This window comes from Ornithodoros turicata, unplaced genomic scaffold (assembly GCF_037126465.1).
Source record: "Ornithodoros turicata isolate Travis unplaced genomic scaffold, ASM3712646v1 ctg00001390.1, whole genome shotgun sequence".
Classification (NCBI taxonomy): Eukaryota; Metazoa; Arthropoda; class Arachnida; order Ixodida; family Argasidae; genus Ornithodoros; species Ornithodoros turicata.
The window spans coordinates 1-54,063 of NW_026999583.1; the positions used below are offsets into that span (position 1 = coordinate 1).

The 54,063-nt window shown below is 46.4% G+C and overlaps 1 protein-coding gene and 1 long non-coding RNA gene across 6 annotated transcripts; both read left to right on the forward strand.

The window, feature by feature from the left end:
• The first annotated feature begins 4,708 nt into the window (after positions 1 to 4,708).
• LOC135376933 (uncharacterized) lies at positions 4,709 to 35,684 on the forward strand. 5 transcript variants are annotated; one of them, XM_064609356.1, is made up of 8 exons: positions 4,825 to 4,913; positions 5,027 to 5,091; positions 11,999 to 12,111; positions 14,043 to 14,229; positions 24,621 to 24,773; positions 30,536 to 30,612; positions 33,155 to 33,368; positions 35,521 to 35,684. In XM_064609356.1, the coding sequence occupies exons 2-8, from the start codon at positions 5,044 to 5,046 to the stop codon at positions 35,551 to 35,553; spliced, it is 825 nt and encodes a 274-aa protein (XP_064465426.1). In that variant the 5' UTR covers positions 4,825 to 4,913; positions 5,027 to 5,043; the 3' UTR covers positions 35,554 to 35,684. The 5 variants fall into 5 exon arrangements, with proteins under 5 accessions (XP_064465423.1, XP_064465426.1, XP_064465422.1 ...); XM_064609352.1 differs by lacking the exons at positions 4,825 to 4,913; positions 5,027 to 5,091 and adding exons at positions 5,146 to 5,271; positions 5,384 to 5,448; XM_064609353.1 differs by lacking the exon at positions 5,027 to 5,091 and having other exon boundaries at positions 4,709 to 4,913.
• A 16,840-nt stretch (positions 35,685 to 52,524) lies between these two features.
• On the forward strand, positions 52,525 to 54,008 carry LOC135376932 (uncharacterized). Its single transcript, XR_010417915.1, has 3 exons — positions 52,525 to 52,704; positions 52,817 to 53,058; positions 53,171 to 54,008. It is a non-coding gene; the product is annotated as an uncharacterized LOC135376932 (long non-coding RNA).
• The last annotated feature ends 55 nt before the right edge of the window (positions 54,009 to 54,063 follow it).

Sequence of the window (54,063 nt, forward strand, 5' to 3'; positions counted from 1 at the left end):
ATTAAGCCCTAAGCAGAACTGTGCGTAAAGCGCGGACCCCATAACAAGCGACACGCGACGCGCTGCAGAATTTGTCGCTGTCGCGTCTGGTCATGGCGCGACTTCCTGGTCCATTTGAGCAGCGACATTTCGTCACCGAGAAATGATGTTTTTGGAGAAGCAATGCTTATTTTATTCGAGCTAAGTTGTAAATTGCCATAAATATACCAAAAATAGTATTTCATTCGTCAAAACGAGGAGAAATTGTAATGAAGTTGCTACGTAATATTCGCCGTAACGCAGTGGCGCTCCGGTTGAAGTACCCAACGCCCCGCCCACTTCTTCGTCTGCTAGTTTTAATGGTTGCCCTCTCCACCCTCTCTCTTGCCCACGCGTTCAGTTCTTGTTTCACGCCGCCAAATCTAGCTGGTTTTGTCAAACAACAGGCAACGAACTCAGCGACATGCTACAAATATCTACTGGGAGTAGATGCAGAAATATTGAGCCGCGACAAAGCTTTTTTGACGCTCGTGTGGCGGCAGTGACGTCGATTTTGTCGCTTCTCGCGTGTATCTGCCGCGTGTCGCTTGTTATGGGATTCGGGCTTTAGTCAGGAACAGCGACATAATGGGCGACAGTTCTGGTTGAAAACCACTCTGCCGTTTAAAAAGCCTGAAACGAGGGAGTGCCGCGAAATATTCGATGCCGAGTACCGAAACCAAAACCGTGCGCTTCGTGAGCGCATGACCTTCACCGACGGAGGCTCATCTGGGCCGTAAAGCATTTTTGATCTGGTCAGCATATCAGCGCCTGTTTCCAATCATCTTGATGCTTGTACTTCAAGCACTTCCATTCGCTGATTAGTCATATCTTGAACCGTGTATAGACACCAGCGACATTCCCCCAGAGGCGGAAGATGCGAAAAGTATCCTGTCACGTGAACACGAGCGCTCAACGTGTCGTCGTCACGTACACTGCTAACCGTGGGGAATATCTTGCTACACAGCCACAAGATATTCCGTAGCAGACGACAGAAAAACGCGCTGACGGTGTCGTCTGCTACGTGTCGTCTGCTAAATCCGCAACATGGCCACTCCCGATCACTGATCTCTATAGTAATAGGCTGGATAGCGGATTGAGGGTGCAACCGTACGGTCGCCGGCCGCCATCTTGGGAAGCTCAAAACATTGCCGTCCGCCACTCAGCTGCATTATGTGCATGCGCCTTTGCGTAGCACTTTTGTGGTGTCGTGCCCGCCTGCTGTGGTTATGGGTGTGCTGACCGTACTGGCAAGGCACCGGGGACGACATTTCACAAGTAAGTGACATGGTTTTACAAATAAATGTGATTTATTAGTCCACGAGCGAAGTGACAAAACGTTGCTGTTGATGCATGTGCGCGGCACTTTGTGAATCGTATCTCAAGATCTAAGCGTTAAACTTTAAGCCGTACGTTATCTGCATAGAGTCATTGTGATAGTCTAGCCTTCCTGCAGTTCACGGGTATGGTCTCGGCACTCAGCAAGCGTTGAAGTGCGCTTGTCAGCTGTGATATCTACGGCTCAGTTTGTTGGTCACGGTATCGACGATTGCTTGCTTGGATTAGCCTTGTCATCCCTTCCGTAATTGATGGCATAAATTGTTCAATGCAGGTTCCCTCACGGCCGCCCAGAACATTTAAACAAAGTGTGCGGTAAATGTCAGGCGAAAGGACTGGACGCCGTCGACGACATCACTGGTCTGCAGCAAAAACATTTTAAAAACAAATGCTTCGACAGAACGGGCCAAACCGTTCGACTGAGGCCTGACGCTGTGCCCAACAAGTTCGACTTCCCAGAACACCTCCAGACAGTAATAATGCATGCGACATATGTAGAGGCCAGATTTATATCCACTAAAAGCTAGTTGAACACACATGCATGAAAAACTCATTTATCTTGCTCAAAATATGCACCTCTAGGAATTCACTGGCATGCATTTAAAATACGCAACAAACTCACTGGGGCAAAAGTATCTTACCTTATGTAGTGTACAAAAAGCATGCAGAGTTGAAAGCATAGATCGAGAAGTTGCCCGTCAAAAGGAACTCGTTACAAAGTTACCGTGTGAAAAATGCAACTAAGTTATTCAGCCCGAAACGTAGCTTGAAACGTTACAGAGTTACTTAAAAAAAAGAACGAGTTGCTCCCAAGTTACTTCGGACACAAAATAACACTACACAGGTGCAGCTGAGTTCGACCCTGAGTTGCCTGCGTTGAGTTTTCGTTTATGTCCAACAATTCGAACGTGTTACATCTTATTCCCTGTCTGCACACGATGGTTCAGCTTCATTTCAATAGCAGCAGTTCTTACTTCCTGAACAGAATACTGTCATTGACTGGACATCATGTTTTATGACATAAAATGCTGTGGAAGAACCGTAAAGAAAGCAAGGAAATAAGTGGACGTGAGTGAAAACCGAATTGGTAACTTGGAACGTAGCTTAAGTTACTTTGGCAAAGTTACCTGAAAAAGGAGTTCCTCTGAAAATTACCACGGCGCAAAAGTAGCGAGTTAAGTTATATAGTTACCAAGAAAAGGAACTTAGTTACAGTAACGAGTTACCTCGAACTCTGCTTGAAAGTGTGTATTTGCATGAAAATCTAGCCTCTAGAATCATGTTCCCTAGTTAAGAGTTCCAAGCGATGGTTGATGATTGGAATCAGTACTGCACGAAGAGCACCTTAAAGCTGCAGCTAGTCCAATATGTGAAAACACTCCTGAATTATGCATACATATGCAGTTAAAAGCCACTCCATATTGGATAGGACAATATTAAGACGGGCAAAAGCATATAAAAAGTATTGCATGAACATGTTGACTAACGTACAAACTCGTATTAGTGGGACATACAAACACACCAGCCACATGTCTCTTTGGTGCATTCCAGCATGTTTACTTTACTTAGAGACAATAAATAATTTTTCAACCTCGAATGTCTACTCTTTATTCTCGCTGCTTAAGCTTCACATGTTTGAATGCAGCCCAAATGAAAACAATGTGATCCGTCTGATCAAAGAAGTTTCCCAGTGCTACAGCAGCATCGGACTGTACCACCTTGCCAAAGAATATACAGAGAAGGTGACAGCCAGGCCTCAGCTGCGAAAGAAATTGTCAAGGTTGATCATATTCAACAACCAGTAATGCACTCTGCCCACTTACCTGGTTGACTGCTTCAAACTTGCTGCTGCAACTGGACTTGTGATACTTTGATGTTGGAGCTTTCACCACAAGACCTTGCTACTTAGCCTTTTTATGACTTATTCACTCTACCTCTAGTCATTTTGAACTGTCTTTACCGCCATTTATTTCCCCAGTGCACATATTTCTAGTCGGTATGTTTTTACCGTCATATAGCCTTTATATCACATATCATTCTAGTCCTTTGTAAGTGCTTTAGTGCCGTTCGGCATTTCGTGTCATAACCAGTCATATCTAAACTTCCTGTGCAAAGCATAATGTTTATACCCAAGCATATTAAGGTAGTTACATAAACAAACGTGCCAAACATTCCCTGGCATTCCGCACCCCAGAGCATTGAAAGGAAATGGGAGAAACACGGGAAGCAACACGCTGACGGACGACAAAGGAAACGTAACACAACAAATACAACACCACACAAAACCAGCAAATCACATAATCGTAGTTCAAAGTACAAGATTGGAACGACACGCGCTCACACGAGTACAAAATAGACAGGAAATAACATGTATGTGACGGGATTTCACACAAAAAACGTAAGAAACTCAATCACGAGGGATTTCTGCAGCGATCCGTGGCAAAATTTTAGCGAAACAGCAAGGGAAGCGCTCACAAACAGCAAAACTTGTCACAGCTTACATGCATTCCTATGGGCTGTAATGGCTCTTTTGAGCACCGCAATATGGCGGCCGGTGGTCGTACCCTTTCCCGCGATACCCTCACCCATCCGCTATCCAGCCTTTATACATAGAGATCAGTGCTCCCGATATTCGGCACCGTGTGAATGCTCAACATAACACGGGACGGAACTTTGTCTCTCCAAGCAGCGTTTTCGCTTTTTCTTCCACTAGAATATTCCGTGAGGATGTCACGCGTGTGAACACACGGGAAGTTACATATTCCATACGCCTCTTTGAGAGGATACCCGCCTGGACGCAACTGCAAAAGCGACATCTCTACTGCTCTCGCAGCTGTTTTATAAAAGAAATATAACGAATGAAAACGAACGCCCTATGTATGACGTCATGACGTCATTCACGCCACTCATTCTTACTCGCGGGCGTCCTTTTGTTTGAGATCGTCGCGACTAATTCTCCTGCCTTGCGGTTATACCCCAAATGTAAAATTGGTTTGAGTAGAAATATATGGTTTGCAACGCAGCTCTATACAGGGATGGGTAGAAAATTCAACCTTTCTTTTTTTTTTCCTTAGAGCGTATGTCTCTAACTGTTTCCTGTGTCTCGCGAATTTTCTATTCCTAAACCCGTACATGTCCGCCACAATCACATACATGCCCATGATTGAAAGGCTCCTGTTCAGAGGGATATGGCAGCATCTGTATAAAGTACGATGACAGCCCATCGATTGTCTAGCGATCCATTCAATGCGTAATAACTCTGGATAATCCTGGAGGGCTACTGAGGGTAAATATATTGCAGTCACGTGCGTTTCTTTGTACTCGTGCTAGGGATATCTGGTGTAACATCTGGACGGTGTATTCCGTTGGGCGCAAAAGCGGGGCTCGGTCGTACAAGAAAAGACGCGTGTTTAAGCTTGCGTTGCAGATTTTTTCTCGTCTTTTCGTCAGGAGCCACAATGTCCTACCCCGTGGTTGACGACAGCAAGTTCTCGTTTAAACAGAAGCAAATGGTCACAAAGGCTCGCTCTGGATCCGGCATACACATAACAGACACCGTAAGTATCGAAACAGTTTTTCCGTGGTCGAATTAGCGGATCCGCTAATTAATCGGCTCCGAGGTAACAGATGACCATAGGCGTATGAGAAATCGCCCTGTTGTTGACCACAGCCTCTTCACCCTTGCAAATGGTCGCGAAGTCTCGCTCTGGATCCGGCATACGCATAACCGACACCGTATAAGTATCGAAACAGTTTTTCCGTGGTCGAATTAGCGGATCCGCTAATTAATCGGCTCCGAGGTAACAGATGACCATAGGCGTATGAGAAATCGCCCTGTTGTTGACCACAGCCTCTTCACCCTTGCAAATGGTCGCGAAGGCTCGCTCTGGATCCGGCATACACATAACAGACACCGTAAGTATCGAACAGTTTTTCCGTGGTCGAATTAGCGGATCCGCTAATTAATCGGCTCCGAGGTAACAGATGACCATAGGCGTATGAGAAATCGCCCTGTTGTTGACCACAGCCTCTTCACCCTTGCAAATGGTCGCGAAGGCTCGCTCTGGATCCGGCATACACATAACAGACACCGTAAGTATCGAACAGTTTTTCCGTGGTCGAATTAGCGGATCCGCTAATTAATCCGAGGTAATCGATCCGCTCCGATGTAATAGATGGCTATAGGCGTACGAGAAATCGCCGAGGTTGACCAAGGACGCGCAGTAGCCGACCGCGTGTAATCCACTCCTTGCCAGGGCTCGGAACCGGAATATTTTTTCGGTCCGGTTCGAGTTCGGGTGCAGGCATATTGTACCGAAATTATCAGCTTGAACCAGTTCAGTTATATCGGTTCGGTTCGGGTTCGGTTCACTGAGAACCCTCCTCCCTCCCACCCGGACATACACAGACAAAAAGAAAAAAAAAAGAAAAGAGAATCGGTCACCCGTCGGGATATTTACGGGGATTGGAATCGTTACTTTTTTTTCGGTCCCGGTTTATAACCGGTTCGTGGGCAGTAATTTTGCTTATATGGAAGCGAGCTTACGCTCACCGTACACTCTAAGAAGAAAAGAAGGAGTAAAACGGGGAGTAATTGCAGCTTCTACTCCCCTAGTCTGCAATTACTCCCCATTTTAGTCCCTTAACCCGACATTTAGTCCCGACATTTACTCCCCAGGACTGCAAATTGTCATTAAACTTCGCGAATGGTCTCCCGAATGCAACAGTCTACGTAAATATGTGCCCTTGGTCAATTTGAACGACATTGAGGCTGTATAACTCAGACAACGTAGCAATTTTCCAGCCACACAAAGTAAGAAACAGTTAGAGCATCTTTCTTCGCAAATTATGCCCTATGTATGGCGCAAGATTTTCTATCACTCGATATATCACGGTGGATGGTTCGCTTCAAAGTATTTTCATGCATGCACACACGAATTATGTACCTGGGACTCTTACAACAGCGCGTGAAACGCAGTCTCCACTCTGTGACATTCATTTACTCCCGTGCATTTACTCCCGAAAGGGACTATTTTTTTGTGGCAACGCATTGAGTCCGCCAAAAGCAGTAAAAGTACTCCTTTTATTCGTAGTGTGTACACGGTTGTAAGAGAAAGGTGTGAGATAACCGTTTCAGATGAGTCAAAAAAAGGTCGGTCAGTAGTACAATTATTTCACCTCTGAACCGATTCCCGAATCTGTAACCGTATGATTTTTTTTTGCGGTTTAGTTCCGGTTCCATTCAGGACAAGCAAACATATTTCCGGTTCGGTTCGGGCTCGTCAGAAAATAACGTTTTTTTTTTCGGTTTTCGGTTCAGGTTCCGTTCCGGTTCCGATCCCTGCTCCTTGCACCTGTCTGCCTATAGGCGTCTGTCATAGCCACAGTCGCTTCGCGGCATTAATATTAATGATTGATATGATGATAACGTTTGATATGTGTAATTAAGCCTGATGTGAACTATTTTTCTCTGTTCTCGTCTGGTAGTGTTACCCTGGATGATTAGTAGTATGACTCGGTCAAGAAGCGGGGAAGGAATACAACGCAGACGGAATACGCGAATCCAAACGTGCCGTGGCTAATTAGTAATTATGCACTGCCGATTATTCGTACCGTTATGACGTTATATTTGACGTCAGTTATTTCCCATTGTAGTAGTCCACGCAACGGATAGATGGCGCTGACAGTCTCTATCGTGGCGTCATTCTGAAGACGCGGAGACCTATAGACGAGTTTCGCCACCTGCCGGTATACCTTGGCGCTCATACGCACCGCCACGTCGCGGGGGAAAGTGGCAACAGAAGAGTGCGCAACAAGCGAAAACGCACTGCAGTGATTAGTAAGCGTCAGCGGCTACGCAGCCAGGAAAATATCTTCGGAGTAGTCCTAGGCAGGGTTGGCAACCGGAAACGGAAACGAGAAGCGGTAATTACCGAGATTCAGCGAGGAACGAAAACAGAAACGGAAACAAAATATACCTCTAACTGTTTGTAAACAAATGACGTCACAGTGTTCGACAGCGCCACCAATTTGACAGAGTTGAACTATACGCTCGAAGCTACCATCGAAACCAGCTCGAAGCTAGGGGACGTGAACAAGGTCGCGCCCGAAGGCCACGTTCTTGAGGGGATTACGATGGTCTCTGAAAGGGATGCGACCTTTGGTCCTAGTTTTCTTTGAATAAGAGGCAGCGAACAAATGCCCATGAAGAAGACCGAGAGACACGGACACAGAAGACGACACACGTAGGTTCTCAGTTCTCGATGCCCATTCGTGGAACCCAGCCCTCCCCTTCTGCATTGTTTCGGTTTCAGTTTGTCTACCAACTTCATGATGACGTTTTTTTTTTTTTTTTCGGGTAGAGATGTATCTGAGATATTTGTGTTTGGGGAGCTGATGGCTTCGCCCGAATAGAGGCAAAGTGGATAGAGTGAACAGATAAATCTTAACACGTCATCCGACATTTTATGTATCAGCCTGCACAGGGTGTTTCACTTAAAATTCTATAAGAACCTACTCGTGTGAAAATCATGCGCAACACGTGATTTATATTCGGCGACCATTTTTTGCCATTGTATCTTACGGGCACTTTGACAAATTCTCAGTCGTGAGTAATTGCATTTTCATAATTCCGAACTCCGTAATGTGCCAAGTCAAAGTTTTTGAATGCGTATTGCTGTCGCCCCAGCCACTCACGGCTACACCATCGACACCCAGCGCGGACAGCTTCATCGAGCATCCAGACTATACTACCACGTGATCTCGAAACCTGTTGAGCAAAAACGTCTGCCAACGGGCCTATACGCTGTCACCACTGCGCTTATTCGCTAATCCACTGGTTTCTACAGCAGAGGCTCTGTCCACTGGACCTCTCCAGCTCTGACCAGCTCCCGTGGCTCAGTGGTTAGCGTGCTGGCCATGTCACGTCGAGACTGGGAGGTACCCGGGTTCGAATCCCGGTGCCGGCTGTGCTGTCTGGGGTTTTTCCTGGGTTTTCCTCAGACGCTTTCAGACATATGTCGGCACAGTTCCCTTAGAAGTCGGCCCAGGACGCACATTCCCCCAGGGCGTGAGTCATGACGTTGCCCACATACGTGAGGCCGACAACGGCAAGCCCTATCACCACCACCACCATCTGTCCACTGGCGTGCTATTCACCAACGTGCTATTCCAAGTCCACCTTTGCATAGAACTCTCATAATAACTAGAGACCAAGCCAGCGAAGCGGGGCATCTCAACATGGGAGCCGCCATGATTGATACGGTAGGCCTAGCGTCTTACCAACAGTGTCTCCCTAAGAGTTCCCTGCGCCGTTCTTTCGTGTCGCAGGACAAGGTTTAAACCGTACAATGCTCATTCCCTACCGAATCAAAGCGCACAGGTGACGGCAGACAAAACAAACACTCTTCGCAGAGGGCATGGCAGGTCGCCCAAGGTCGCCATTTTCCCATGTATTTGTTCCTATCCCGATGCGTGCAATGCCGAAGGCCGCCCTTAGGGTCGATTCACACGATGCAACTTTTTGCTGCAACTCGGTTTCCGCTATAGTTGCACGCAACCGAAGTTGCACCAAAAAGGTCCCTTTCATACGGCGAGCAACTCGGAATGCCGTAGTTGTCACCGAGCTCGCCAGATGGCGCGAAAAACATCGTTGTCATCATTTTCGTCCAATCGCACTGCGACTTCTGCTCGTTACGAGTTCAATCCGTTGCGAGTTTGATAATTTTGCATAATTTCCACTGGTTAGTGATAAATTCATCGTCTCGCGTACTGCCGCTGCAATAACTGACACATGGAAGTCTTCCTGATTGGTCGCGCTTGCAAGGCGGAGCCGTGTGATTGACAGGTTGCAGCTAGAGTTGCAGGAGAAATCGCTCGTGAAGCGATCGGCTCTGCAACTCCTGCAACTCGAGTTGCGCAACCAGAGCTTCGCGTTCACACGGTGCAACTTGGTGGCGCAACCTGGTTGCGCGCAACTAAAGTTGCATCGTGTGAATCGACCCTTAGATACGCCATTGTTACCAGACGTTGGCTTGCGTTTGATTGTAGCGCGCTAAAGATCCAGTTGAAGCACAGTCCAAGCCAGGCCAAGTCACCGAAGGAGAAATGGACGACTGCGCCTGCGGCGCCAGTGGCGGCGCCTGGTACGACGGGTACGCTATGTGATGCACGCAGCCGTGCACTAGATCCTTCCGATCGCTCAACACGTTTAAAAACGGGACCAAAACGTGAAACACGACACAGAAAGTTGTTATACGCGTTTTATTTGGACATACAGAGGCTAGATTCATTCGCAGAAACAACAAAAACATTTTGCCGCTAAACTTAGCGCGCTGAAGTGATCCGGAACGGCAACAGTGGGGTATCTAGTGGCGGCCTTCTTCGTTGCACGCTTTTCCGAGGTGGGTTTGGGGGACCTGCGGCATGGCACACGGAGCCCAGCGGAAGCGGAAGCGACTTGCATTGGATTGGATGCCATTGCGGCGAACGCACTTGGTCCTCAAATCCGGCAGAATCCAAAATATCGATCACGGCGCTTCCCTGACTTGGACATTGGGAGAGGGTGTTGCCCTCGTAGAACTCCTTTGTTTTCTCTCTCTCTCATCACTCTCTCTCTCTTGGCTTTTCTTCTAGCCTCTCCTTACGATTTCTATGCCGTAAAAGAAGGGTACAGACGCGAGCGCGGATTTCAAAACTGCGTTCATTCAAGGCTTCGTTTTCGAGCAAATGCTAGATAAGTAGGGTGATCGCTTTCCACGAACTGAGACTGGGGTGGTGACACGGGTTCGAATCCTGTCACCGGCTGTGTGCTGTCCGAGATCTTCTCCCGTTTTTTTTTTTCCCGAAGGCTTTGCAGACGAGTGTCTGCACAGTTCCCCCCCCTGAAGTCGGCCCACGACGCATAGTAACCCCCCACTCCTTCCTGCTGTCCTCTCTCCATCTGTCCACGTCTGTACGCCGCTCATAGCGACAGTTGCTTCGCGGCGCTAACACGGAACTAAAGAAAATGAAAAGAAATGCGAGATAGTCTGGGCAGCTGCGGCAGAAAAGTGACTACCACCACCGTGGCGGCCAATCACGTTCGTGTGACGTCATGCGAAAACACCCTATTGGTCTATTGGTGTCATTATATAGTGACACCGATAGACCAATAGTGTGTTTTACTCGGAGCTATATATATGGCTCCGAGTATTCGTCAGTTAAAGGGGGAAAGATGAAAGTCGCTGAAAAGGTTATCCTGCTGTAGGACTCGAACCCACATCTTCTGGATTACCGGTACTCTGGATTACGGCCTCAGAACAGCAGTTCTCTCAAGGTAAAGGGAGACTCCTGACGGATTCGGAAAAAAAAGAAAAAGGTTGGTCAGCATCATACCGAACACGAACCGCTCCCTTGCTACCGAATACAACATCGCATGCATTTTGCGCGAGCAATTAATTCGTAAATGATGATAATAACCAAACCGAAACCAACATGCAAAGAGCGCACAGCGGTTCGGCCGGAGGAAGAGACACTGTGACGTCACCCGGCATTGTTCGTCTGCTACGAGGCTCGTATTCTTCCATGCAGGATGTCGTCGGCAGCGCAGAGCGGCAGCGGTGCTTTCGGCGCCCTCTCGCTTCGTAATAATTCGTTCGAATAAAATCTGCCCACTTTGGGAACGCGATATTTCGTATGTATGCTCCTAACACCGCAAGGGTGGGTTACTGCTGCGGGACAAGCGTTGCGGTGATTTTGTTGCGGAGTCACACTTTAAAGGTACTGTAAAGCAGTAGACAAGCATGATATGCCGGTGATGTGACTAGAGACTTTGTTGCTTCTAAATACCACATGCGGAACCATACGACGGACAACGCGCTATACATATTTTTAATTTGCCATCAAAGATGCGGCGTAGTAGAGCGGTGCGACGCCTGGTGTGAAACAACCCCAACACAACACTGAAAATTGGTATTACACGCCGTTGCGTCGGAACTTCGTCATTTTAGTAACCATATTATTAGTTTTCTTGCTTACCTATGCATTCTGAAACCCCCGTTAATGGTGTTTTTTTGCGAAGTAACCCAGCGCTGGCCGCTGTTCGATGGAGGCTCTCCCTACTTCTCTGCTGCGCCCCCCCTCCCCTTCGCACGAACAAACTCTCTCCGTGAACCTCCGTAAACAAATAAGTCCCGTCGCTGTCTGGCTTCTTGAACGTCTGACACATTTTTTTTTTTTTTTCAACGGCACAGCATTTCATTTCAGTTCACTTATCGGTTTATCCTCAGATGTGGATCGTTGTTTGGATTGCAGGAGCGGATTTGATGGTGGATTGTGATGGATTGTTATGTCGGGCTCAGTGTTATACGCATGCAATGTGGTTGCCGCCGTACGCGTCGGGAGCACGGATTAATTTCGAATACCTAGTACAGTGTTGCCCGTAATCTTTAATTGTAATTTTCTAATTAATTGCACCGTCGATTAGAATGAAACTTGCGCAGTGTTTGTCCTGGTGGCTTATGACTGTAAAAATAGCCACACTAAATGACATTTGATCGGTGCTGTTTTACAGTACCTTTAACGTAAACGCAGCCCACGGCGATCCCTTCTTGACGCGATGAAGCGAACGTCGCGTTTAAGGTCAACGCTTATTTCTTCACAGTGTGGAACTCCGCTGTCTAACTCGTCACAGACGTTCTCCCGACTCTTCCCGAAGCCACTTGCCGACGGTGTGACGATAACTATTGTCATCTTTTATGAAGTTATAAAACCCATGTAAGTACATTCAAACTTTCTTTAATAGTATGGAGTAACACTGGCTTGCATAACAAGTTGACAAAAGAAAAAAAAAAAATCGTTAACGTTTCGACACCTATTCGGGCGTCATCATCAGCACAGGAAAATGAAACGGGGGCTTAAAATGGGAATCCTTTTAAACCCTTGTAACAGACTGGTAAGGGCCCCTTGTGACTGTTACAGGCATTTATCTCGCTATGAATGTGCCAAGATTCAAGGAATTTTCTCACCCCCCCATCTGTGTTCAAAGGTCAATGTTGTCGCGTTGTCAAAATTGAAAGTATGTCCTGTTCTTAACACGTGATCGACAAGTTCGGTGCGTTGATTCTTTGCTGGTGGTTTTGTCAATTGTACATTCAAACACATTCAGTACATTCAAATTTGTACATTCAAACACCGTTCCCTAGGTTTTCCGTTTTGGGGGGTTCTTTTACGAGAGCAATGATCGTCGCTAAGAGATGTCTGCATTCTCACAATAGATGTACACTTGTGCAAATTATTCAACATCACGCCCTGGTGGTTCGCACTTTATTTTGAAATTGGAGAAACTGGACTCTGTGCTTGATGAGAACAAAGCATTAAAAGCTGAAAATGAGAGTCTCCGAAAGTTATGTACAGAAAACAAAGCGCAACTAAAAAAGTGTGACATTCGAATCACAGAATTGGAGCAGTACTCTAGGAATTGCAATGACAAAAAAAGGGCGTCCCTAGAGAATCTAGAGAAGAAGATGTTAACTCTCGGGGTATACATTGACTTTCGTAAGGCCTTCGACTGTATAAACCATGATGTCCTGGCTGAACACTGGTACGGAATCCGTGCCGTCGCGCCAGTCTTATTTGTCTTCTAGAGAACAGGCTGTAATTTTGAATAACTTTCGATCCGATTTTGGTAACATAAGATCTGGCGTTCCCCAGGGCAGCATTTTGGGTCCTCTGCTTTTTAATATACAGGGTGTCCACGCTAAGTGTGAACAGATTTTTTAAAAATATATCTATCACTTTTTCCGAGATGAAATCAATTGCAATAGAGCATATGCTGAAGGGCACTCCCTAGGGGGGCATTAACAGACTCCTAAGGCAATGTCTTAATTAACTTTCAATGATTAACTTTTTAATTATAAAAGCTACGAAGGTGCTCCAATGAGAACATCTGATCTCTTCGGTCACCAGATACCAAGGCCGTTTTCAGAACAAAAATCCGTTCGATAGATCGTCCGCCAAAAATTCGTGAAGGAACGCCATTTTTTTTCTTTATTTTGTTCATTGCGCATCTTCGAAGAAGCGGCTTTCCTTTACCCCCAGTGTGAAAGAGCACAGTGCCGCCTCATAGAACACGGGTCTCCGAAGATGCGCAATAAACAAAACAAAGAAAAAGATGGTGTTCCTTCACGATTTTTTCTTTTTTCTTTGGACGATCTACCGAACGGATTTTTGTTCTGAAAACGACTACTATATCGGGTCACCGAAAGGAACAGATGCTCCCATTGCGACAAATTCCTAAATTTTATAATTAAAGAGTTAATTAACGATTTTTAGGTAATTAGTCATTTGACGATTGAGCAATATACGGCCAAGAACGTCCGCCGGCCCAGAGATGATAGAAGTGAAAACAGCGTGTCTATAGCCCTTAGAGTTTTTCTTTTAATGAAAAATCTGTATCGCCTAAAAAAAAATAAAAAAAGAGAGACACCCTGTATGATTTTCAGGTTGTTTCCGGAAGGCCCCACCTCTACCTTCCCACTGTATACTGTGTATGCTACAGCCAATAATAAAATTGAAATTGAGTTGAATTGAAGTTACTTAATCCCTTACTTCATTTTGACAGGAAGTCGCAAAGCACGCATCGCCCCATCCACTCTAACGGCCAACCTCTTTATTTATTTGTTTTTTTTTTTCTTTTTCTTTTTCAGAATGCGATTCAGAGTGGAAGATCCAAGTAACGGCATGAGATATTTCGAGATCTACATGAACGACGGGTTAAAATATTACGTCTACTTCGGCAAAGATGACAGTTCTAAACGCGATGTCTCGACGACGTACACTCTTGGCACCGGAGTCCACGTGTTCCAAATGACATCATCCGGCGACAAAGTAACGGTGAGTTCGGTTCTCTCTGCGACTTTTTCCCGAAGTCTGCGCGAATTCCATAACTGTCCTGATCTCTACCCAGCTCATCATAACGCGACAATGTCATAACTCGTGCTGACTCAAGATCGACCCCCCCCCCCACCCTCCCCGCAACGAATAAAGAATCTGCGCTCGAATCGTGGCTTGCATTGGGGCGCGCAGTCCAGGGATCGGAACCGGAAGTTAACCCGAACCGAAAAAAAAAAAAAAAAAAAAAACGTTATTTTCTGACGAACCCGGACCGAACCGAACCGAACTCGAACAATTTCTTTGCTTGTCCTGAACCGAAAAAAATTCATACGGTTACCGGTTCGGGAATCGGTTCAGATGTGAAATCATCGCACTACTGACCGACCTTTTTTTTTACTCACCTGAAACGGTTATCTCGTTTACTATCTATTTATCTATAATATATCTATTACTGCCCAATGAACCGGTTAATCTGGGACCGAAAGTATAAGTAGCGGTTCGAATCCCTGGAAATGTCCCGACCGCTGAAATGTCGATTTTTTCTATTTTTTTTCTTGTCTGTGTGTGTGCGGGGGGGGTTCTCCTTGAACCGAACCCGAACCGGACCGAAAAAAATACCGGTTCCAATCCCTGGCGCTCACTGCTTTGCCGAGTGACTGCCTAGTGCGCGGGAAACGTGTGGGCTGACCTTCCACCATTTTCTTTTTCTCAACGAGTGACGTTGATCGGAACTTGTAGGCGGTACGATTTTGCATGCCACAGGCAGGCGGGACACACACCCGCCTATTTGTTGTAATTACCCTCAAGCGGCTGCTTTTGGCACAACTGCCATCTTGTCCTGGTCGTACGTCATAGAAAACGTCATTTTAGAGGTCATGTGACTTTGTTTACAATATCGTTTTGCCGCTCACCGACAAATTTCCGTGCGCCATAATGCCAAGAGACGAACGTATTTTGCCAGCGTAAGCTATGCGGTCGTCATCACATCTTCTGAAGTCGCAAACAGTAGGAGGCATTATACTTGCAAAACTGCGGGTTTTACCGGATTTTTTTTTCTTTATTTTGTTCATTGCGCATCTTTGGAGACCCGTCTTTCCTTCACCCGCAACGTGAGAGGGGGAAAGAGCACACTGACGCCTCTTGCGTTCTGGAAAAACATTAACAGAAAATGCAGCCCAAGACAAGGGCAGTTCCGATAGCGTAGCCGGATACATGTGTTTTTGTTTTGTTTCCGCGAGTTAAAGCTCATCTTCCACGCATGAGGCGGCACTGTGCTCCTTCACCTTCTCACATTGGGGGCGAAGGAAAGACGGGTCTCCGAAGATGCGCAATGAACAAAATAAAGAAAAAAATGATGTTCCTTCGCGGTTTTTCTTTACGGTCTACCGCTCGGATTTTTGTTCTGAAAACGGCTACGATATCAAGTCATCGGAAGGAACAGATGTTCGCATTGGAACGAATTTGTAGATTTTATAATTATAAAGTTAATTAACGATTTCTAGGTAATTAGTGATCTGACGGTTGAGCAACATATGGCCAAGAACGTCCGCCGGCCCAGAGATGATAGAAGTGAAAACGGCATGTCTATAGCCCTTATAGTTATTTTATGAAAAATCCTGAGGATGCAACGGATCTTCTCGGCATCAGTCATATCCGGGTTACAACGTTTGCAAAGGGACAGGACGTCTTCAATATAAGACATGTAGGACTCTTCGTTCTGCTGGATCCGGGAGGAAAGCTTCTCCTCAGCGTCTAGCTTTCTAAATGCCGGTCTGCCGAAAAGATCGCGGAAGCGGCCTGCAAATTGTCCGCAGTCTCTGAATTCTCCCTCGTGGTTGAGGAACCACGTCTTCGCTACACCGCAAAGGTAAAAAGCAACGTTAATAAGTTTGCTCCCATCGTCCCATCTGTTGTGGCGGCAGACGCGACCGAATTCACTTAGCCAATCGTCGACGTCTTGGCCGTCGAGGCCGCTGAAGGAAGGAGGGTCACGTTGCCTTACGACAGGAGCGGCAGATGCCGATGTTGTGGCCTGCGTGGCCGGAACAGTACCGTTACCAGCTGCGATGGCTGGAGCGCTGGTGGCCATGGACAGTACTCGTCGGCTTCGAAGTTCCAGGTTAGGTTCCAGGAAGAAGTTCTGGGGTGCGTCTTTAAGCTGTAGTAGGGCTGCCTTGAGGAAGGGATCGATGAACGCACCTCCACCAAGTTGTGGGGATTCGAAATGCGAGCGTTTATTGCGCTGACGATGGTGACGGGGATTCGGCTCGCGAGATCTGTCACTCTCCCTGACGGGAGGACATCACGTTCCACGTGACCTTCCGACGCCACTCGCTCAAACGTCGCCCACCTACGCATTGCTGATGAAGGCCCAATAAGGCCGAAACAGCTGTCCAATGCTGGTGTGGCGACGTTTGGGACTTATAAATATATATATTTTTCCTTTATCCTTCCTTTCCTTATCCTTTTCCTTATATATATATATATATATATATATATAAGTACAGAAAAGGTAAAGAAGGGATTCAGAAGCCTTGAGGGAGAGTTTTAAAAAATTTATTACAACTAATTACGGGAGAGAACTAAGGTTTATTTACATGTTACAGGGGTCGACGTTTCGCCTTCCACAGGACTAAAGGGGATTGTAGTGGGTAATCGCTTATAGAAGCGCGGGAAGGGTTACGAGAGAGGAGGAATCCGCACGTGGAACGGGTGCTGGTCTTGGGGGTTTTCCCAGGAGCTTTGTCCTTGGTCGTCACTGGGGAGTGGGGATCTGTAAAGGTAAAAGGAAGAGGCGGCAGAAAGAACGGAAGTGGGTCGATGTGCTCAAACCTGATCATGAGCTGAGGCTGCGGACTGTGGACAATATGCCCGGGTCTTCGTTTATTCTGCATTGGAATTTATGGATTAAATAAGACTCACGTTGTTTTCTGCTACGGTTGGATGTGAAACTTGACTGTAAAATGAATACAGTTATGTCACTGAAGGAATGGCCGGGTTCGCGAAGGTCGCGGGAGACCAGGACATTTGGTTTCTTTGTCACATCTGATTTATGATTGTTGAATCGAATTCTGAATTCTCTCCCTCAAGGCTTCTGAATCCCTTCTTTACCTTTTCTGTACTTATATACTTACGTGTCCATCCGTACCCCCTGGGAACCGGAAAAAATGTTCCCGGAAAAAATGTCCCCGGAAGAAATGTCCCCAGAAAAAATGTTCCAGGAAGAAATGTCCCCTGGAAAAAATGTCCCCGGAAAAAATGTCCCCTTTGAAAGCTTGGGCTACTTTCACTTATGACTTCGCGTAGAGGATACACTGCAATCAATTGTCACGTTTGTTGATACAACGTGCACACTTGGCTGGGATATTATTATTTTGTTTCTTTCTTCTTGTACTAAAAAGTATATCCTGCGTGACGTCACACTGACTCGTGTGCAATCAGAACGCCGGGATTTTGCGACTGTAGATTTTAGGCCCGATGACGCAGCTCTCCTTTCAGGTTTGAGGGAATTAAAAGCGGAACGTACATTTTTCTGTACCAGCTCGCGTGGAGTAGTGGTTAGGGTGATCACCTTCATGCAGAGACTGGGACGCGGCGCGGGTTCGAATCCCCGTGCCGGCTGTGCTGTCTCAGGTTTTTCCTGGGTTTTCCATCGGACGTTCCTGACGAATGTCGGCAAACCTAGCCCTGAAGTCGGCCCAGGACGCATACTAACCCCCTGTCACCCTGCTGTCCACGCCTGTACACCGCGTACAGCAACAGTTGCATCGCGGCGCTAGCACGGAAAAACATTTTCTCCGCTAATTCGCACAAATGTGAAGTGTCACAGAAAGGCGTACGCCGCACAGTTTCAACAAATCAGGAGAGAAGATGTCATTCGGAATGGCTAGGAGCATGTCAAGTTCTTTTTTAAAAGTGCGCGGAAGTTGTCCCAATGAGAACATCTGTTCCTTTCGGTCACCTGATATCGTAGCCGTTTCCAGAACAAAAATCCGTTCGATAGATCGCCCGCAAAAAATTCGTGAAGGAACGCAATTTTTTTCCTTTATTTTGTTCATTGCGCCTTTTAGAAGACGCGTATTTCCTTCATCCCCAACGGGAGAGGGGGAAGGAGCACAGTGCCGCCTCATGCGTCGAAGATGAGCTTTAACTTGCGGAAACAAAACAAAAACAAATGTATCGGGTGACTCAATCGGAACTGGCCTTATCTTGGGTTGCGTTTTCTGTTTCCTTTTAATCTTTTTCCAGGACGCGGGAGGCATAGTGTGCTCTTTCTCCCTCTCACATGAAAGTTAATGAAGACATTGCCTTTGGACTTTGCTAATGCCCTGCTAGGGAGCGCCCTTTAGCATATGCTATATTGCAATTGATTTCATCTTGGAAAAAGTGTTATATATATTTTTAAAAAATCTGTTCACACTTAGCGTGGACACCCTGTATATATACATATATAAACGTCGCCATGCCAGTACTGGATAGCTGTTTCGGCCTTCTTATATAGAAGTCTTCTATATAGAAGTTGCAAAAAAACAAAAACAAAAAAAAAACGCGGAAAGAGATTTTAGGGAAGTTACAAACACTAGTTTATTACATGGGGAGACGTTAAAAAGTAAAATGGACAAGGGGTCGACGTCCCTAAAATCTGTTTCCGCGTCCTTTTTTGCGACTTCTGTAATACTTCCTGGCCGTTTGATAATCCTTTTACCTCAACCTATATATATATATATATTTTTTTTCGAGCAGAAATCAATTGCAATATCGCATATGCTGAAGGGCACGCCTTAGGAGGGCATTAGCAAACTCCTATGACAATTTGTTAATTAACTTTTTAATTATAAAAGCTAGGAAGTTGTCCTTATGAGGGCATCTCTTCCTTTCGCTCACCAGATATCGTAGCCGTTTTCTGAACAAAAATCCGTGCGATAGTTCGCCCGCAAAAAACTCGCGACGGAACATCTTTTTTCGTTATTTTGTTCATTGCGCATCTTAGAATACGCTTCTTTCCTTCACGACCATCTCTATAATACACGACCATAACACTCGCACCTAGCCCCAGCGCCACTGATGTAGTTTCGCCAAGCGGCCGCCGCGCGTTTGTGGCGCTGAATACCGTAGACTCGGCAGACGACGCATGCTATGCGGATACCGTTGCTGCCGTCATTCGCGTTTGGTTTTTGCTATTTTTCACGCGGTGGACAGTGTTTGTCCCCAGTGCATGGTTTGTGCTTGTACATGGTGCAGACGTGATGGCGTACTGCACCGTCCCGCTTTGCAAGCCGAAGAAAGCAGTGTCGAACACAAGTATTTCATTCCACGAGTTCCGCTAAAATGTTGTCTTACGGGAGAAGTGGCTCGAAATATATCGCGGCGTCGTGACACAAGTAACTTCATTGCGAATTGCGATTGTTTCATTTCATATAGGGTGCACTTTATGAATGGCAGTGTGTACAATAAATAGTTTTATCTAATATAAATAAGTACCTTTTACGCATCTCTCTCTGAACAAACGAATAATGAACCGTGGCTTCCGACCAAGGGTGGACATAAATGCATTTTTTGAGTATTTAAATATAAATACAAAATACTTTGTTGAAAGGGGTGTTTATATACTCTTCATAAATACTTTTCGATAGGAGTATTTAAATATAAAATATACAGTATACTAGTACCATAAATACTGTGATGAAGATGTCATCTGGAATTACAGAAATAGCGATGATCATAACAACAAATCAGCAAGGAAAAATTGCATTTATTTGTTAGATTATCACGGAAATTTTAATATTAGAAGTTTTTGACTGCATCACTTAGGATTCTTGTGTTCGGCCGTACAATCAGATTCGCAAAGGAGAACAACATCTTCACTGGTGCCGATGAGCAAAGGCTTGCATTAGATTTGATGAAGATGCTTCGTGCAACAAAGTAATCAGCCGCGACCATTGTCTGCAACAACAGCGAAAAACTCTCCATCTAAAATCGTTTTTCGCCTGCATGCTAGCTCGAACTCTTCGTGTTCTCGACATTTCAAAGCCGAAGACTTTAGCTTGGGCGCAAAGCGCAAAATTCTCAGACGTGGCACCGTGGCTACGGTACCTACGTTTAGTGATCACGAAGTTTACACAGCCTCGCATCTCCCAGGAGTGCAAAACGAACACAAAAAAGGCACCAAAAGGTAGCGTCGCAGAAAAGCCACCACCAAGAAAAATTCTCAGAGTGGCTTCAATCCGAACAGCATAATAAAGGTTAGCAGAGCATTGTAAATTTGTAATGGCAAACCGCAAAAGAAGAAAAAAAAAGTGTAAAAGTAAAATGAAAAGGGACCAATAAGTAGTAAAACAAAACAAGCAACTGCTGATTTAAAACTGAAGTGCTTGCTTATAGGGTGAAACGCCTCGGCCAGGTGGCGTGCAAGTTCACTGCGTACAGCGCCACTCGCGGTGGCGGAGTAATTACCGTCTCGCGCCAGCCAGGCCATAGGCGCAGCTGTTTCCAGCGAAAGCAAGTGAACGGCTACTTCTGCGTTGTGCCGCCGTGCTTTCCTAGCTATGGCAATGTTGCGTCTATTTTGTGGATTGTGGATGGTATATATGTTCTCAACCTGTCCGAGGGTGTTTTGTTTGTGTACAGTCCGAAGGAGACACAGACTGTGGTAGTCACTCGGGATGGCTCGTTTTTTTCAGAATTAATCCCAAAGCTAGAGTATTTTTACTTTACATATCTCCTCGATGAGCTCAGTGAGACCGAATAAACTTGTGGCTTATATTATCTGAATATCAACATTTGCTTTATTCTGTAGCAATGTTCTAACAACTGAATAAATGATGCTCAAATGGAAGCCAAAGGTGCGTTACTGACTTCAGTGGTTAAAAGGACAGTCTCGTGCCAACACTGTTGTTTCAAAGCCCCACTGAAATTACGTTCCATAGGGTTTAGAGACATATTCACTGCACTGGGATGCATTTTTTGGACTGGAGTGCACGAGTTGATGATAGGACGCTCAGGACCTGTCCTCGCTACAAAAGCTATGCCGCTCCGGGGTTTTCACTGTCAGAACGAAAGACAGGAAGTCGGCCGTGTGGATGAAGTTTGAAGACAGCTTTTTTTGTTGGCCTTTTTCTTTTCTTTTTGTGGTCGTAATACCCTCTACTACAAAAAAATATTTTCTCCTATATACGAAAAAACACCCTCGAGATTTTTTAGTATGTTGTAGAGCAAGGCTCGTTCTATAAAACTGCGTTGGTTTCAGGCGTATTTTCCGACCTCTTCATTGCGTGTTTTATGCTCGATTGTAGCGAATTTTGGAAAAATCGCATACTTTCTTTTTTTTCCTGCAATGACTGTGAATGTTACGTGTCTGCGATTTTTCCTGTTGAAGTATTCCTTGGGGCCTTGTCAGGAAAAAAATATTCATTAAAATTTAATGGTTTGATTGTCCACAAAAAAAATCGCGAAGTAGGAGGAAAATTGCGAAACTTCCGGCCTTTGTATCCCTGCACCGATTACAGCACGACAACCGGGATTTGGATGCTGTGTAGAGCATAGTTTCCTCTATCCGCAAAAGAAAACCACACAGTTCTAGGTGCTTTCTATGAGCCGCACCTGCCGTACACGCCAGGCACGGTTTTCGCCAGCGCTGCGAACTTTACTCGTGTCTAGCACCCGCCACATTGAGATTTGGGAAGAAATGTTTCGTGGTGTGTCGTTTTGCACTATTAGCGACTGCTAAAAAAAATTTTCGTAAAAATTCGGGATCGTTTTGTGGGGGCCGAGCAGGTCAGCTGGATCATTTCGCGTGGAATCGCTCAGCAGCACACTCCGACATAAACGGGACGGTAGTTTCGCCTTCCGTCGACAGGGGAGAAATTGGCGCTGCGTCGTTCCGCTAAACTCCAGGCGCGCGCCCCTATACAACAAATTCTGTTGGACGTCGTAACAGGTGTCAGTCATCTCTTTGCCAGGAACAGTTTCTTCTTACGGTCGTATTCACCCATTCTCTGTAACTGCCCTGTATGTTAACACGGAACGCCTCTCACGTGAAACGTAAAGTCTGAACGCGCTTGTGTCTGACAATCATAAACGCATGATAACTGGCCCAACACACAAGGTGCCGCTGCCAAGTTTATGTGTACGATGTACGTCACATAGTGCGTGACTTTCAGTTTTACATGCCACCTGCGCTTCAGAGCACAGCCTATTTCTGAGTATTTAGTTTCAGAGCTCTTAGCTCTACATGAACAGAGAACCTGCGACAATACACAAACATGTACGCACGAAGAATTAATCACAAGGACCACTCATATTGCACACAGCTGAGCTACAAGAGGCGCTCTTCTGGGTCCCGCAAGTGGCGCCCCTAGCGGGCGCTCCGCGCGTAAATACGGCACTTCCGCTCCTCGAGGCGCGGACGGAAGTCCCATAGGCGAACGGGCGAGTGTTATGGCCGTGTACTATGGAGATGGTCGTGCTTTCCTTCACCCCCGATGTGAGAGGGAGAAAGAGCACACTATCGCCTCTTGCATCGTGGAAAGAGATGAAAATAAAACAGAAAATGCAATCCAAGATAAGGCCAGTTCCGAGAGAGTCAACCGATACATTTGTTTTATTTCCACAAGTTAAAGCTCACCTTCCACGCATGAGGCGGCACTGTGCCCCTTCACACTCTCAAACTGTAGTTGAAGGAAAGACGCGTCTCCCAAAATGCACAATGAACAAAATAAAGAAAAAGTGCTCCTTCACGAATTTTTTTGCGAACGACCTATTAAATAGATTTTTGTTCTGCAAACGGCGACGATATCACGAGACGGAAAGGAGCAGATGTACTGATTGTGACATGTTCGTAGATTGTGACATGTTCATGTTATAACTAAAAAGTTAGTTATTGAAAGTTAATCAAGACATGACCATAGGACTTTGCTAATGCCCTCTTAAGGAGTGCCCTTCAGCATACGCTATATTGCGATTGATTTCATCTGTGAAAAAGTGGTGTAAATATTTTCAAAACACATGTTCGCATTTAGCTGGGACACCCTGTATGTGTGACACCCCGAGTGTCCTATATATTACACTACATGTTTTTACACCTACGTTAGTGTAATACCCCTGCCAGACGTACTAATTTAGTGTCACTTTCAGCGAGTACACTTGCAATAAGTGTCATTCTTTACGAGTCACACGGCATCTTTTAGTGACACTAGATGCAAAGTACACTTACGATGAAGTGAGTTCGCCAAACTCACTTCACTTTGCCTGCAACAATCAAGTACGTAGCCTCCACGGCAGGAATTGCGTAACAAATGCTTATTTTTGGAAAAGGAAAGAAACAACCCAACCGGAATTTATATTTGGACAAGTTTGTTAAGACAGCGCTGATTTATATAAGAAAGACGTAAGGATTTACCGGTACTCTCGTTCACAGACTGCCCAGTAGAGTTCGTAATCCACTTCGCGGCAGCCATATTTATTGACATTGCACGGTGGTTAAGTGTTTCCGGCGAAATCGCGAAATACCCGCAGTGAAGCACTGAATAACGGAAGACAAAAAAGACAGGGTGTCATGGTCTGAGATAGAAACCCATGCTATCAGAACATGGGAGGACCAAGCGAAACGCGAAAGTGTATGCTGACATCGCGGGCCAGTTGCACGCGCAAGACATAGTAAAGACCACCAAAGAGGTGAAGAAGAAGATTGAAAATTTGTCAAATAAATATACTTGTGTTGGTTCCCAACAATTATATTTATGACATTAAATCGACTTCAACTGCGAAGAAAATCTTTATGAAATGTTTCTAGACGTAAGAAAAACGATTTTACCGAGAAAGTATATTGCACTCCCCGATGTTTGGTGGGAGTTCAAGCTCGCCCATCGTCATCACCATGACTGCTTAGTGACACTTACTTATACCGTGTAGCAGGAGCGTAGTGAAAGTGACATTACGGGACGGAGTGCATTTCAACTAAGTGACACTAAATTAGTACGTCTGACAGGGGTATAAGATTGGTGTATTCTGCAATGCACACCCGGATCACACTCACATTACACCCCTGGAGGCTGATCCTCTGACATGTGAGTGTGAATTGGGTGCACATCTACATTGGTGTGTTAGGGGTGTACTGGGGGTGTAATAAGGGTGCAATGGTTTAAGGATGTTTTGCCTTGTTCTAAAACGTTTACACTTTGCACTAAATCTTTTTACAGCCTTTTTGGTGTAAATTGGGCGCGTCATATCGCACACCCTTTTGAGTGTAACAGCTACACCCCACAAAATGGGTGTAATAAAGTACACCTTAATTTTTCTACACCCTTTTTGGTGTCAGTTGGGTGTGTCACTCAGTTGACACCAAAAAGGGTGTCAAAAGATTTAGTTTGTATAGGATTGTGTCTCCCACACAGTGTACTGCCGACGGCGGCAACGCCCTCACGACGACTTACACGCTGACACCAATCAGGAAGCACATCATGTTTGATAAACTGGATACAAGTCCCATATTGCTGGAAGAGCACGTCACGTACAGCGGAGCTGGCGCCACCAAGGTGTTCGATTACGTAAGGCTGTTCTGTCAATCTGTGACCTACGTCATTTTGAATGGAGAGGGTCGCTATAGGGATGCACTTAGCAATGGACCTTTTTCTCCAATGGCCTACGCGCATGCGCATGACCTTGAGGCGCCGGGGAGGATTATCTCCGGGTTCCCTAGATGGGACACTATGGCGACGACAGACAGAGACAGAGCCGTTTATAGAGAGAGTTTGGCCGTTTTGGACGTTTGGAGGAGGCTAACTTGAAACGCGGCACGCGCCGTCACGGCTGATCGACCTCCCCCGTCGTGTCCATTGTTATCCAGTCGTCAACCGGTCGCCGACGCCATATTAATGCTTATCGTTGTTTACAATCTAAGGAGAGAAGACACGTGCGTACTTCTTGCTTCCAAAGCCTTTCGTCCTTGAACTCTTTCGGTTTGGTAACAAAGCCCCCCCCCCTTATCACAGGCGGCTGTGGGTCATAAGCCCGGTATTCCTGTAGATTGCATTCATTGCGACAACAAAGCTGTCGACCAGCTGGCGGACAGCACAACTATGGCGCGCACTAGGTGACCGATAAGCGGATTCCGCTCGGATTCAGGCTTTTTGGGCGGCGCATCGACGACTCTGACGTCAAAATAAGCTCCTCCCATGAGGCGGCAAAAGACCAAAGAATGGCCAAACTCTCCCTATAAATGGCTCTGACGACAGAAGTGGACGACTAGTGGGGAGACTAGAGTCACTGAATAAGCTTCGCTTCAGAGTATCGACACTGATGTCTCCAAGGGAGAGCAGGAGCGCCATCTTGTTTCCGCTCCATACCGGCATCATCCCCACTGGAGGATACAAGACGGCTAACGTAATGCTCCCTGCGGAAGAGAAGCGTGCAATGAATGTTGTGCGATAATCCATGTATTGTCAACTAGAGCGTCCCGAGGACGTTAAGGTGAGCTCAAGGTCATCACCTGCTGCTTGCAGGAAAGGAACGTTTCACCCGCGCACGGCAGATGGCATCGTGCGCTAACGCGCGCAGTGCGCGTACGCGTGGTGCGGAAACAAGATGGCGCGTGCTCGCTCTTGGAACTCAGTGTCGATACTCTGAAGGTGTAGCATATTTTGTGACTCTAGGGGAGACCGCACGACTGGCGCGGTCTTGTCGGCCCCACCCCGGACCGGTGTTGGTCCTTTGTGCAGTAGTAAGTACTGACTACGACTATCCGGAAACGCTACAAGGCTTCTGGACACGTTTAATTAGCAATTAGAGCTAATTGGGACCCCCCACATTAATCAGCATCATCCAATGAGTCATCACACTAATTGGGGAGCGTCTAACTAGTGTCCAGACCAGCCTGTGCGTTTCCGGATAGACGTGGTCATAAAAAAGAAAAAAAGAACAGATAGAGATAGAGTGGAGAGAAGGAGTTTAGTTGAAGATCAACGACGCCATCTTGAAGAAAGCGGTCCGGAACGGCCGCTGACCGTCGCTGGGCGACGGAGCACAGAGGCAGGTTGCAAAGCATCGCAGCTATGACCACCAGTTCCGGACATCCTGTGACGTCACCTGTGACGTCATCATGGCATGTCTGGGCAAGTTAGGACAGCTCTGGACATGCAAGGAGAAAAACACTCGTAATACAGGGACTGGGAAAGCAAGAGTATGCAAACCATCAATCGCTAACAAGAAAATAGAATTAGTTACACAACAAATGATCCCACCACCATAACAGGAGCGCAGAACGATGCGACAGCCCTATCCGACAGCCAGGCAGAGAACTGACTCGTAATGGTTTTTTTCTCCTGTATAAAGCCCGGCAGCTGCACCCCCTATCGGTTACTTTGTCAGCTAATCTCACAACAAGATTGTTAAGAATCACGCCACTCCCGTTCCCAAGGCAGAAGATAGAAAATGGCAGGGATGCCCGGACATCAGCAACCAGCACCCGACGTGCACTGGCACGAAAATCGCACACAAAGCGGGAAGAAAGTTGGCGAAAGCATTAGTTACACAACAAATCAGCTCACCACAGCAGGAGCGCAGCCCGATGAGACTGCTCTCCCCGACAGCCAGCGAGAAACTGACTGGGACCCCGCTCCGCGGCCGCTACGCATGCACGCTCCTAGCGCCCTCTGGGGCGAGCACCTCCGAGAGGCTAAGAGAGAAGAGCATTCCTGCGCCCCCTGCTGACCGTTCTCATTGGTCGTGACGTCATCCTATTGTCTCAGGGCTACCGTGCTTTTTTTCCACTAATGCTCCTCTAGACAAGGTCAAGACCGCTTTCTTCAAGATGGCGTCGTTGATCTTCAACTAAACTCCTTCTCTCCACTCTATCTCTATCTGCATTTTTTTCTTTTTTATGACCACGTCTATCCGGAAGCGCACAGGGTGGTCTGGACACTAGTTAGACGCTCCCCAATTAGTGTGATGATTCATTGGATGATGCTGATTAATGTGGGGGGTCCCAATTAGCTCTAATTGCTAATTAAACGTGTCCAAAAGCCTTGTAGCGTTTCCGGATAGTTGTGGTCAGTACTTACTACTTGTGCTACCTATGTGGATTTGTTTTGACCACCGCCGAGCATATGGTTCGTTGGAGAGCCGCGAAGATACGACGCGTATGTGAAAAAGGTCCATTGTCTATAGCCCTCTCCCTGTTTGTAAGCAAATTACGTCATAATGTTCGACAGCGCCACGAATTTGGTAGAGTTGAACTATGTTCAAAGCTAGTGGCGAATAAGGTCGCGCCCGAAAGCCTTGGTCTTGAGGGGACTACGATGGTCTCTGAAAGGGACGCTACCTTCAGTCCCAGTTTTCTTTCAATAGGAGGCAGCGAATAAGTGCCCGTTCGTGGAACCCAGCTGTCCCCTTCCGATGTGTTTCGGTTTCAGTCTGTCTACCAACGTCACGATGATGTTTCTCGGGTAGAGGTTTATTGAGCCCTGTCACATGAATGTCATATCTCCTGGCGTGAATCCAGTGGAGCGCGGTGAGAGATGATTCCGTGCAATAAACCTCTACGCAAGAAACGTCGTCATGACTTTGGTAGAGAGACTGAAACCGAGACGGATCGTAAGGGGAGGGCAAGGTTCCACGAATGGACACTTGTTCTCTGCCTCCTACCGAAAGAAGAGTAGGACCTAAGCTAGTCTCGTCCCATTCAGGAACCCTCGTGATCCCTTCAAGACCGTGACCCTCGGGCGCAACCTTTTTCGCGCCCTAGCTCCGAGCGTATAGTTCAACTGTACCAAAAATTAGTGGCGCTATCGAACACTATGACATTCGTTTGTTTACAAACAGGGAGAGGTATATTGCAGTGAAGAGCATGGAATAGCAAGAGCCGGCGGTAGCGAAGTGCAAGGATTATCCGCGCTATCTATCGCTTATACAGGCAACAAAAACGTGTTTTCAGAAGTGTAGCTGGTCCGGCTACGAACAATGCGAAGCGTTGCCCGCTTTATCGTCTGAGAACAAAACAATAAAAAAAGGAGCCCATCACGGAAGAGAACTACAGGCCACTTCGGAATCCATGCGTCCGCTAAGTAGTCCCACGCAGGACGTATACTCCTTGAAAGGATCCCAGAAAGCCATCCAAAAGATTTCCTGTTTCCGGCGAATTACGGGAGGGTGTAGCTTGATGTGACAAAAAAGAAAAAAAGAAGAAAGATAAATAAATAAAAAAGAACGGCACCGGGACCCCAGTTGCACAGGGGATCACAGCAAGCTCAGTTTCCGTCTGCTTCACGATGGTCCTCCCCGGCACTTCTCTGGTGACAACCACAATCTTAAAAATGAACTTCACCGCATAGCACGCTCCTAGCCAACCATGATCTCAAATGATATCGTTATCTGCCCTGATTTGTTGAAAACGGGAGGCGTACGCCTTTTTTGTGACAATTATCAACTGCATAAGTGTCACAAAAAAGGCGTACGCCTCTCGTTTTCAACAAATCAGGGCAGATGACGATATCATTCGAGATAATGGTTGGCTGGGAGCGTGCTATGCGGTGAAGTTCATTTTTAAGAGTGCAGCATTCACGCTCCTGTACCGGTTGCGGTACAGGAGCTGTTACGGTACACACGAGTGACATCCTCACGAAAGGTTCTAGTGGAACAAAAATCGAAAACACTGCTCACAGAGATGAAGTTCCGTCCCGCGTTATGTTGAGCGTTCACAGGGTGCGGAAGATCTGGAGTGACGTACTGCACACTTAGCAGACGACGCTTAGCAGACGACACCGGCTGCCGTCAGCGTCTTTCCTCTCGTCTGCTATGGAGTATCTTGGGCTGTTTCGCAGAATATCCCCTACGGTTAGCAGTGCACGTGAACATTGAAGCTATGACGTCATTCGCGTCTTCCGCTTCTGCGGGGAATAGTCACTCGTGGGCGTACGCGGTCACAGGATAAAATTGAAGTTGTTTGTGATAATCTGTTGCCGCGAAATCCCCCTCCGCCGTCCCGCAATTTTTGTGTCATGAAGGCCCTTATAGAAAAAAGCACCAATGGAATGCGCTCAAGTTCGATTGACAGACCGACTCTCACGGTTTGCAACCGAATGATGTGAGATGCTACAAGAGCGTCGTCATCTCGATTGACTATAACTAATACACTCTTAAAAATGAACTTCACTGCATAGCACGCTCCCAGCCAACCATGATCTCGAATGATATCGTCATCTGCCCTGATTTGTTGAAAACGGGAGGCGTACGCCTTTTTTGTGACACTTATGCTGTTCATAATTGTCACAAAAAAGACGTACGCCTCCCGTTTTCAACAAATCAGGGCAGATAACGATGTCATTTGAGATCATGGTTGGCTAGGAGCGTGCTATGCGGTGAAGTTCATTTTTAAGAGTGTAGAGTGAATAATTTTATTAGCGAAAAATTTAAAAAAAAGTAGTGAAAAAATTATAATTAACAACAATACCACACTCAAGTACGTGTGTAGCATTTCATGTGTGAATAATTTGGTGTAGTTTCTTACATATTGTTATAGTTGTATATGGCCTTGTTCTTGCTCCAGTCTACCGGTAGCCCTACCGTTTTCGGTGCTTCCTCTAAAAATGGCTACCGGAATCTTTCACGTTTTTTTGACCGTGAGGAATACGCGTACGTATCTATCGGGGTGGTACACGTGGTGTCACCACACAAAGCGAGCGCAAACTAGGTTGTCCAGAAAGAAACCACATTCCGCGCACGGGATTACACTGTCGAGAAGATGCAGCCTCTGAGCGGGAGCCCTCCTCCGTTTCAGTGCTGGATTGACCTACGCTCAGTGGCTAAAAACATGAACTCAGTTGTGTGTACGTATTACAAAGGAGCCACCCGTGAAGGGCGTATGTGAAGGAACGGCGACGTTCTCTGTGCAGTTTGTTTCGTCTACCTACGTCACGTCTTGCGTCTCACGTACGTCACGGTTACGTCACTTTTTTTCTACACGGTTCAAGTAAAATAAGTATTTAATATACTTAAAATACTTAATTTTAATACTTGAAATAAGTAATTTAATAAATTCAAAAGTATAACTAATAATTGATAATATAATAGTATATTTAAAATTTTTATAATTAAATTAATAAAATAAAACAACTTAATATACTTAAAATAAGTTGTTGATGGGAACCCTCTTGCGTCGTTATAAGAAAATGTATATATTTCGCTGAAAAGGTATCAATTATTCACTGCTATTATTGTTATTATTATTATTGGTGGTACGATAGTATCGAAATGGCGATGCTTTTATTAGAGTCTTTCTTTCACAGTTTCTTTATCGTCTGGTGTTTCTTTGAAGGATTCGGACTTTGAGAAACCCTCGGCAACCCTGTCGCCCGGCGGTTACGTCACCTGGGCTGGAGACGCTAATGGCCAGTGAGTAGAGCAAACGCAATCGCTGATTGGATGAGGATCTCCAAAGGGTCCTTAACTAGAAGCAGTGTGGATTGTTGCGCACTTAGAGTCGACAAAGAATGCAAGAACAACTCCAAAAGCGAAGACGCGTGCACTCTTAAAAATGATAATAATATCTTCACGCTCACATGGCACGCTCATAGCCAATCATCAACCCGAATGACAACGTTCTCGCACTAGATATTTTGAAAACGGGAGGAGGAGCCTATTTTGTGTCATTATGCACGGCACAGAATACGCTCCGCCCCCGTTTTCAACGAATAATGGGCGAGAACGATGTTGCTCGGGATGATGGTTGGCTATAGGAGTGGTGAAGCTCATTTCTAAGAGCGTGGGTTAGCAGCCCGTTGCTTCCTTAGAATCAAATTCAAAGCGTACGGGTTCATTGCACCACTAGCACACCAATCGTCAAACGTAGAAACCGTATGCACGTACTATAGAACTTGTCTGGGCACATTTACTGCGTGACGTCAGACGCCCAGGCAGCCGTCTGAAGGTGTCACATTATAGGCGCCTTGAGGAGCCGGAGAGAGCTATCTCCGTCTTCAGTAGGTGGTGCAGTATTGGGGACGACAGAAGTGGGAACACAGGTGTGACACAAACCCGCCATTGTTCTAACTACCCTCAAGCGGGTGCTTTTGGCAAAACTGTCATCTCACGTCATAGAAAACGTCATTTTGAGGTCATGTGACTTTGTTTACATGTCGTTTTGGGGACCGGGGCACAACGCCCCCTCCCATAAAGAGATGTCGGGCAGGGTATCAGGAATTCCGTGTTGTGGCGTTATGAGACGATAACTTTTGCAGGATTTTCATCATCACTCGCATGCAACACGCGATTGATTCTTAGGATATCCCTCGGAACTTTCATCTTGAGTGTCAGATACGTAGACTTCCCGGAGGGGTCCTGGGCCCCCTAGAAGGAAAGTTCCGGGGAGCTCAGGCCCTCAAGCCCCCCGCAGTCGGCGCCTATGCCTCCAAACACACAGAACTAAAAGTACACGCACGCGTTCAGCATCTGAACTGTAAAAAGACTGTGGCGACGATGAGGACGTGCCTCTGCTGGCGTGCGCCACTGCGCTTGCCAGCCAGTTCTACCTGCACCGTCCTAGCGTGAAGCCACGACCATCTGCCCGCTGGGACATTCCATCATCGCCGGTCAGGTCTATGTAGAGGGTCATCACTTCCTCTACAAGACAACTGCGCTCTTAAAAATGAACTTCACCACATAGCACGCTCCTAGCCAACCATCATCCCGAATGACAACGTTCTCTGCTTTGGGAGGCGCCATGCTGTCTGAGGTCACGTGAGCGGTCACGTAGTGGACAGGAGTTTCCCAGAATACAATACGAAGGCGGCTACGCCCGTCCCAATGAAAAACTGTCGGAATGGCCGCTCCTGTGTTTCCTTCCTTCATGTGTTCTTGTGTATATGAGCGAGTGTAGTTGAGCGAGTAATGCAAAACGACTTTTGTCACCACCACCGACTTTTGACTTTGTTCAAGCTGCTCCTGTGGTAGTACCTCCTTCCTTCTCGTTTCTTTCTCGTGTCCCCAGATGGACACCGCGGTTCTCGTTTGGTATGAGTCTTCTAATGCTGACGCATAAAAAAAAATCTCTTGAGACTTCGCCGTTTCTTCTTTTGATTGAGTTTCGCGATAACTTCATGTGCCACAAACTGTAAGCTAAGGACGACTTCACTGGCTGGGCCACATCCATCGAGAAAAATTGCTGGGAAAGGTGTCGGATCGACATCAGGGGCGAGCAACGCGTTCTCTGGACATTCCATCATGATTCCAATGTTCCTCTTAGCAGCAACGTCAGTGTGCCTGTAGCAAAGCACTACTACGTGTTTGAAAAAAAAAAAAAAAAAAAAGCTGTGGTTTGCAGCCGTTTTTTTTTTTTAAGTTTCTGCGTTACCGCCACGAAGCAACTATGGCGATGAGCGACATCCAGGCGAGGACAGACCAAGAGGAAGGAGTGGGGGACGGGTTTTATTCTGTGTCCTGGGCCGGCTTCAGTGGGAACTGTGCCGAAGTTCGTGTGGAAAGGCTGTCGGAAAACCTAGGGGAAACCTCAGAGAGCACGGCCCGAGCCTGGAATCGAACTCGTGTCACCTCCCAGTCTCGGCGTGGAAGGCGATCATCCTATAACCACTATGGCACGGGAACAGATATTTGCATATATGAATATATGAATATTATATTTGAATTGATATTTGTATGGGGGACGAAACGTCTGAATTCAATTGTTTCGTATTGTTTTGTCAAGTCAGTGTATGCACTCGTTTTTATACTTGTCATGAATCACGGATTTCGGAATATTTTTTCATAGGTATTCAGTCTGTCCCTGGAGCTGATTAGCGCACCTGCGTCCTCTGTATATTTAGAAAAATAAAATAAAATAAAAAAATCAACGTACGGTATTTTATTGACGTGGAGCGACCTTCTGTTATGCTGTAGTTCGCCTTCAAACTATACGTGCTTATATTTGTTTTCGCTTCAGGGTGGTTGTGCAATATAACGACACCACCATCTTCGACCGCAACATCACTCGTGACGACGTCCGCATCACCATGAAGGTGTACGTGTCCCGCATCCTGATCGGACTGACCGGCGAAGAGTCCGCTCTAAAGGATAACCCCAAGAAGACGTTAGACACCAACCCCATGTACAGCCTCACCATATCCAAGAGTATGAAGCTGAAAAACTTCGACCTGGTAATTCGCTTTTAATATATGCATACAGTCCCTAAAGAAGAACCATATTTAGTATACGGCTGCATCTTCCGTTCCGTCTGTCACACACGTGCAGGTAGGGTTGCCACCTTTCGGAGTGAAAAATACCGGCCGAGGGAGAGGAGGTGGATAAAGGGAAAGGAGGAAAGGCTCCTGGGAAAGGGAAAGTGGGTGAGGAACGTTCTAGCTGGCTCGACACAATCACCAACAGCTTTGCACAACCACTGCTCTTGTCCCCTCCGAACGCAAGACGTGATGAATAACAGTGATAATAATATTAACGATGAATAATCATAATAATGAATAACTAAGAAAACGACTGGAGACTGCGGAGTTGGGTGTGTGCTCCAGATTTATTCAAGCTGTAGTGGAATGTTGAAGGTAAAACCCCGTAAAAGCCATTATGAAAGGTCTTGAGCCACAAATACCGGCCCAAAAGGCTGCCGGTATCATCTTCTTACCGGCAACCGGCAGAGCGTGCAAATAACCGGCGGTGCCGGTATAATACCGGCCTGGTGGCAACCCTAAATGCAGGTGCTATAGGCGTAGACCCCGTGAGAGCTCTAGAAGTACCCCACGTTCTAATAAAGCTTTAACGGGACCGGCGCACGATCGCACGATCTTTGAGCAACTCGGTCACACGCTTGGTTCGACAACGTCATTTATAAATCACTCTATAACACTTGATAGTACGGACAAAAAAAAATTGCCGGCCTCGGTGGCACAGCCGGTGGCGCACTCTTAAAAAATGAACTTCACCTCATAGCACGCTCCTAGCCAACCATTATTTCGAATGATATCGTTATCTGCCCTGATTTGTTGAAAACGGGGGGCGTACGCCATTTCTGTGACACTTATGCTGTTCATAATTGTCACAGAAAAGGCGTACGCCCCGTGTTTTCAATAAATCAGGGCAGATAACGATATCATTCGAGATAATGGTTGGCTAGGAGCGTGCTATGCGGTGAAGTTCATTTTTAAGAGTGCGTGTCCTCCTACTTATACCCAGGTCGCGGGTACCGAACTTGGAAAACTTGGGTACCGAAATTCCGATGGGTCGAAGATTTGGTGCTCCATTTGCGACAGAAGACGGTAAACGTATGCGCATGCGCAGCCACTTGCAGGCGACCGACATGTTAGTTGGGCGGAGCTCGTCGGCTTGACAACGCTTTGCAGTGGCATATAGCCAGACTCTCAGAGTGGGGTTTCGTGGGATCGACCTTAGCGATATCGTACCCTTGTTGGGATATTTGGGAGAAAGAACCGAGGATGAAATCCTCCACTCCATCTAAAGTCCCCCTAGAACCAGGGTTGGTTACCAAAAATATTATTGTTTCCGGTTCCGGTAACTGAAAAGGTCGGCTTTTCGTTTCCGTTTCTGTTTCCGTATATGGTTGATTTGCGGTAGCGGTTTCTGTTTCCGTCTCATTTTAAGAATTTCGTTTCCGTTTCCATTTCCGAGGTAATTACCCGGTACTAGTTTCAGCTTCTCACCTGGAACTCGTACTGTCCTGCTTTTGGTTTTTTTCATCTCAGATATTCTAGCCACACATAATGGATGGAAAAGGACAGCCACACCGAGCGGGCTCAACACGAAAGAAAGTCCCGAAAATAAACGAACGAATGAATGAGTAAATTATGACCGGAAGAATATTGCTGATACATATAATTTTCATATTAACGCAAAAACACTGAGAGAGTCCTGCGAATTTGGTTTCAGTTTCGGTTTCTGGTAGTGGAAACTAATACAATTTTGTTTCCGTTCCTATTTTCGTTTCTTGCTGAATCTCGGCAATTACCGTTTCTCGTTTCCGTTTCCGGTAGCCAACCCTGCCTAGAACTACTCCGAAAATATTTTCCTGGCTACGCCACTGACGCTTTGTATAGTACTAATCACTGCAGTGCGTTTCATTGATATATCTGGAATACCGATCAGACTGGAATCCAGACCGGACCGGACCGGTATTCCAGAAGGTGTGGGTTCGAGTTCTACAGCTGGCTAACCTTTTCAATGACCTTCATTTTTTATAGATATCACATATTGTATGGAACTGCCGCACTGTGTTGACAACGTAGCACGTTGATGTAAATAACGTTCCATGTCTTAATCTGTTTCTGTGTTGAAATATTTCAGCACACAGGCTCAGTTAGGGCCACGTACTTCTGAGAGCACGACGAATGCACCGCACGGACCAGAAGCCCTCCTCCAGACTCCACATCGTCCCATGCGCACGGTTCCTGGTCCTACAGTCCCTTTAAACCACCTGCGTGTGAGCAAATAAACCCTCGTTGATAGTAGACGCTTCGTCTTTAGTCGTTGTTTTAGTGCTTCTAGTTACAATGAATGAATACCAACAGGCTCAGTTCGATGTCTTGGGTATTCATATTTTACATTCATATTTCCAAACAAGTAAAGAATGGAAGCCTTGTCAACGAGTAGCGCACTGAAAATGTGAGCTAGTGTGGTGACATATTGCATAATAATGAGAAACGCGCAAGACTAAGCACTCACCACAGCCTGCTCGGAGATGGCATATTTGTCCTGGGTGTCCTACCATAAAAGGAATTTGATATGTTCTTGAGGTGATGTTTTTTCTAGTCCAAACCTGGATATGCTACGCTAATGCCGTGCAAAATTTTGTCAAATGTGTCCTTACTGTTGCGCCTGCGACCACGGCACCATAAAAAAAAATGCTCCCCCATGCTGTCATTTCTGACGCCCCGCCTTGCTAATTCTTGTCTGAGAAGCCTCCACTGCGACTCAATTTGGTGTGTGTTGGCCCCTGTGTCCGGATCGATGTAGTTTAAGCTGTGGATGGTTTACTGTCAAGTGTTCAAATCCATTCTGAACAAGCCCCCATGTAGCCCTTCCAGCCAATCGGTGATATTATAGTATTCTCTTCTACATTGTTTTTGATTTGCGATAGTAATGTTATCGCATCGCGCTTGTTGTCCCGACTATGAATGTCAATCATATGTAGGGTTTGTGGTTTTCGGCATTTATTTTCAACCCAATTCGGGGGGTGTTTATCGGCACTTATATTGGGGACTATAAATCGGATTTTTTCGGCATCTATATTCCGCCCAAAAAATAAATGCCCGAATACGGGCATCTATTTATTTCGCATGAAAGAGAGCCTATTTTGCGGGCGAAGTAACGACGAACCGAAAAGAAGTGAATTGATTCATGGCTTCATTAACAATGTCTTTTGTTGCCTGTGCCAAACCGGCAAACAATGAGACTACCTCTTATTGTAATAGATGCAAGCGTACATCATCATGCTCGCATGTGTCATAGCGGCTAGCTCCTTGGGATTAATAACACGCAGTTTAGAGAACGCGCGCTCAACATTAGCGTTAGAAACAGGAATAGCCAGCACTGCGATAACAAAGGCCATGTGCTGGAACGGGTCGTCCATAAACTGAATAGGAGATATATCCACCTGGGGGTGACACCCCTCTTGTGCCGTTTGATAACGTAATCAAATTTTTGACCACGTGTGGGTTTCTTAGTCAGATGTAGATGATAAGCATTGCTCCGCTTTTATCCATTATCACCGAACTCCTCATGTAAATATCTCATTGTCACACTTGTAGATAGCTTTTAACTGCCATGCTCGCTTGCTATCGTCATCCCCCTCTCTCTTATCCTGGTCAATCAATCATCGCTCATACCTGTAGATAGGTTTTAACTACCACACTCTCTCTCACATCATCTTTCCCATAATCGTCTCCGACACACTCAGCATAGTTTTGGCGCTCTATGGCCTTTGTTGCCTTTGTGCCATTAAACACATAATCAATCAATCAATCAATCAATCAACCTAAGGGGCAGGGAATGCAGCATATTCGAAAAACTCGCGCTTTATATCATCCATATGAGATCACATCAACAGAGATGAGGTCATCCTCCTATAAGCGCTTACGCACAACGAAACAAGGGCACAGCCCGAAGATAATGCCACGCTCGAGAAATAGTCGGCAAAGGGAGATTCCAAGGGGATTTCCCTTTGCGGTTCCAGGGATGGCAGCTGTTAGGATACGAGAAATTCGTATTTTTCCGGAATATTCCGAATCTGAAAAAAAAAAATCATTCGGGGGGTATTTTCCGGCATTTTCCGGAAAATGCCGAAAACCACGAACCCCATAATCATATGTCAGTTACCCATATCCCCTCTACGAGCCTCCCCTTATTGAATTTTCGGCCTCCCAATTTTGCATTCATGTACTCCAACGACATGGCCGTCGCTCCCAATCTTCGCCATGTCGGAATAGGTAGTTTTTATTTTTAGAACGTTACCACACTGCTCCTTGCAATAGTTATACCAATCTGTGACAGTTTCTCGTGATGTTTTTTTTTTCTTTTCTTGCCGTCGAATAATGACTATGACAGCCGTGTCGTAATTGTAGTCCCTAGCATACGAGTAAGTCAGTGCGATCGCCTGTCTTGGGGACATACGAGTGCCTTCAAGCCGGTCGCCACTGATTGTCGAAAAAGCTGATCATCCCCGTGATTTTTTTAGACACCTGAACTTGCCGTATTCACTTTCCGATAGGTTCTTTTGGCCCGGCGACGACAGACGAAGAAACGAGACAGCGACGACGCAACTTTCAACCGTTTACTAACGCTGAAAACAAGTGAAACATCCATTCTAACTGACACTCCCCCCACATGACGTTATGTCACAGATAACACTTGATGCCAAACACCGATATCACCCAAACCAACAACCTTTCTTTATCACTTCTTCTTGCTTCTTTGTAAGCACCGCGGTGGGGGCACTAACACAATCGCTACCTTGTTCTATGATGAGTTGCGTTTCTTGCCTGTTGATGATTCCTTGATTGTGGGGTAGGAGGGTGTAAGGTGGAATGAGTTAGTCAAAGTGTTTGCAAGCAATCCCTTCAAGTTGAAGTTCACAATAGAAAGGCCGCACGAAGGAATGCTCCACTACCTTGATTTGAAGTTATTAACTACTCCCAGGGAAAGGGGGACCCAGTTATGTTGGTGTTACGGGCAGAAGATGCAGAAGGCAGTTCTCCCGTTCAGATCTGGTCACTCCTAGACTGTAAAATTTGGGGTGGTGTCGAATTTGTTGAGCAACGCAGTGGCGAAGTCCTGTTCTCACCAGGTAGAGATGAGCATTGAAGATCAGATACTAAGGTTAACGAGAGCGGGTTATATCCCTCGGATTTTGTCAGAGGGGTAGTCAGGAGGTTGCTGAGGAATAAGAGGACCCCTGAGGAAGGAGAATGTACCAGTACGAGTCAGCCGACAGTCACCTTACCTTATATCCATACCGCCACCCACAGGTTAAAGAAAGTTGCAGCTAAGAATGGTATAAAGGTAGTAGTGTCTATCAAGAGGAAATTGGGATGCCTTCCTGCCATTGTGAATGGTGGAAGGAGGGAGGGTGTCTGTACGGTACGGCATAGGAAAAAACAGGTCCCTTGCTTAGTGGGGGTGGTCTATTCCATTCCTCTGGGATGCGGGAAGTGCTACATAGGCGAGACGGGCCGATGGCGTAAATGAGCGCTTACGAGAGCATGCTAACAAGGTATCAAATGCTGAGGTCGGCTCTTCCCGTTTAGCGGAGCACGTAATGTGTTGCGGTTGCGAGCCTGATTTCGAAGCCACTGAGATAAAGTTTAGGTCAAAGGATGGGCGTATCTCAGGCAGACCATGGAAACGCAACTCATCATAGAACAAGGTAGCGATTGTGTTAGTGCCCCCGCCGCGGTGCTTACAAAGAAGCAAGAAGAAGTGATAAAGAAAGGTTGTTGGTTTGGGTGATATCGGTGTTTGGCATCAAGTGTTATCTGTGACATAACGTCATGTGGGGGGGAGTGTCAGTTAGAATGGATGTTTCACTTGTTTTCAGCGTTAGTAAACGGTTGAAAGTTGCGTCGTCGCTGTCTCGTTTCTTCGTCTGTCGTCGCCGGGCCAAAGGATATGTACTGCTTGCGACATACTTGTTTGATATCTCCAGCCCCCGTAAAAGCGGGTTACCTAACCACGTTGCTGTGCTACCGTCGCCTTCGCCTTCCTTCCGTTCCCCTGGTGGCGGCGGTGCAGCGCAGCGCCACCAGACGGGAGAGATGGCGATCCGATAACCGCTCGTCGTCTGCTAGCTCCAAATGCGTCGACGGGGCAGCGCTTTCCTCGGAATACGGAGTAGAATGGGAACTGTAACCTGTTTCCTTTTGTTCCTGTTTACTGTTTTCGAAACATAAGTACACCAGGATTAGCCCACATTTGAGCAGATCCTGCGGTCGTCAGGACTTTTTGTGAAAGGTGTCACAACAATGCAAGGGACCACGGCTGCTCCGTGAAGCTGGCACAAGCGAGGGATTACCTCATTTTATTTACTGGTATTATGTGAAGCAACAGCTTCGCTTGCTGGCCAGTATTTAAAAAAGAAATAATAAATTTATACAAAATGAGGCAAAGAAACGCTGTGGAACACGGGACCTCAGTAACGCGTTGGTGCCCCTCCACTCTCATTCACTGCGTTCATTCGCCTGGGCAGGGAAGCGTAGATGGCGGAAGAACACCTTAGGAACAATCGAGAAAGTGTTGATAATCTTATCAACACACTCTCGATTGTTCTGACCATTCATTGGTCCACGCATCCACACTCCGCATTCCCAGGAAAGCGCTGCCCCGTCAACACATTTGGAGCTAGCAGACGACGCGCGGTTATCGGGTCGCCATCTCTCCCGTCTGCTGGCGCTGCGCTGCACCGCCGCCACCAGGGGAACGGAAGTGAGGCGAAGGCGACGGTAGCACAGCAACTTGGTTAGGTAACCCGCTTTTACGGGGGCTGGAGATATCAAACAAGTATGTCGCAAGCAGTACCAACCGGCCCCATACACTATGTGTCCGATAGGTTTACCGTTATAGGACCGTGCAGCAGTAAAGACACTTTCGTGTCCTCGGGAGGATGCCGTTCACTTGCAGCCATTCCAGCGATGATTCCTTTGTCGCCAGTGCGACCCCGAGCTTCATTAGGTTGGTAGGCATGGCGAAAGAGGGAGAGAGAACTGGTGAAGCGTGCGTCTTACAGTTCGAGAGTACGAGGCGTCTTCTGCGTACGTTGTGTCTGGTTTTCGCGCCTTTTGCCTCCGGTCATTTAGCAAGAAGGGGGCGCTGTTGCGCTTCCGGTACGAGACTTCCGTTCTACTGCCGCCGACAGTCTATGTGCTTTTCCAATATGGCGGACTTTTCGTTTAGTTTTATAATTTTTTAAAAATAGTTTATTTAAGTGTGAGTCGATGCCTAATTTTTCGCTCTTTCGAGTGGTGTTATTTTTGTACTTTTGGTCGATCTTTAAGAAAAAAGCCATAAGCCCGGCTACGGAACTACATTCAGGAGCTGAACAAGTTTATAATCCAACGGCAGACAACGAAGCACGTACAGCGTTGCCCCTCCCCCCCTATGCGACCGGCACGTTCCGCTGGTTCTGATGTGATAGGCCGGCCCGCATGGTGCGTGTTTCTGTGAATATCGCGCTGCGTAAAACTCTGCGTGGCCACGCACCGTGAAAAAAATACGCTTATCAAACCGCATGGGGGTTTGGCGTATGTGCTTCACGAAGTGTTGGCAACATTCTCCTCTCCTTGCTGTTCCGTCCTGAAATGGCTGTAAAATGGTTCAGCTTACGCTTGTCCCATCCCATGTCCCATGGCCGTGGAGGGAGACAATGTAGTGCATGCCTGCTCTTTGTTTTTAGGGCGAGGGCACGGGTGTTGTTTCCAATGCAGCCCCCAATAGACGGATTATCTCCGATGAATAGAAGGATTAGCCATTGTGTAGGGTACACCACTAGAGGGCGCTACGAGCGGCGCTTCACCACTAGGGGCCGCTGCTGTCGCATTCCGTGGATGACGTCATTGCTCCATTGGGGAGCATGGTGAGAGACAGCGGACGCACAGGATGGCGGTGCGAAGTAGAGTGCCCTTCTGCTTTCTGTGGTGGCGCTGCGGGCGACAGGACAGACAGGCGCTCTCGGTGGCGGCTCTCGGGCGTTGTTATAGCCTCGTGACCGCGATATTAACTTCATACGCGGCGTCGGCGGCAAATGGTTTTCGCTCCATTTATTGTTCAACTGATAGTGGTGGTTTGAGAGCTCAATTACTATGCTGCGAGATTGGAGTGTACGGCACGCATACGGCATACGACAGCATAAATAAATAAATATAAACAGAAGGACGTGCACGGTAAATTACGCCACATTTTTATGGTTTCCCGTCTTACTACACTTTGCATTATAAGGGCGCTTTCGAGAACCAGTTCGTTCACAAACAGCCGTGTGCATCTCGTCGTTTATATATTAGTCTTGGATTTGCACAATATTATTTTGGTGATGCTGCAGATGTTCAGGCAAGAGCGGAGGAAAGTTGTTCCCTATTTGCTTTATGTGTTTATTCATTTCAGTATCATCATCACATACTCGTTTAAATTTAATTAGCGGGTAGTAATACTGCAGTGTAAGCATCTTGATTTAGCACACTACAGCGCTGCAAGGTATATTGTACCTTATGGCTGCAGAATCACTGGGTGAATTTCAGTAAAATTCCAGTGCTCTCTTTTTTGTGGTGGCCACTGTTACTAATATAGGGATCTAGTTAAGTGTTGTGGCAATCCCATTGTCAACGGTCATCTGCTATATTGTAAAGTGAGTAATTATGGTCACACAAGTCTCGATAAACATGATAGCTTCTAGAATACCAGCTGTCATGACAATACAGTTTATTGCTATCATGCACATATAGCTATGTATATACTGACAGTACAAGGTATGAATAAATGCTAGCGTAACGCATGCTATCCAAAGCAAGTTCTTCCACATCCACCCCACCCTCAGAAAAAAAAACCCGGGTCTTGGGTTTGCCTCTGGTAACATGATTGAACTAGAATACAACTGGGGATATGCGCACTCATACACATTTGCAAGGAAAGCACGACAACTATTGCGGTTGCAACAGTCATGTCAGTAGGTCACGTTTTGACACATAGTTCTCTCATGACATAAAACTGCAAATTACAAATTATCGCAAAACACTGTTGCCTAACGTGAATAAGAGACTGTAAATAACATAACTGTTGCCTAGCTGGAATATGACAGGAACAAGACAAACATACAGAAATGTGTACTATTTATTTGTTGATAATATTGCAATTATTACATGTGAGCACAGAGCATGCGACACCACAGAATGAGCACAGAGAGTACGACTATACGAACACTTTTATGAGTGGAACATGTTTCATCTAACTTTCTCGGAAAAAAAAAAGCCTCAGGTTCAGAGCTGCCATGATTTCGAACAGTTTGTTCGTCTGCTGGGCGCCATCCTCATCACTGGCTAGTCGGTAGGTACAGGGAGATGGCACGTCACACAAGCTCAATGTCCTATATATTGTACAGATTGCTACTTGTACAATTATTTTTTGTGCTCCACCACACAGGTGCTCTTTCCTTTGAGCTGCAAGGTTGAACGGGCTCTACAGGTTAAGAGAGTAAGAAGAATGTATAACTTGACACAATTTGGCTTCAGTTTAATACATTGCAGCATGCTTTTCTGGCAGCCATTAGCGCACTACTAACTCGCAACTGCAATGTGGAAGATTACTTACCTTGCACATGTGCAAATTGGTCATGAGCATGAAACTTTTCGTGAGGGTGATTTCACTCCACAGAGGCGAAGCTACAAAAAAGACACAACACGCTTACAATGTCAATGTAAATGTGGCCGACCCTTTGAAAAAACCTCTCAATACAAAACCACAAAGAGAAAGGTGTGCAACTCTTGCTCATCAGTAAAGATGGCCTGCACACCTCTTATCCTGAAAGGAAAAGAAAGTCAATGAGAATGAGGTGTGCAGCTCTGGCTCATCAGTAAAGATGGCCTGCACATCTCTTATCCTGAAAGGAAAAGAAACAAAGTCAATGAGAATGAGGTGTGCAGCTCTGGCTCATCAACAAAGATGGCCTGCACACCTCTTATCCTGGAAGAAAAAGAAACAAAGTCAATGAGCGCAGTAAAGCATAGCCAGGAAATGCTTGAAATCCTATTTGCTACTAATGACAAGAAAACCTTAATTTGATGCAGGTAACATATCCCAAAGCTTGAGGAAACAAGCAGAACAAATCAAAGAGGGTGGATGCAAAAGAAGAAACGGTTCATCCTGTGCATTTTTGGTTTCCGTGTTTTCTCAGACTGAGGGATACGTTACATGCATCAAGTTCTACACACCAGCTTGCTTGTGTCCTCTTACTATGTTCAACACTAATCTAACTGGATTTTGAAAGTTCAACACTAATCTAACTGGATTTTGAAAGAGTTATCTCACGTGTCAAAATTATTGCTGGCTATGCTACTGCTGGCCAATATACCATGGCATTAGAGGGCGTGTAGCTGAGTGTTGTGGGAAAAACGGGTTCCGCACAGCCAGCACATTTTCCTGTTGTGGTGACCATGGTGGAAACCTGGTGGTAAGCTGTAGCTGCATCTGTGGGATTTGCCTCAGCCACGGGCTGGTTCCCAACGCTGTCGGATTATTGGGACTTGGCAGTACAAACCTTGTGAATCCTGCTGCAGTTGCCACATGTGGAACTGTCATGACCTGCTGTGGGGGCATTCCTATTGGATCCCATGTCGGTCTCTGCATAGCAGTTCCAGTAGTGGCAACCGTAACAGGGTTTGCATGTGCTGCCAATGTGCCAGCAGGCCCATGGTTTGCAATGCCACCTCGTGGAGGTGCTACTGGCAGCACTTGCTGTATACGTCCCGTGGTTGGTCGAGCCATTGGTGCACGAGCCCTGTGGTCCACTCTAGCAGCCCGATCTACTCGTAGCTGTCGCATAGGCTGTGCTGCTAGTTGTGGATGTCTTCCTTGCACTAAAGGTGCCTGTGCTGGTACAGGTCCCCATGCAGGAGTGGCTGTGTGGTTCCCAAACGCTAGCTGAGGTGCAGGCAAGGGTTGTGCAGCAGGTGTTTGATTGACTGCAGTAGGCAAGGGAGCTTGTGCAACTTGTACCATAGGAACTGGCACGACAGCAGGGTTACCAGCCGCTGGTTGTGTGGCTTGCACCGCATTGCGAGCACGGGGATGCCGACGTGTTCGTCCAAGCCGTCTCGCAAACAGATGTCTGCTGCCCTCAGCAAGAAGATCTACGAGATCCTGAAATGCATCAAGAGAGTGCACCCTCACGTGTCGCCGCCATAGTTGTTCATACAGGTAGTCCTTAAGATAAGCTCTGCGAACCCCACCTGTGTGCAGGGAACGTTTCATGGCCCGCCACGTAGACTCGATCGTTTGAGTGTGAATGTCACGGTTTACTCCTGTAACAAATTGAATCCTGTGGTTAACAACACGGTGCTGATAGTATGGCCGCTGCCTTCGAGCCCTCCAGAGCAATGGATTTTCTCCAAGAGTAGGAAGTCTTGCATATGCTGCCCAGCCGTCGCTTATGATGGTAGTCCCACGCTGCACGTTCTGCTTGATAATTGGGATAAGAGTAGCCCGATCCCGCTTGTTGTTCGGACATATCACCATACGGAGCTTCCCTCCACGGGGTTTACCATCTGGGCCAATCTCCCTTTCCACCATACCGAATACCCACTGGCCCTTTGTGATTCGTCCAACGTTGTTCTTTCTCCGCCCTACAAGAGTCTCATCAATCTCAACGATCTTGCCGGGCCCTCCGATCTTCCCTTCAGCTGCTAGACGTCTCTGCATAGAAAAAGAAATTACTCTGCGCAGTTGCGCAAGCCACCTGGCAACTGTGCGCTTGCTTGTACGCCTGTTGTCCCTGGATGCCTCACGTATTAACACACTCTGCTTAGTTAGTCCATGAGCAAAAAGGTACATCAACGTCAAAGCACGATCAAGTGCCATTTTTGAATGGCTGAAGATGCTCCCAGATCTCACCCTCTCAGACCAGTAGTGACCACGATTCCGGCAGATAAAGCGAAAAGGAATCCCATTTCGGCTCTGCAGGTATGTCGTCCCACCACAGATGTCACAACGCCTTTCCTTATGAATCAAACCTACGTCCTGAAGCCACCTGATAACAGCACCTTCACCTAACACAAAATATGACAAGTTCAAATATTAGTCAATGGAACATGCACATAGATAGTGATTGCACTAAATTGAAGTGACATGCATCCCACCAAAGGGAGTTTCAGTGAGTCAATTCTTCCCGAACCATAACTGATTGTGCTGATTCTGAATGCTCTGCTAATAGTAAGAGACATGGACTTGCATCACGCTGTAGAAACCACGTTAATAAAACGGCAAGAAAAATGCATGAACAAGGCCACGGCAGGTCTCACTGAAAAACAGGTGTGCCTTATCGCCGAATCAGCGTGGTTCGGATAACGCGTCGAAGGTATAGAAATGTAATGAAATAAAATGTAATTGCACCGCTGTGCACGCAGAAGTTCTGTATCATGTAGTTTTCATTCATTTCTGTGTGATGTCAAGTACAGCAAGGTTGAAAGTCGCGGCTGTCCCTATGTGTGCCCTTGTTTGATGTTCACCGCTCTCGCTTAATACGAGTATGCACCAACCTCCCCAACTGTTGCTTTGCTGTATTGAACACGTTGTTGCAACGTATTGCAAAGAAATTGCGTCCTACACAAATAACAGCCAAAAGTATCTTCGGGACAGTTTCAGTACTGACAGCACACAAACGATACAAACAGACGCCATTTTGCTTCGCGATGCCAATTAGCTGGACGTAACGTAACCGCGAAATAAAACGAAACTGCACAAATCGCGCTCCCGACGCTTTCAGAGATTCGTGGTGGGCATTCGCGACGCTCAAATGTATCGAAAATGACTCGCTAAAACTTTCGATGAAATAAGTCATGCACTGGAGAACAACGAAAATCAATGGCAAGATGATGACGCAGTGGTGTTTCGATGAAAAATAGAAATGTTGGGCATAACAGGCATGTAGTGGGCATAACAGCAAATATTACAAAGAAAACATACTACCTCGAAGAAAGATGCGTACAAGCATGAAGAAGTTGAACATCCTGGAACCAAGACTTGCTGGCATCGTGGAGACACAACTCACAGTTCAGCGAGAACAGGGCGCGCTTTCCAGATTGAGCGTTTTATAGCTTTCTGTCTTCGCCCTACAGTGTTACTGACCCGTAGCCTTCTCGGAAACCAAGTTTCAGACAACCTCAAACCGCATTGTCCAATAACAGGTTCCGCTGAAGGAAAGTTGACACACATTTGAACTCCACCCGCTAGTTGAACCCCAATAATGTACCCCAAGTGCAACGTCATACTACATGATGTCATCGAAGACTTCGGGTCGTTGCACTTCAAAAGGCCCGCACGCTTCGCCAGAGGCCCGCGGGCACATTGACATTTCTGGACTTTCAGGGTGTTACAGTTAAATCCACAGGCTAAATAATTCGCTTACGGGTGCACCAATCAAAGAACATTCTACTGCTCCTTTTGGGACCTTCAGTGGACACCTTTTAGAGAAAAATCTGACACCGAATCAGGCCATTCGTTGTAGTAATTAATTGGTTACGGTTTACATTTTTTTTTGAACTTTGCATGTTTATTTTTCATTTCATTTTAATTTCATTTATTGTTATACCTTTGCCCGCGGTGAACCGCAAAAGGACGCTCTATAGGACTTCGCCAAACATCTGCTCGATTTCTCCGGCACGGTATTCATCTTTCAACTGATGCTTCAAGCCAACGCGTCCCTCACAGCGAAGCACAGAGTGCTGAACCGCAAAGTTATCTCCCTCGTCAAGAAAGAGGCGAACCCTGGAGTTAGCAACATGAAAGAACTGATGTTCTGAGGCTGGAACAACATAGAAGGGACAAATGCATACAAAGCCTCAATTTGCCTAAGAAATTAACGATGAATGCAGAAGATGTGGGTTCGAGTCCTACAGCTGGCTAACCTTTTCAGTGACTTTCATCGTTCCTGGAGTTAGGGTTATCTACACGGAGGTAATTCCTGGCTTCCGTGTTCCACAACGGCATGTCTGCCATCATATTTTAATAGCATGATCAATACTTGTCTGAAAGGGTGTTCTTAAACCTAATTTAATTCTAAGGGGGTTGCAGTGCTGCTATACACGGCCGATCATGATGGCCACTGAGTAGCTCAGCATTTTACCTCAAGTCTGGTGAGATGTACTCTAGTTGTATGTGTCCTACAGTCGCATTCTGTGCCATGACATATTTCCACGCAGACTGCTGCTCAGACCAGCAGTCTGATGCTTTGCCTTTGCTGCCCTTCATTGGAACAGCATTTGTGTGCTTTTTCTCAACATATGTAAAAATTGTCATATAATCAACAAATAAATATTACAACTGTAAGAAACATCATGCTTTCCTTGTAATATATGTTTGCTTGGACGTATCACCCATACAAGATGGAGCTCGTATCCATAACGTGTCTTGAAAGCAATTCACTTTGTTAAGCCTAATAAGCTTGTTAAGCAAATTATGATGTAGAGTGTAAGCATTTGTCCGCAACTACTTGTTGTCACAACCGACTTACTGCGCTTGTGCCGCAGTAGAGATTTTTGGCGTACATGGTGCAGAAAATGATAGCAACGTGGCATAATAATGACCAACAGCAAATGCTTCACGGGAACGCTGCACTAATGTAGGCGCTACACCTTCCGACTAGTCAGTGATGAGGATGGCGCGCACTAAACGAAGACACTGTTCAAAATCATATGGCAGCTCTAAATCTGAGGCTTTCTTTCTTTTTTTTTTCGATAAAGTTAGATGAAACGTATCCTACTCATAAAAGTGTCCGTTTAGTCGTATTCTGCGCCATGACACATTTCCATGTTAAGCCTTTCTCAGAGCGTGCATCTGCAGACTGTTTGTATCAATATTAGGTAATTTCATTAGAGAAGCTACATACGCTATTTTTCTAGCACTGGGATCCGAGGCTAATGTGGAGAACGACTGGTACACACAAAGGTGTGCACTGCATTCGTTGTTCCTGTTCAGAATGGGAACAGTCTGTGTGCTCTTTCTCAAGCATGCACTACGTTAGCATTTATTTATACCTTGTCATACTGACATTAGGGGCTATCATGTTTATTGAGACTCACTTTCCAATATAGCAGATGACCGTTGACAATGGGATTGCCACAACACTTAACTAGATCCCTATATTACTAACAGTGACCACCACAAAAAAGAGAGCACTAGAATTTTACTGAAATTCACCCAGTGATTCTGCAGCCATAAGGTACAATATACCTTGCAGCGCCGCTCTTGCCTGAACATCTGCAGCATCACCAAAATAATATTGTGCAAATCCAAGACTAATATATAAACGACGAGATGCACACGGCTGTTTGTGAACGAACTGGTTCTCGAAAGCGCCCTTATAATGCAAAGTGTAGTAAGACGGGAAACCATAAAAATGTGGCGTAATTTACCGTGCACGTCCTTCTGTTTATATTTATTTATTTATGCTGTCGTATGCCGTATGCGTGCCGTACACTCCAATCTCGCAGCATAGTAATTGAGCTCTCAAACCACCACTATCAGTTGAACAATAAATGGAGCGAAAACCATTTGCCGCCGACGCCGCGTATGAAGTTAATATCGCGGTCACGAGGCTATAACAACGCCCGAGAGCCGCCACCGAGAGCGCCTGTCTGTCCTGTCGCCCGCAGCGCCACCACAGAAAGCAGAAGGGCACTCTACTTCGCACCGCCATCCTGTGCGTCCGCTGTCTCTCACCATGCTCCCCAATGGAGCAATGACGTCATCCACGGAATGCGACAGCAGCGGCCCCTAGTGGTGAAGCGCCGCTCGTAGCGCCCTCTAGTGGTGTACCCTACACAATGGCTAATCCTTCTATTCATCGGAGATAATCCGTCTATTGGGGGCTGCATTGGAAACAACATTTTTGAACCGTGATGTGGGCAAGCTTACGCTCGTCCCATCCTACAGTTGGCAATACGAAATGGACCCTCACGAACGAAAACTGTTGTGCTTGGAGATGTTGCTTTCGATAAGAAAAGACAAGTGATGCGGCGGCGAACCCAGAAGCTCTAGTGGGTGCATCCTGTGTGGAACATGGCGAGTTTCACCAAGCGGTATGTATGGAGAGCGGTGTCGTTGTTGTCGGACTGAATCCGGGATGTTTAGCGCGATCCAGAATGTTTCAATTGACACTAAAAGTGGCGTGGAATATTTAATTAGTGTGAACTAGTCAAACAGTTAGTAGGAAATACAAAACAGCTGTACTATAGCAATGGGACTGGTCGCTTTTAAAAGTTGGTGAGTGTGTTTAAAAGTGAAATAATGCGTGGAAGTGAGAGAAGACCATATATTGAGTTTAAAAATATGAGAATTATAAAATTATGTGGTCTGGAACCTTCTTTATATGCATTCCATTAACACCATCCGAAGCACAGAAAAACACGGCCACGCTAAGCCTAACGGCTTCCGATGGGTGATGTTGAGCCTTGGGTTAGGTCAGGTAAGCGCAATTTAGTTAGGTTAGGTCAGGCTAGGTTACACAGATTGGGGAGCGGTCTGGAGGGAGCGGTCCCCCCCCTCCCCAGGCACGCACTGGGCGGTGCGGGCATGAGACTGTGCCTAATTAAAGATGGCGGAAATCAGTTCCATTGCTACAAAACATACACATACATGAACAAGGCTACTGCAGCCGGCGTCATTCGCTTGGTGGTATTGTAGATGTTACCAAGGTGTTTGCCAACCGATATGACGCCATGTTGCATGGGGTTTCGCGCGTACTGGGCAAACTTCATAGGCAACTGGACCGACCGATATTAACCCAGACGGATTAATAATTCGCGAAGAAATTACTTGCAGCAGCTGAAGATGATGACAGTGGCTTTATACTCATCGCTGAACGTTAATCTCGCTTCACAGTATATGCATATTTACAGGGGTGAACATCGTTAAACAATGACCTCGCTCTATAACAAGTGATGAATCTCAATCCTGTTCGCTAGTCTCATAGCAAACGTAAGAGTTCTTCCGATGTATGCACTTGATGTGGTCCTTGGTCGTCGGCTGGTTTGGAGCGCCCGAATCAAGGAGTGGCTGCTGCAAGGCTTCCTTCTGGACTATGTCCCGATACACGGGCTGCGGAGGCACCCCTGCTGACCTGCACTAGGAAAATGCATTAACATGTTTACAAACCGTTCGGTTGACTATACCGTGCATTGATTGGTTAAAAGCTACTCAAAACGAGGACAGTTCCAAAAATGGGTTTCGGAATAGCATTGCTCTGGACTAATCGTCGTATTTTCATTAAGCCCTAAGCAGAACTGTGCGTAAAGCGCGGACCCCATAACAAGCGACACGCGACGCGCTGCAGAATTTGTCGCTGTCGCGTCTGGTCATGGCGCGACTTCCTGGTCCATTTGAGCAGCGACATTTCGTCACCGAGAAATGATGTTTTTGGAGAAGCAATTCTTATTTTATTCGAGCTAAGTTGTAAATTGCCATAAATATACCAAAAATAGTATTTCATTCGTCAAAACGAGGAGAAATTGTAATGAAGTTGCTATGTAATATTCGCCGTAACGCAGTGGCGCTCCGGTTGAAGTACCCAACGCCACGCCCACTTCTTCGTCTGCTAGTTTTGTTGGTTGCCCTCTCCACCCTCTCCCTTGCCCACGCGTTCAGTTCTTGTTTCACGCCGCCAAATCTAGCTGGTTTTGTCAAACAACAGGCAACGAACTCAGCGATATGCTACAAATATCTACTGGGAGTAGATGCAGAAATATTGAGCCGCGACAAAGCTTTTTTGACGCTCGTGTGGCGGCAGTGACGTCGATTTTGTCGCTTCTCGCGTGTATCTGCCGGGTGTCGCTTGTTATGGGATTCGGGCTTTAGTCAGGAACAGCGACATAATGGGCGACAGTTCTGGTTGAAAACCACTCTGCCGTTTAAAAAGCCTGAAACGAGGGAGTGCCGCGAAATATTCGATGCCGAGTACCGAAACCAAAACCGTGCGCTTCGTGAGCGTATGACCTTCACCGACGGAGGCTTATCTGGGCCGTAAAGCATTTTTGATCTGGTCAGCATATCAGCGCCTGTTTCTAATCATCTTGATCCTTGTACTTCAAGCACTTCCATTCGCTGATTAGTCATCTTGAACCGTGTATAGACACCAGCGACATTCCCCCAGAGGCGGAAGATGCGAAAAGTATCCTGTCACGTGAACACGAGCGCTCAACGTGTCGTCTTCACGTACACTGCTAACCGTGGGGAATATCTTGCTACACAGCCACAAGATATTCCGTAGCAGACGACAGAAAAACGCGCTGACGGTGTCGTCTGCTACGTGTCGTCTGCTAAATCCGCAACATGGCCACTCCCGATGCTCCCGATATTCGGCACAGTGTGAATGCTCAACATAACACGGGACGGAACTTTGTCTCTCCAAGCAGCGTTTTCGCTTTTTCTTCCACTAGAATATTCCGTGAGGATGTCACGCGTGTGAATACACGGGAAGTTACATATTCTGTACGCCTCTTTGAGAGGATGCCCGCCTGGACGCAACTGCAAAAGCGACATCTCTACTGCTCTCAAAGCTGTTTTATAAAAGAAATATAACGAATGAAAACAAACGCCCTATGTATGACGTCATGACGTCATTTACGCCACTCATTCTTACTCGCGGGCGTCCTTTTGTTTGAGATCGTCCCGACTAATTCTCCTGCCCTGCGGTTATACCCCAAATGTAAAATTGGTTTGAGTAGAAATATATGGTTTGCAACGCAGCTCTATACAGGGATGGGTAGAAAATTCAACCTTTCTTTTTTTTTTCTTTTCTTAGAGCGTATGTCTCTGTTTCCTGTGTCTCTCGAATTTTCTATTCCTAAACCCGTACATGTCCGGCACAATCACATACATGCCCATGATTGAAAGGCTCCTGTTCAGAGGGATATGGCAGCGTCTGTATAAAGTACGATGACAGCCCATCGATTGTCTAGCGATTCATTCAATGCGTAATAACTCTGGATAATCCTGGAGGGCTACTGAGGGTAAATATATTGCAGTCACGTGCGTTTCTTTGTACTCGTGCTAGGGATATCTGGTGTAACATCTGGACGGTGTATTCCGTTGGGCGCCAAAGCGGGGCTCGGTCGCACAAGAAAAGACGCGTGTTTAAGCTTGCGTTGCAGATTTTTTCTCGTCTTTTCGTCAGGAGCCACTATGTCCTACCCCGTGGTTGACGACAGCAAGTTCTCGTTTAAACAGAAGCAAATGGTCACAAAGGCTCGCTCTGGATCCGGCATACACATAACAGACACCGTAAGTATCGAACAGTTTTTCCGTGGTCGAATTAGCGGATCCGCTAATTAATCGGCTCCGAGGTAACAGATGACCATAGGCGTATGAGAAATCGCCCTGTTGTTGACCACAGCCTCTTCACCCTTGCAAATGGTCGCGAAGGCTCGCTCTGGATCCGGCATACACATAACAGACACCGTAAGTATCGAACAGTTTTTCCGTGGTCGAATTAGCGGATCCGCTAATTAATCGGCTCCGAGGTAACAGATGACCATAGGCGTATGAGAAATCGCCCTGTTGTTGACCACAGCCTCTTCACCCTTGCAAATGGTCGCGAAGGCTCGCTCTGGATCCGGCATACACATAACAGACACCGTAAGTATCGAACAGTTTTTCCGTGGTCGAATTAGCGGATCCGCTAATTAATCGGCTCCGAGGTAACAGATGACCATAGGCGTATGAGAAATCGCCCTGTTGTTGACCACAGCCTCTTCACCCTTGCAAATGGTCGCGAAGGCTCGCTCTGGATCCGGCATACACATAACAGACACCGTAAGTATCGAACAGTTTTTCCGTGGTCGAATTAGCGGATCCGCTAATTAATCGGCTCCGAGGTAACAGATGACCATAGGCGTATGAGAAATCGCCCTGTTGTTGACCACAGCCTCTTCACCCTTGCAAATGGTCGCGAAGGCTCGCTCTGGATCCGGCATACGCATAACCGACACCGTAAGTATCGAACAGTTTTTCCGTGGTCGAATTAGCGGATCCGCTAATTAATCGGCTCCGAGGTAACAGATGACCATAGGCGTATGAGAAATCGCCCTGTTGTTGACCACAGCCTCTTCACCCTTGCAAATGGTCGCGAAGGCTCGCTCTGGATCCGGCATACGCATAACCGACACCGTAAGTATCGAACAGTTTTTCCGTGGTCGAATTAGCGGATCCGCTAATTAATCCGAGGTAATCGATCCGCTCTGATGTAATAGATGGCTATAGGCGTACGAGAAATCGCCGAGGTTGACCAAGGACGCGCAGTAGCCGACCGCGTGTAATCCACTCTTTGCCAGGGCTCGGAACCGGAATATTTTTTCGGTCCGGTTCGAGTTCGGGTGCAGACATATTGTACCGAAATTATCAGCTTGAACCAGTTCAGTTATATCGGTTCGGTTCGGGTTCGGTTCACGGAGAACCCTCCTCCCTCCCACTCGGACATACACAGACAAAAAGAAAAAAAAAAAAAAAAAGAGAATCGGTCACCTGTCGGGATATTTACGGGGATTGGAATCGTTACTTTTTTTTCGGTCCCGGTTTATAACCGGTTCGTGGGCAGTAATTTTGCTTATATGGAAGCGAGCTTACGCTCACCGTACACTCTAA

Excerpts from the sequence above, each read along its gene's own strand:
- LOC135376933 (XM_064609352.1), top strand. The coding sequence starts at position 5,178 with ATGAGAAATCGCCCTGTTGTTGACCACAGCCTCTTCACCCTTGCAAAT. Across the intron at positions 5,449-11,998 it reads GCATACACATAACAGACACC|TGTGGAACTCCGCTGTCTAA; the intron begins GTAAGTATCGAA and ends ATTTCTTCACAG. Across the intron at positions 12,112-14,042 it reads TATGAAGTTATAAAACCCAT|AATGCGATTCAGAGTGGAAG; the intron begins GTAAGTACATTC and ends TTTCTTTTTCAG.